The sequence below is a fragment of the Neovison vison genome, chromosome 1 (genome assembly GCF_020171115.1).
Source record: "Neovison vison isolate M4711 chromosome 1, ASM_NN_V1, whole genome shotgun sequence".
Classification (NCBI taxonomy): Eukaryota; Metazoa; Chordata; class Mammalia; order Carnivora; family Mustelidae; genus Neogale; species Neogale vison.
In genome coordinates this window covers 243,793,361-243,849,912 of record NC_058091.1, presented here as the reverse complement: position 1 = coordinate 243,849,912, position 56,552 = coordinate 243,793,361, and the positions used below count along the sequence as shown (strand labels likewise).

The window sequence follows — 56,552 nt, the reverse complement described above, 5'->3', positions numbered from 1 at the left end:
CGGACTAAGCCAGCTAGGTACCCTGAGGAATTTACTTTTGATTATTTTTCTTGACTTTACTTTTCTTCAGATATGGCTTCAGCTTATTCATGATTTTGAAGGTCTAGGCTTTCAAAATAAATTCTAACTTTGCATTAACTTTGGGGAGGAAAAAAAAGTATGAAATAAAAAAATAAAGTTTTAACAATCCTTTGGAAATCTAGAGCTCAGAGTTACCCATTCAGATATTATTAGGATTACTATAAAAGCTAGAGTTTCAGAATGAAAAAATTCCTAACCATTTTGTTTTTAAAGATTTATTTATTTATTTGTTTGACAGATAGAGATCACAAGTAGGCAGAGAGGCAGGCAGAGAGAGAGGAGGAAGCAGGCTCCCTGCTCAGCAGAGAGCCCCATGTGGGGCTCGATCTCAGTACCCTGGGATCATGACCCAAGCTGAAAGCAGAGGCTTTAACCCTCTGAGCCCCTAGGGGGCACCCAGGTGCCCCCCTAACCATTTTTAATATATGGAAATAATGTGATAATTCATATTTTTAATATGAGACCCTTTTCACAGTTTTTTTTAAAGATTTTATTTATTTATTTGACAGAGAGAGATCACAAGTAGGCATAGAGGCAGGTAGAGAGAGAGAGAGGAGGAAGCAGGCTCCCCGCCGAGCAGAGAGCCCCATGTGGGGCTCGATCCCAGGACCCTGAGATCATGACCTGAGCCGAAGGCAGCGGCTTAACCCACTGAGCCACCCAGGTGCCCCCCTTTTCACAGTTTTACCTATTAAGGAATAAAAAAATTGTTAGGATTCAGTATGAAAGATGGCCTTTTTGTCCATAGAAGAAGCATATCATTTTAACTTGGCACTTGGTAGTAGATGGATTTCTAGCAGCTTATCAACTCCAGACATTTCTTAGCAGCCTTGGATTTAACGTTTCTGTGGCCTGTATTTCTGAATTCCTAGTGGGTGCTCAGGTGCCTGGGTCCTGCAGTTCAAGTATTCCTTTTTTTTTTTTCCCCCCGCAGTTCAAGTATTCTTGAAGGCATTATTTACTCTCTGTGCTTTTGCCTGTAGAAGTCTTCTGAGAGCTGAGACCCCTAGAACTGTATTTTGACTTTGCAAAAAAAGTCTTTTTTTATCTCCCACGCCAGCCCAGGGCCTACATCACCAATTTGGAAAGCTTAATGGAAAGAGCAGAGGAATGAATGCCCGGGAGTTTCGAGGAGAACACAAGTTCCTCTAAATTTTTAGGGGTCTAGTGGTGCTATTTAAGTGTGTCTGGGGTCGTAATGATTCTGTGATACATGTCCAAGTTTGAAAACTACTGATAATGTTCACTTTTGTTCTTGGATTTTGGCTGCCTGTGATCTAACGTGGTGGTCTCCAAAGTGGGGCACATGTATAGTAAGTCATTTGGAAAGCAAGAAGAAAATACTGGAGCTATTTGTGTTACTTTTAAAATCTCATCCTTGGGGCGTCTGGGTGGCTCAGTGGGTTAAGCCTCTGCCTTCTGCTCAGGATGATCCCAGCATCCTGAGATGGAGCCCCGCATAGGGCTCTCTGCTCAGCAGGGAGCCTGCTTCCTCCTTCTCTCTCTGCCTGCCTCTCTGCCTACTTGTGATCTCTGTCAGATAAATAAATAAAGTCTTTTAAAAAAAATAAATAAATAAAAAATAAAATCTCAGCCTTTAAGTTGTTTTTTTAAATATATTTATTTCACAGAGAGTGCTTGTGAGCTGGGGGGGAGGGACAAACAGAGCGGGGGAGAATCCTCAAGCTGACTCCCCACTGAGCACAGAGGCAATCCCAGGATCCTGAGATCAAGAGCCAGACACCCATCTGACTGAGCCACCCAGGTGCCCCATCCTTTAAAAAAAATTTTAGTAGCTTTTATAATATGTTGTTTAACATGATGTGTTTAAATATATTGGTTACAACATTGGTAAAACAGCTCACACACATAAATACATTTACTATATTGGGGTACCTGAACAACTTGAGGCAGGTTCCTTAAATGCTTTAAAATGTTTGCTTTTTTATATGTAAATAGGTGTGATAATATCTTTCTTCGGGTTGTTGTGAGGATGAGGTGAAATAAACATTTAAAACACATAAAGATAGTGCCTGGCTTATGGTAAGCATCCAGTAAGTATCAGTACTATTACCATTACAATGGTATGGGTTTTTTCATGCTCTCTTCATATTGCTCTTATTTTCAATATTGCTGTAAGCTGTATACCTACTGAGGACAGTCCATGGCTACTGATAAACTAATGTCTAGAAAGTAAGATTCATTTTTTTCTTCCTGTATCTTTCAGTTCAAGTGAAAGTATTTAGGAACATTTATTGCCACAGTTCAAAGGTCTCTGGAGACAGCCAGCTCCTGGCTCTAGACAAATATTCCTGTTATGGCCTGCCTTTTGCATGTGTACAACCACCATTTATCATTCAAAAATCTTATAAGCTGGTCATCTATCTGATGTGGCCTGTCAGAGTCAGGCTGAAGCTGTTGGAAGAGGAATGAGGAATGTTGGATCGAGTTCATATTGTATTTCAAGGGTATATACTTTCAAAGAGGAAACGTTGGTTGATAAGTCAGAGTATGACATTTAAAAGTGTTGCTCCTTAAGTGATGATAAATGGCTTTGCTCTTGAAAAAGCCTCTACATTCAGGACTAGTTGTTACATTTTATCTGTGTGTACTGTAGCACCTCATTAAGGCCAACCTGAGATGATTATGAGAAAACAACAAATTACTGCATTTAACATTATATTCTGTCAGCTTGCATTTTTGTCTACCTCACCAGAATCTAAACTCTCAGAGGTCAAGGGCCCTGTAAGTCCTATATCGCCAGGACTTTGCATTCAGTAAATATATGTTGAATTGAGTAGTTGCTTGTCCAAAATCATATAGCTAATAAGTAGTAGACCTAGATTTAAATCTATCTCTATTTCTGGGACGCCTGGGTGGCTCAGTTGGTTGAGCAGCTGCCTTCCGCTCAGGTCATGATCCCAGCGTCCTGGGATCGAGTCCCACATCGGGCTCCTTGCTTGGCAGGGAGCTTGCTTCTCCCTCTCCCTTTGCCTGCCATTCTGTCTGCCTGTGCTTGCTCTCTCTCCCTCTCTCTCTCTAATAAATAAATAAAATCTTTAAAAAATAATAATAATAAATCTATCTCTATTTCTATCTTTACCCATTAGCTCATTTAATTTCTTATCCCTGCAAGGAGGACATTGTCTTCATTTCACACAGGGAACTTCTGGAAAGAACCGTGACTTGCCCAAGGTACCATAGGAGACAAATGGCAGAGAGGCATTCAAACCCAGCAATGTCTGACTTCATCTGTTATTCTGGCTACCTCTCCATTGGGCCTGCAAATCATCAGACCTCATTAGGACAAAAGTTTCTGTTTCTTAAGTGGTTTTATGTACAAATGCCATTTCAGACCAAAATACAGAATTACAGATCTGGAATAGTCATGGTATGGGAGTGCTAGAGTGCATTTTCAAATTCCAGTTCAAGAATAAAAAAGAGGACTTGAGAAAACCTGTTCTAATGTTTTTTGGAAGGGTACTTAATATGTCCTCCAATCTGTACATATTTTAGCTGTCTTCTACATTGGTATTTTTCTTTTATATATGAATAGTACTGGTCTAATCAGTTCTGTTTTGTATTATTTCATAGAAGTAATCAGTCAGAATATTTAGAATTGTAGTTAGGGAACTATGCCTGCCAGAAAATGAATGGACTAGCTTGTTTAATGTACTGTATTTGGTTTTCCTGTTGCTCTTGTCTTTTCTACTGGCAGCAGTGCCTGGACAAGTGCTGTGCTCAAAGCAGAACTCAGTGCTCAGAATTACCTCCTCAAACAGTCTTCACTGCATAGGCAAAAAAGGAGAAGCACCACCCCTAGCCTCTTAGCACTACCGAGTAAAGGGTCACCTCCTTGGTAGTCTTCCTAATTCTGGATCCTATCCTTTCTAGCATATTCGAATTCACAGCGTGAAGAACTGGGGAAACCAGTCCCTTTAAGTGGCTTGTACGTGATGACTGATATGCTAGAAATTTCACAATAACTACATAAAGGGGGTGATTTTGTAAGCAAACTACTTCTGGTCCCAGTCCTTGTGATGGTGTTATGAAGAATATGGCAGTTCTGAGGTCATGAGTATAAAAACTTTAAAAAAATTATAGCATGTCCCACAAAATGCAGCTTTTCATTATCACATGATCCTAGGGTTGACGGTCCAATAGCGTTATTATTATTTGAATATTACCCATTTTGTTAGCAGGTGGAGGTCTCATCCCACCTATCCATAACCACTAAAGGGCAGAAGTTAGGTCCTTTCAACATGTTTTGGAAAGCATATGACACGTTAGGCATTAATCTTTACCAACAGCGATTAAAGGCACACTTTCTGGAATCACATAGCTGGATTCAAATCTTGACTCCTGTAATCTGAATAATGGGGTCAAGTAGGAGTTCCAACATCACAGAATTGGGGTGAAACATCAATCCTGTAAGCAAGTTATTACCCATAAGCTGTGTCTTCAGCCCATCCGACCCGCGCTGTCTGCATTACAGCCTGAGCCGAGCGGGCCTAAGCCCCGCCTCCTACCCGGCCCCACGACGCGCAAGCGCAGCCTGGCTCCGCCGGCTACCCTCCCCAGGCTTGCGTGCTGGTCGTCGGCGGGAGATTGGGTCTCGCGATGTGCGTATGCGTGTGCGTGCGCGGTCCTTGCGAGCTCGCGCACGCCTCCCCTCGCAGTTCTGGGCTGTGGCGGCCTCTTCCTCTTGCGTTTGGGGCAGGACCCTGAGCGGTGGCCGCGGTGAGAGCTGGGAGCCAGCGTCCACTTCGCCGCCACCGCCCTCGCTGCCTGCCTCTCCGACTTGTGCTCTTCGCGCAGTGCCGAGGCGACGGTCTGGGAAGGGAGCGGCGTCGTCGTCAGGTTCCCAGCTGATGGGCAACCCCTGGGCTCGCTGAGGGGCCGGGCTACCAGCAGCTGAGGTAGGTGGGTGCGCGGGGGTTTGTCAGTCTGGCTCAGAGCAGAGTTGGGGCGGCGGGAGCTCTTGGAGAAGGGGAAGAGGCAGCGAGAACCGGCGCCCAGCCTGCCAGTGAGAAGAGGTCTCCGACCCACGTCTGAGGAGGGGCTCTGGCCCAGCCCGCAGCGAGAGGAGGGGCCCCGGACGTAGCCTGCTCTCCCTCGGCGTGGAGCCATTATTGGGGGGAACTGCCTCCGGCGGGGGGGGGAGGGGTCACCCTTTCTTTCCTTTAAGAGGTCAAAATTATCAGTCTTCCCTGTCCCTCGTTAAATTAAAGCCTGCCGGCTTCGAGATGGACGTCTAGATGGAGTGGCCTGTGGACTTCTGCCGCTCGCAGAACTCCCCAAGTGCAAGGATAGCGGGCTATGAATTTTGGTTGTTGGAGGGTACGCGACTCTTTCTCTGGTGTGGGCGTGTATCTTCTGTAAAGTTGTTAATGTTAATGCATTAATAATCGCTTTTGGTTACAACGGCTAATACATTTTCAAACGCCTCTTGTCAAATAAGGATTCTGGTACGGGGGAAACTGCGCCGTGGGGCACAATTAAGGGGTAGAGAGGAGACAAAGAAGGCCGTTATTTATGATCTGTCGTGGTATCAAAACTTTCTGTGGTGGGACAGGCTGCATGGCTTTTGGCATTTATTTTGGCTGTTGCTGAATAGATTTTCTGAGTAATGTGGGTCACAAATGGACTTTTATTTAGAATTATAAAAACACATATGATTCTATATAATCGTTACAACCCAAATGACCTGAAATAAATCTGAGAATTGTTTGATGTTTGATCTTTGGAAGAAACCACAACTTGGATTTCTTGAAAAAAAATATTTTCTCCGTGTTTAGAAAGCTTCAGGAGTGCGTTGTGAAGTTAATAAAAATAGTCATAGTTCTTTATGTTCGCAGTAATGAGTACCACATGCAAGAAAAGGGAAAAGAATTATTTCGTAAAGAATGGCTCACCCAGAGAATTCCGAGTTTAAACACAGTAGAACAGTATCAAAGATAGCAAGTTTTAATGTGTGCTTTTTTTTTTCCCCCTTTGAAGATTTATTTATTTATTTTAGGGGGCAGGGGGAGGGGCAGAGGGAGCGGGAATCAGAAGCGGACTCCCCGCTGAGTTTGGAGCCGGACGCTGGGGCTCAATCCCACGACCCAAACGGAAATCAGCAGTTTCTCAACCGACTCAGCCTCCCAGGCGCCCCAGTGTGTGCTTTAAAAATTCTAATTTAGTCATAGTTAAAATATAGTTAAAATATATAGAAGCTCTTAGTTGACTCCCTTATATTCAGTGAACTATTTTTAAAGGTAATTAACCTTTGATAGGCTACACGTTCAGTTATGTAACTCTTGGCTTTCGTTCAGTCCAAACTTTATAGAAATGAATTCATTCTCTCTTTAAGAATTGTGGCCTGCATATTTTCATTGAACTCTGTACTGTTATGGGAAGACTCTTGGAAGAAAGAACAGTATGCCGCCAAGCCCTGAAGTAGGAGACCTTATAATAAGAGTAGGATTAAGTAATGCTTGTATATATAATAACTGCTTACAAACATCTATCTTGTGTATGTGTGTGTAGATGATGATGCACAAAAGGATCTAATGGCTGTTGTTTGATTCCCATCTGAAAAGGTTGAACTTCAAAGTAGAAAGGGTGGGTTTTAACTGTTTCCTTTTTAGTTAACTACATCAGTAACTGTCATAGTAGATTAATTTCTTTTCCAAATTTTTTTTTTTTTTTTAAAGAAAAATGGAGAGCTCAGGGTGTGGGTGAGCAGAGTGGGGAGGGGCAGAGGGAGAGAGAAACTTAAAAGCAGGCCCCACACCTGGTTTTGTCTCATGATCCTGAGATCTGGACCCTAGCGAAGTGCAGAGTGGGACACTTAACCAACAGAGCTACCCAGGCGTCCCTCTTTTCTAGTGTCTTAATCAGTTATTGAGTAAGCGCAATACTGTACTGATTTTTTTTTTTTTTTTACTGTAGTGGGGAAGGAAAACAGAACATGTAGAAGACTTGCCCTTAGAAATGTTCCTTAAGTCAGTGCCTCATTGTTTTTCCATTGGAATAAACAACTGTACTCCTGTTTTGTGTCCTAGTGCTAAGAACAGTGTTTTGCATGGACTTGGCTCTCAATAAATGTGAGCCGTGTCAGAACTAAATTAACATAATACAAACCAAATGCCTGAATTCCTGGAGAAGATTAAAGGAATTGGTGAGGGGTGCTTTGCTTTTCTTTTTCTTCTTCTTCTTTTTTTTTTTAATTACAGGTCTACTTTTTAAGTAGTGTGGGGATTTTTTGTTGTTTTTTTTTTTTTCAGTGTTTGTTGGTATCTGAGTAGAAGATACATGGCCACATCTTTCTAAGCTGGCTTTGTATCCTGAGTGCTAATATATGGTGAGTGTTCTGCTAAATTAAGAGGAAGTAAAGTTAAGGGAAGTAAGATCCAGAGGAAAGATTTTGGTAAATGATAGGAATTTAAAAGGCATAAAATGTAAAGCACTGAAATAGACTGTAGGAAGAAACATTTTCTTCTTTTACTGTCAGTGCTGGTTGTAGATGGGAACTTGTACCTTTCTACCTCTTTTTACTAGAGTTTTCCGTTTAGCAGGGTGATTTCTGAATGATAAAATTGAAAAGGGGTTCACTTTTTTTCTTAAAATCTTCTCAGAGGTCTGTGTTTATCTTTGTTTTTGCATGTGGTCTCTAGTCCAACTTTATTGGCAATAAACTGGTATTTTGATTCCTGTGAAATTCCTGTTTATATGTCTCAATTAGTTTATAACTTCAAGGGAGAAAGAATGTGGTTAGTCCCTTCACAAATTACAAGGTTAGCTTTTTTTCAGTTTGGAAAACAAATCTGTTTGACTTTGTAGATGTTATCAACAGAAAGATTTTGTGGCTGTTTGGAGAAGTATGAGCGAAAGAGGTGAATAAAAAACAAGAATATGGGGCACCTGGGTGGCTCAGTGGGTTAATAAGCCTCTGGGTCCTGGGATCACGCCCCACCTCGGGCTCTGCTCAATAGGAAGACTGCTTCCCCCTCTCTCTCTGCCTGCCTCTCTGCCTATTTGTGATCTCTCTCTATCAAAATAAATAAGTAAAAACTTCAAAAAAAAAAAAGAATATTTTGTTTAATTTTTTTTTTTTAAAGATTATATTTGACGGAGAGATAACACAGAGAAGGGAACACAAGGAGTGGGAGAGGGAGGAGCAGGCCTCCCACCGAGCGGGGGGGGGGGCGATGTGGGAATCATGATCCCCACCCCCGGATCATGACCTGAGCCAAAGGCAGACGCTTAAAGACTGAGCCACCCAGGCCCCTATTTTATTTTTAAAGATTTTTTTTTTTGAGACAGAAAGAGCATGAGAGCTGGGTGAGAAGCAGAGGGAGAAGCAAACTCCCTGCTGAGCTGGGAGCCCTGTGTGGGACTCCATCTGGGAGTCCAGCATCCTGACTTGAGCTAAGGCAGATGCTTAACCAGCTGAGCCACCAAGGTGCCCCAAAACAGGATTTTTTAAAAAATAATTATTTATTTATTTTTAATTTAGCAGACAGAGATCACAAGTAGGCAGAGAAGCTGGCAGAGAGAGAGAGAGGAGGAAGCAGGCTCCCTGTGGAGCAGAGAGCCCGATGCGGGGCTTGATCCCAGGACCCAAGGACCATGACCTGAGCCGAAGGCAGAGGCTTAAACCCACTGAGCCACCCAGGCACCCCCCAAAACAGGAATATTTTAAAGTGGTTCTTAGGTTTTCATTTTCGTATAGCTGGGTCATTCTCATGGTGGGGGGTGAATTTTTACTCCTCCCCCCCATCCCCACCCCGCCCCAAAATATTTGGCAACGTATGGAGAAACTTTAGGTTCTCAAATTGGGAGGGAGAAGAAGAGAGTGTAGCTACTGACATCTAGTGGGTAGAGGCTAGGGGTGCTCCTAAGCATCTTAAAATACACAGGACACCACCACCCCCCCAAACCCCAAGAGTTATCTGACTCAAATGACAGTGCTATTATTGAGAAATCCTGATGTAGTTACATTATGCTGGAATTGTTGGTACTGATGTGAGATTACCTGAATTCCTGTTTGGCTTTACCATTTCCAAATGTGTGACCTTGGCAAATTGATAAAAATCCCTCCCATTTCTGTAAAATAGGGCTAATAATAGTATGTTCATCACAGAGTTGTGTGGATTAAATCAGATACTGTGCAAAATGCCAACCTTTTTATGTGACACATAGGAAATGTTCAAAAACTTAACTTTCAGCTAATATTACTACATTTGGAACACATCTTGATCTGTTTTTATTTCTGAGCTGAAATTAGAATTTGAGCTGATGAAGTGATAATAACCTATTTCTAATTGTATCTTTGGGATTAAGCAAAGAATTACTCCTTTTAATATTTGTGTAATTCACTTAATTTGTTTTGTGTCCTCAAGTCTGTAAGGCTTCTGCTGTAAACAAATAGCTTCTCATTGTAGATATTCTTTTATAGTTAAGACTTTAAGCCAGCTGTGGGGTGCCTGGCTCAGGTCATGATCTCAGGGTCCCGGGATCAAGCCCCATATCTGGCTCTCTGCTCAGCAGGGTGCCTGCTTCCCCCTCTCTGCCTGCCTCTTTGTCTACTTGTGATCTCTCTCTCTCTCTCTGTCAAATAAATAAAGTCTTTAAAAAAAAAAAAAAGAAGAAGACTTTAAGCCAGCTGGTGAATAGCTCTGTATCTATTGATTTTCAGTTCTGTGACTTGATTCCCATTTCCTTTTGCCTTTATAACTGAGGTTTTGATGCGATTTTACGTGTGTGGTATAGGCAAACTTTTTAACAGCTTATGGGCTAGATTTTTTTTTTAATATTTATTTTTTATTTATCCATTTGAGAGAGAGAGAAAGCATGAGAGGGGAGGTCAGAGAGAAGCAGATCCCCGTGGAGCTGGGAGCCTGTTGCGGGATTTGATCCTGGGACTCTGGGATCATGACCTGAGCCTCAAGGGCAGTCCCTTAACCATCTGAGCCACCCAGGTGCCCAATGGGCTAGATCTTACTGTACACCTGTGACTCTTTTTCTAAATCTGAATTGGAACCCATATGTTTATTTTTTTTATCTTATTGAAATATAGTATTTTAGTTAACCCATTTTCTGGGGCGCCTGGGTGGCTGTCCGTTAAATGTCTGCCCTTTGTTTGGGTCATGATCCTGGGATCCTGGGATCAAGTCCCAGATCAGAGTCCTGGTCTTCCTACTCAGTGGAGAGTCTGCTTCTCCTTCTCTGCCTCTCCCGCAGCTCATGCTCTCTCTCTCTGTCAAATAAATAAAATTTTAAAGAAAAAAAACAAAAAACAGTTTCTGTGCGTCTAAATGGTATGGCTGTTTAGGGCTGGCCTGTTATGGTACCAGTCATAATATATACTTCATAAAGAGAAAAAAATCACAGGGATGTCTTCACAGACTAAACAGAGACTGGACTCATTGTTAGTTAGTCACAGGGCTCTTTTAAGGGAGGAAGATCCACACATACTTATGATCAGAAAGAAATTGCACATGCAGCTTTTTGGTCTTGATAATCATACCTTAAAAATAGGAAGTATTTTTGTTGATTGTTACCCATATTTTTGTAGTGTAATTCTCAGTTGTATACGTGTAGATTCATTTTAGCTAATGGAAACCTTTGTTCACCTCTCCTATTCGTACTTCCTCCTGTTTGGATAGTTTGGGTTAAAACTTTGTTTTGGGGGGTTAGTTTTTTTTGTTTTTGTTTTTGTTGTTTTTAATAGATTAGTTAATTTAAAGGGAGTATCTTGAGAGATTGTGTTCTTTGCTTGGCACATTCCGTGGTTTGTAAAGTGTAGCATACACTGCTGAGGATCCTTTTTGTTTTTTTAAAGGTTTGTTTATTTGAGCAAGCACGAGAGATCGAGAGCGCATGCGCGAGTGGGGGAGGGGAGGGTAGAGGGAAAGAATCTGCAGACCGACTCCCTGCTGAGCGCCGTGCCTGAAGCATGGGCTCTGTCTCAAGACCCATGAGATTATGACCTCAGCCGAAACTGAGTCAGTTGCTTAACTGAAGGGAGCTACTCAAGCGCCCCTACACTTGAGGGTTCTATATCAATAATAAATTATAAGGAAGAAGTGTCCACCTTGTAGCAACTGTGGCTAGGTCAGAAGTGTATATGTGAGAAATAAAGGGCCAAAAGAAGATATTCTAAGAATGTTAGGCAAAAAAAAAAAAAAAGGAATACTGTTAATAAGAGTTCTTGTTTTTGTTGTTACTGTTTCAGGGTTTCATAATCTAGGAAAAAAGAACCTCTAAAATGTAACAGATTCATTCCCTAGTTAGCCACTTTTCCAGTTCCTAAGCAGAGAACATTATGGCTACTAATGCCTATTATAGTTGAGTATCTTGCGTGACTTATGTCCATACACTTGATTAAGTTGAGGAAAACAAGTATCTTTGAATCTGCTGATGTGTGTTTGTTTATAAGTGGTCTGGAGTCCTGCCTGTCAGTCTAATTTTAGGTCGCCTGCATCCGTTTTAGAAGACAGACTATTTTTCTCACTGAATACTGTCATACAGGTATATATTTGTATATGTGTATTTATGCATATTTGTCTTTTATTTTTGGTAGAAAATGATGCATCCTGTTGCCAGCAGTAATCCGGCTTTCTGTGGGCCTGGCAAGCCTTCCTGCCTCAATGAAGATGCCATGAGAGCTGCTGATCAGTTTGACATATATTCCTCCCAGCAAAGCAAATATAGCCACACAGTCAGCCACAAACCAATGGCTTGTCAGAGGCAAGACCCATTAAATGAAACACACTTGCAGACTACAAGTGGCAGAAGTCTAGAGATAAAAGATGAACTAAAGAAAAAGAAAAATCTCAACCGATCTGGTAAACGTGGCCGACCTTCAGGAACCACCAAATCCGCAGGATACCGTACCAGCACAGGCCGACCCCTGGGAACCACCAAAGCAGCTGGATTTAAGACAAGTCCAGGCAGACCTCTGGGTACAACTAAAGCTGCAGGATACAAAGTCAGCCCAGGGAGACCTCCAGGTAGCATTAAAGCTCTATCCCGTCTTGCTGATCTTGGTTATGGCTGTGGCACCGCTGCTTTTCCTTACCCTATGATACATGGCAGAGCAGTTCATGGGGTAGAGGAAACCAGCAGTGAAGTCAAGCCACCCAATGAGTGAATGAGGCAGGAAAGGAGGGCCAGGTTTAGAAGGAGTATTGTGAATAATCCCAAAGCTTCTTGGTTTTATTTTGACATAGATGATTTTGTGGCCTGGGCTTTCCAAATTTGTTTTCCTGTTTGATTTGTTTTCCTGGTTTTGCTCAGAAACTGCCATATGCTGACAGATGCACTCAGGGCATGAGCAGTGGCATTGTATTTGTATATAGGTTCAAGTGTAATACCTAACTACGTCGTTTTTGCTTTTCCTTTAGAGTTCTGGTTGTGTCTCATATTTCATTACTCCTTTTGGGCCATTCTAAATAGATGCTTTATGTGCTAAACAACTGAAACCATTATACCTATTAGTTTGTGAAGTAAGCCTACAATATAATAAAGATAATATCCAAGGTATTTTTAACTGATGGAACAAAGCAAACTAATGATTCAGGATTACTTGAGGTAATGGCTGTGAGTTTTTGTAACATTTATTTTCATGAGACAGGACACAGATATTTTTATGCTTTGGCATTTCCATAGACTTCAGATGTTAACAACCTTTTAATGTTCTAGGTTTAAGCAGCAGAAGCTTATTTATTTTATTTTATTGATTTACATGGTATTAATTGATTTAACCATTATTCCTAAAAGAATTCTTATGTTTGCCTTTCAACATTGATTCGTTGTATATCTTTAATTGTCTGAGAGCATATATACCAAACACTACAAGCAGTTCATATTCACAGAAAAATTAAACTTTTTAAGAAAAACTGCACATTACATTTCTGGTGAAATATGCATTCTGAGAATAGCATACTTAATATAATAGAAAAAGAAATATTCTTAAGGTCTGCATGTAGCTGTAGTCACTACATTTTGCCTTTAAATATTTAGTTTTAAAGCATTATACTTAAAACATTTATTAATGCTCATTTATTCAAAAAATTTTTAGTGTTTTCCTGAGAAATTGTCCCATTGCATTAGCACTTACTGTGGTTTCAGGTTTATATCTACCAAAGGACACAAATTGAATGGTAGAGTCTAAAACTGGTATAAACAAAATGCAATTGTCTGTCAGAACCCAAATATTAAATATATAGGAATCCATCTATGCATGAATCATGTAGAAATATGTTGATTAGTTTAATTAAAAATCTAATTGTGGCTCCAGTGGGACCACTTCATCCAAAAGAAGATCTTTTCCAGCAATGTTTGCTTTAGAAGTAAGATAGCAAAGAAAAAGTATTGTGTAGATGTGTATGATAGGGACAGAGAGAAATCACTCTTCTCCCCTTTCTGACAGTGATAGTCTTTGTTAATACATTTTATTTATTCTGAGTTTTTTCTAAATAAACTATTACAAACTTTGGATTTGAAAAAAGAAAATTCCACTCAAATTGTGGAATTTTAAATGCCTTTGAGATTCTAGTGTAGATTTGCAGGACCCAAAAACTTTTTAAATAATTAAAATTTTAAAAGGGCGCACATTGTGTTATTTGGGCTTGCTCTCAGTTAATGCAAACTCTCATTGCAAATGGATGTCATGTTTTGTACCTTTTCATCAGGAAAAAAGCAGCAAGCTTTTAGGTGTTCCAGTGATACCTGACACAATGAGTTGGACTTACGCTGCTCTTTACAGTAAGAGGTGTTAAATTGTACGTGGGGACTGTGTTTCCACTGGCATCTAAGACAGTGACCTCAACAATTTTAGCTTTGCACAAACCATAGAGAACAATATTGGATGACTATATAATCAGTTGTAACATTCTGGCAGCTAAATTGCTACAAGAGTTTCTCTTTGCAGAAGCTTAAAATATAAAACTTTGAATAATTTACTCAGAACAGTATAACTTCTGACACACGCAAATGCTTACATCTTTATTCATATGTTTGTCCACATTTGATATATATCTGTCATTTACCTGTTTCTCAAGTTGTTGTTCAGCACATGGTGACTTAGAAACCCTCTTTTGAGTTCCTGAAAACGGTTGTTTCATTAAATGTTCTACGGTAGGGTAATACAGATCACGGTCTAGGATTTGGTTGACTTTTGTTTTATACTATGTCTGTTTGACGATTCCCTTTCAGTTTATTTTCATTCCTGATTTTATTGTACATACCCTTCCCTTTCTCTTGCCTTTGCTTCATTCATTCATTGCTCTGCCTCTTTCCCCATCCTCCAGCACATCTACTCAGTGGTGCTGTGCTGTGTGTCAGAAGATACAGCAGGTGTATTATTGTATAATGAATTTTGTATACATGTTAATGAAATGGTGAAATCAGCTAAAGGAATTCTGTTCATAACAGTGTTTATTAATATCAGGAGCTATGTCCCAGGAAAAAGAGGGGGCAAATGGCTACAGTTGTGAATGGTTAACATTGTTTAGAGAGCTGAATTTTCTGTTCATGTAAGCATTTACCTGGAGTATTAGACCTGTATGATGGTGAGCATCTCCTGATTCCACTTCCTTTTCTCCTTGTGAACAGTTTATTGGTGCCATGCTGAAGAGAAAGACATCTAAGTGATAACATGAAGTCTTAAAATATAAAATATTTTTACTTCTCTATAAAGACTACATTGTGCATCTTTTGTAACACTGTCTCTTGTCATGATAAACACTGAAATAGCATGTTAAACAATTGCCTATACTTTAATATAATCAGTTGGGGAAAACTGGCTTTTTCCTCCAACTGTGTGATTGTTCCTTGAAAGGTAAATTGCTAATTTTATATTGTATAATTCTGTTCTTCACAAAATAGGTTTCACTATTCTATATTAAAACTGTTGGTCAGAAAATGATCTGCTATCCAAGTAAGTTTACTTTACTATTTTCTTTGAAAACTATTTTAACATGCCTTATTTATTATCATATTAACAAATAAGCAGCTAATACAGATGAAATTTTCATTTTTTGACAGATATAACCTTGCATAACTAATCTTTAGTATGGGATGATTTTGATACTATCTTTGGAGTTTTGCACTGGATATTAAAAAAATACTGGCACAATGTATTGGAAGAAAATAAGTATCTGATTAATTTTTAATATTTGGGGACATTTTTAAAATCAGTGTTCAATTAGACTAAAATATTCTTTATATTTTTTATTTACTTTTTAAAAGAAAATATCTGTTAAAGTAATAAAAGTAATCTTCATTCCAAACTGATGTTTGTGTGAATCTACATGTATATTTTCATGATGTAATAGAGTTTCTTTGAGTTAAGGAGGAAAAAACAATGATCTGGATCCGTTTATTAGGTTAAAGGTGATCCAGCCAGTGTAAGAAAAACCAGTGTATGAGCTAAAGTTAAAAAAAAAAAAACCTTCTTTCTATTCTAAGAAGCTTTAAAAAATAATTCAGGGGATGTTGGCGATACCTGCTGCTCTGTCGGTCATTGTCTCTATATGCAGTAAAATTTTATCCCTTCATAATATAAAAATTCACAACAGTTCAGAACTTTTCCTTGGACCTAAAATATTGAGATGCTATTATATTTTTGTTTTTATTATGGCTTAACTATATGCTATTAAACTCTAGGATGTATCTAAATCTTTCCTTTGCTTTTCCCTCCCCCTCCTCCAAAGTAGGTAAACCTGTACTCTCACATACGATGTATTTAATTTTTGGAAAATTTAATGCTATAGTAAATCAAGTGTGTGATTTATAATAATCAGACCACTTTGATTCTTTAAGTTTCACAGTTTCCTTTTTCCACAGATAATTACAGAGAAAATAATTACCAATTAACTGATATAAGCACGCTGTCCTCTGCTGTAAAAAGTCCGAATAGATACTGTGTATGTTTTTATGTCCATGAACTTGAGCTACTCGTGTGCAATTATGTGTATGGGAATGGAGTAGTGTTCATGATTTGTATCTACATCATCATATGGATGTATATTTATTAATAAAGTCATTGCTTTAAAACCAATTATGTTTACTGCTTTATTTTCTTAGCACAATATTTGTGAAGTGGACGGATGGTAAGTAAACCTTTATCATGACAGGATCTCATATTTTCTTGGCTGTGCTTCCTGAAATCTGTCCCTCTATACTTTTGTTTTTCTCAAAATAGTAATATTTATATATCTGAAATTTAAAATCCCAACTTATAAACAGATCTCGTGTTGTTTGCTTTTTCTTCGCATTATTAAGATACAGCAGGCTACTAGTTCTGCCATAGGGTTATATTTAAATTTTAAGTGTGGTTGATCTTCTTAATTTATAAAATTCAGGTAGTAGGATGCCTCGGCAACTCACTTGGTTGCGTGTCTGACTCTCGGTTTCTGCTCAGGTCATGATCTCAGGGTCCTGGGATTGAGCCCTACATCCAGTGCCACTCTCTATGTAGAGTTGGCTCAAGATTTTCTTTCTCTTCTCTCCTATTGCTCCTCCCCCTGATTGTGTGTGTGTGCTCTTTCTCTCTCAAATAAATAAATCTTGAAAAAAAATTTCAGATGGCGGTGCCTGGGTGGTTTAGTCATTTAAGTGTCAGACACATGGTTTTGGTTCCGGTGATGATCTCAGGGTCATGGGTCAAGCACCTTGTCGGGCTCTGCGCTTGGCCTAGAGTCCGTTTGTCCCTCTTCCTCTGCTCTTTCTTTCCTGCCGCCCCTTCCCCCATTTGTGGTTTCTCTCTCTCAAATAAATAAAATATTTCTTTTTTTTTTTTTTTTTTTTAAGATTTTATTTATTTATTTGACAGAGAGAGATCACAAATAGGCAGAGAGGCAGGCAGAGAGAGAGAGGAGGAAGCAGGCTCCCTGCTGAGCAGAGAGGACCCTGAGATCATGACCCGAGCCGAAGGCAGCGGCTTAACCCACTGAGCCACCCAGGCGCCCTCAAATAAATAAAATATTTCCAAAAAATTTCAAGTGTTAAACATGGCTAATTTGCTGTTGTTTTAATGTGGATTTGTTTTTGTTTTTTGGTACAAAGAGCTTGCAGGAGGAGGGAGGGGGTGTGGCAGGGAAGGGCAGAGGAAGAGAGAGAAAGAGAATCTCAGGTAGGCTCCATGCCCAGTATGGGGCTCATTTCATGACTATGAGATCATGACCTAAGCCATAATCATGAGTTGGTCACCGTCCAGGTACCTCCGTTTTGATGTTAACCTTAGGGAGAACAGTAAGTGCATACTTTGTTAAATATTAGAGCTATAAAAGGGAAACACTTTCTCCTAATTTTTTTTTAAAGATTTTATTTATTTATTTGACAGATCACAAGTAGGCAGAGAGGCAGGCAGAGAGAGAGAGAAGGAGGCAGGCTCCATGCTGAGCAGAGAGCCCAATGTGGGGCTCGATCCCAGGACCCTGGGATCATGACCTGAGCTGAAGGCAGAGGCTTTAACCCACTGAGTCACCCAGGCGCCCCACTTTCTCCTAATTTTTTGAACATATAGTTTCATTTTTTAATTTCTCCAAAACCTGCAGATCACCTAGATGAGAGGTTTGCAAACTAAGGCCCACTGTCCGTTCTTGTAAACAGAGTTTTGCAGAATAGCCATTCTCAGACAAAGGTATATGGCTGCTTTTGTAATACAGTGGCAGTGCTGAGGAGTTCTGGCAGAAGATCAGCAAGGCATAAATTATTTACTAATTATTTCTTTATGGGAAAGTTTGCTGACCCCTCATTTAGAAAGATAAATTAGAGTAGGGAACATGAAATTTGATGTTGAATTTCAAAACCTGAGCAAATGGCTTTTTTTGCTTTTGAATTGTTTTAAATACTCTTCAAATTATGCTTTAAAACATTCTTATGTGTGCTTTTTCTCGAATTGTTGAAGTACTTGGACTTCTCCATGAGAATGTGCTGTTGGTTAGGGAAACTGTTCCTAATCTGGGAAGAGATCTATACCATCATAGTACTGGATCATTCGCTGTGGCTCAAAGGATTACTTAGTTACTTACAATGTCTTTACCACATTTTCTGTAGATCTTTATATAGAGTTTTATAGGAAAAACGTATTTGTTCACTGTAATTCGAAAATTCTCATTCTCTGACAATTGTCAGAAAGCAAATCAGTGTCCCCTTTGGTTTGACAGCCAGCCAATTGAAGATTTGTGGGTTAAAGAGAAAGCAGTCTCCATTTACCATCTGGAATTTATGCCTTGAATATTAAATTAACAAACTTGTGGTTTTGATCCCATTAGTCACCAATGGTGTGTGAGAGTCAGTCACAAATCAACCTTTGGGAAAATGTACATCAATTGGAATTTAATAATTTTTGAAACAATATAGAAGCATGAATTTTGGACGAACACAGAATGTTACACTTTTGCTAACGTTTTCCTACGAGAATGAAAGTTGGTCTGCTGCCACCATACCCTTTCCTTTCTTAGCACTCAGATTTCTTTGTTCTGAGTTTATGAGGGTTTCATCCTTAATATCCTGTTTCAAGATTTGTATCATGCCTGGGCGGCTCATTCGGTTAAACATCTGCCTTCAGCTCAGGTCGTGATCCCAGGGTCCTGGGATTGAGTCCCGTGTCAGGCTTCTGCTTGGCCAGGAGTCTGCTGCTGCTTCTGCCTGCTTTGCCCCCTGCTTGTTCTCTCTCTCTCTCTCTGACAAATTCTTTTTTTTTTAAACAATTTTTTTTAAATTAATTAATTAATTTATTTATTTGAGAGAGAGACAGTGAGAGAGAGCACGAGCGAGGAGAAGGTCAGAGAGCGAAGCAGACTCCCCATGGAGCTGGGAGCCCGATGTGGGACTCGATCCCGGGACTCCAGGATCACGCCCTGAGCCGAAGGAAGTCGTCCAACCAACTGCGCCACCCAGGCGTCCCTCTCTGACAAATTCTTTAAAAAAAAATTAAAAGATGTGCATCACAAGTATGTCATGAAGTGTATGGGAATTCTAATGCCTGATTTCTGCAAAAGTTAGAGTAGTAGAGGTCAAGAGACAGAAAGAGGTGAAATGGGGGGGCGCCTGGGTGGCTCAGTGGGTTAAAGCCTCTGCCTTCAGCTCAGGTCATGATCCCAGGGTCCTGGGATCGAGCCCCACATCGGGCTCTCTGCTCAGCAGGGAGCCTGCTTCCTCCTCCCTCTCTCTCTGCCTGCCTCTCTGCCTACTTGTGATCTCTATCTGTCAAATAAAATAAATAAAATTTAAAAAAAAAAAAAGGTGAAATGGGGTAAGCTGTTGGTGAACAGAATACACTACAATGTGGCCTTTTTGGTGATAGCATTTTAAAGAGTTACCCTTGGGGTGCCTGGGTGGCTCAGTGGGTTAAGTCTCTGTCTTCCGCTCAGGTCTTGAACGTGGGGTCATGGGATCGAGCCAGCATTGGGCTCTCTGCTCAGTGGGGAGCCTGCTTCTCTGCCTACTTGTGATATCTCTGTGTCAAATGAATAAATAAATAAAATCGTAAAAAAAAAAAAAAAAAAGTCACCCTTAAAGGAACTTCTGGTGGTTTCAGTATTAGTGTCAAACTTAAATCTTTTCTAAAAATCAAAGCACAAAACCCGCATTGGAGTCCAAGTATAATAGGGTACAGTGATAATGGCTTTAGTATAGTACTTGGCATAAGTAATAAAACATTTTACATGCTTCTGTCAAATTACTGCTGTTTTGTTGAATGGTGTCAGAGGAATTGGAACACCCCTGTTAGTGGTAAGAAAACTTGAATCCCATGGAAGTTAAATAATTTACCCAGAATTATACACCCAGTAAATAGTCAGCAGGGGCTCTTAACCACAATCTTCTACTCACCATTGGAAAATTTTTAAATGGTTCTGCTTTTAGTAGTAGGTATTTTTGTACTGACCCTGAGATAAAATAAATGTTGCTTTGAAAAACTAATATATTCATTTTGTCTTCATGCCAGTAGCTCTTCTCTTCTGAGATCTCAGGGGCTCCAAAGTAGCTTCTTAGCAAAGAGAGTGAGAGAAAAATTAGTCTTTTCTTTTTCTTGAATTTGTTTTTTTCTTTTATCTTTTTAAGGTTTTATTTCTTGGGACACCTGGGTGGCTCAGTGGGTAAAAGCCTCTGCCTTCCGCTCAGGTCATGATCCTGGGGTCGTGGGATCTAGCCAGCATTGGGCTCTCTGCTCGGCAGGGAGCCTGCTTCCCTTCCTCTCTCTCTGCCTGTGATCTGTCTGTCAAATAAATAAATAAAATCTTTTTTTTTTTTTTTTAAGATTTCTTAAGAGAGGAGGAAGCAGCCCCCCGGCTGAGCAGAGAGCCCAATGCTGGCTCTATCCCAGAACCCCGGGATCATGACCTGAGCCGAAGGCAGAGGCTGTGCCACCCAGGCGCCCCTAAATAAATAAAATCTTAAAAAAAAAAAAATGCTGTTTGAAAGAAAAAAAAAAGGCATAAAAAAAAGAAGGATTTATTTCTTTATTTGACAGCCAAGCAGGGGGAGTGGCAGGCAGAAGGAGAGAGAGAAGCAAGCTTTTGGGGGAGCAGGGAGCTCGATCCAGGGCTTGATCCCGGGCTTGATCCCAGGACCCTGGGATCATGACCTGAGCCGAAGGTGGTTGCTTAACCAAGTGAGCCACCCAGGTGCCCCAGTAGTTTATCTTTTTCATCACTCTTAACATCTTTAGTCCTTTCTGTTAGGTGTTTACTGCCATATGAGCTAGGCATGTTTTTGTGTACAACTGGCCCATTTTTGTCTTTGAGCTGCCTGGTACTGGTTAGTGACTGCTAAGAAGTTGGTACTCGATACATATTGTCTATCATCTATCCCTTTATCCTTGGGCCAGCCCTCACAACAGTTTTTTCTTTCCCCTTGTCGTTTTTTGTTTGTTTGTTTGTTTTTAAGATTTTACTTCTTTATTTGACAGAGATCACAGGTAGGCAGAGAGGCAGGCAGAGAGAGGGCGAAGCAGGCTCCCCATTGAGTAGAGTGCCCGATGGGGGGCTCAATCCCAGGACCCCAAGATTATGACCTGATCCAAAGGCAGAGTCTCAACCCACTGAGCCACTCAGGTGCCCCCCCACCCCCACTTTGTCATTTTTGTATTGGTTTTACTTGTTAAAATTTACTTGTTAATTTGCCTCAAATAATCTATCAATCTCTTCAAGGAATATGCTTTTAATTAGTTTTGAAAGAATCCTAGTTTCTATATTTACATGACCCTTGGTTCATAATAATGCTGCTTTTGATACAGGAAATTTTAATCTTTTTTTATTAGGTTAATGTGTTTCTGAATATCTGAAGTTTCTCATTTCTTCTCATCTGTATATCCCGTGTATTAGGATTTACAGTAATGATAGAGTTTTTTTTTTTTAATTTTATTTATTTGACAGAGAGATCACAAGTAGGCAGAGAGGCAGGCAGAGAGAAAGGGGGAAGCAGGCTCCCTGCTGAGCAGAGAGCCCAATGCGGATCTCGATCCCAAGACCCTGAGATCATGACCTGAGCCAAAGGCAGAGGCTTTTTTAGTATATGTGCTGCCGAAGCGAGCACGAAAGGCAGAGGCTTTAACCCACTGAGCCACCCAGGCGCCATGATAGGGTTTTTTAAAAGATTTTATTTACTTTTTTAAAGATTTTTTTTTTTTTTAAGGTAATCTCTATACCTGTCATAGGGCTTGGACTAACAACCCTGAGATCAGGAGTCATGTGTTCTTCCAACTGAGCCAGCCAGTGCCCATACAGTAATGATAGTTGTAACAGAGACCCTGAAATGCAATGGCTCCTGGGTGGCTCGGTGGGTTGGGCTGCTGCCTTCGGCTCAGGTCATGATCTCAGGGTCCTGGGATCATGCCCCGCATCAGGCTCTCTGCTCAGCAGGGAGCCTGCTTCCCCCTCTCTGCCTGCTTCTCTGCCGACTTGTGATCTCTGTCTGTCAAATAAATAAATAAAATCTTTGAAATGCAATGGCTCTGATAGAGGTAGACTTTCTCACCACATAAATGTCTTGTGCAGTTTTTCAAAGACCTGGTCTCCAAGTGACTTTTGCCGTTTTCAAAACATGGTTTCCAAGACTATTGTTTTTCTTTTGGTTGGCCTAAAGGAAGGGGCTTTGGAAGTTCAGGCCCTTTAAGTAAGTGGTGTCATTTCTCACAGTTCTTTGACTAAAGATTGGTCACATGACTGCTTATGGCTGCAAGAGGCATTGGGAAATCTAGTTCATTCTTGGCCAGGCACGATCAGTTATGGAGGGAGAGAATGGATTTTAGTGGCTATCTTTACCACAGCCTTATAGGTAAGTCTTGTGAGCTAAAGTTGGAGTAGAATGAGGAAGCAAAATGCTACAGATTACATGAAACCAAACTCAAGTTTTTGAAGCTAATTTAAGTCATTACTAGATGTCATTTTTTTTTTAAGATTTTATTTATTTATTTGTCAGAGAGAGAGCGAGCACAGGCAGACAGAGTGGCAGGCAGAGTCAGAGGGAGAAGCAGGCTCCCCGCGGAGCAAGGAGCCTGATGTGGGACTCGATCCCAGGACGCCGGGATCACGACCTGAGCCGAAGGCAGCTGCTTAACCAACTGAGCCACCCAGGCGTCCCTAGATGTCATTTTTAAAAAACAAATGTTATTCATTAAAGATTTGAGTGCCATCTTTGGGTCAAACACTTTAATAGAGTGCACTAGACTAATGGTTTGTAGTCTAATGAAAGGATCAGCCAAGTAAACAGACAATTACGCAATATAAGTAGTGCTATTTCTGGAGTAAATGGAGGAGAAGACTATAAGAATACTTAAAATGAAATGACATTTAAGCTAAGCACTGAAAGATGAGATGGATTGATGTAAGGAAGAAGGGAGTATTGAGACAACAGGAAGAAAACACACAAAAGCCTGGAGAGCATGATATTCTTCAATAACGAATAGCTGTATGGTGAGTAGTAGTGGTGAACAAGGGTTGAGAAGGAGAGAAGAAATGGACCTGATTATAGAAGGACCCAGAAAATCAATTTAAAGAGTTTCTATTTTGAGGACAATGGTGAGCCATTGGAAGGTTTTAAATAAGGAAATAACTTAAATTTGTAGTTTAGGTTGGCTTGGAGGGAGGAGAGATTAGAGGCAGGCACAGTGGTCAAGTCTCATTTGGGTGAGATACTAAGATTAAATTTGGGCAGTGGGGAAGAGAGAGGGGAGAGATTGTGATCTGAGACACGTAGTTGTTAAAACCTGGTGTCAGTATTGAGGGGAAAAGAAAGCAAAGATGGTAAGTGGTGGGGGGCACTTGGTTGGCTTACTTGGTAGACCATGTGACTCTTGATCTCCGGCTTGTAGATTCAAACCCCATGCGGGGTGTAGAGGGTGTAGAGTTACTTAAAACTAAAATCTTGGGGCGCCTGGGTGGCTCAGTGGGTTAAAGCCTCTACCTTTGGCTCAGGTCATGATCCCGGGGTTCTGGGATCAAGTCCCACATCGGGGTCTCTGCTCAGTGGGGAGCCTGCTTCCTCCTCTCTCTCTGCCTCCCTCTCTGCCTACTTGTGATCTCTGTCTAGCAAATAAATAAATTTTAAAAAACAAAACAAAAGGGGCGCCTGGGTGGCTCAGTGGGTTAAGCCTCTGCCTTCAGCTCGGGTCATGATCTCAGGGTCCTGGGATAGAGCCCTGCATCGTGCTCTCTGCTTGGCGGGGAGCCTGCTTTCCCCTTTCCCTCTCTGCCTGCCTCTCTGCCTACTTGTGACTTCTGTCTGTCAAATAAATGAATAAAATCTTTAAAACAAAACAAAACACTAGGGGCGCTTGGGTGGCTCAGAGGGTTAAAGCCTCTGCCTTTGTCTCGGGTCATGATCCCAGAGTCCTGGGATCGAGTCCCATATCGGGCCCTCTGCTCCTCAGGGAGCCTGCTTCCCCCTTCTCTCTGCCTGCCTCTCTGCCTACTTGTGATCTCTGTCTGTCAAATAAATAAGTAAAATCTTTAAAAAAAAAAAAAACTAACCAAAACACTAAAATTTTAAGACAAATTAAAATAATGAGTGATGACATAGTAGTGACTGAAAGAACGTGTGAGTGTTTGCATGGGGGGAGTGATTAGATGGAGCATATCCAAGCCAAATATGACAACTAAGATGGCCTCTGCCTACATCAAAATGTTTTTTTCTAAAATAGCCCAGGGTCTACCCCTTTGTGGATGATAGTAAATACTGGTTTTTATAGCTGATGGAAAGTTGCAAGGCATAAAGGAACTACTTTTTCTCTTTCTTTTTATGTTATTTTTTGTTTTTAAAAGATTTTACTTATTCATTTGTCAGAGAGAGAGCACAAGCAGGCAGAGGGAGAAGCAGGCTCCCTGCTGAGCAAGAGAGCAGGGATCCCAGAATGCTGGGATCACAACCTGAGCTGAAGGCAGATGCTCAACTGACTGAGCAACTGAGGCCTCCCTTCTTTCTTTTTAAACTGAGGTATAATTGATATACCTAATACATTATATTAGTTTCAGGTGTACAACATGATTCAATATTTGTATACATTGCAAATGATCTCTACAATAAGTCTGTTAACATCCATCACCGTACATAGTTGTACTATTTTTCTTGTGGTGAAAACTATTTTTTTTTTAAGATTTTATTTATTTACCTGACAGAGAGCACAAGCAGGGGGAGCGGCAGAGGGAGAAGCTGACTCCCTGCTGAGCAGAGAGCCCAACAGAGGGCTTAATCCCAGTACCCTGGGATAATGACCTGAGCTGAAGGCAGACGCTTAACAGACTGAGCCGCCCTGGTGCGCCTTGTGGTGAGAACTTTTAAGATCTCTCTTATCAAGTTTCAAATATGCAGTATGGTATTAACTATAGTGGTCATGTTGTACATTATATGCCTATGATTTATATATTTTGTAGCTAGTCCTTTTCACCCATTTTGCCCACCTCCTGCCTGCCTCTGGCAACCAATAATCTAGTCTCTGTATCTGTACATTTATTTTGTTTTTTTTTTTTTATTTCAGATCCCATATATAAGTGAAATCATATGGTATTTGGGTTCCCCGGTCTGACTTGGTTCACATAGCGTGATGCCCTCAGGGTCCATCCATCTTGTCACAAATGGCAAGATTTCCTTTTTTGTGTTGAATAATATTCCTGTGTGTGTGTGTGTGTGTGTGTGTACGCACCACATTTTCTTAATCTGTTCATCCACTGTTCAACCCACTTGGGTTGCTTCCATATTTTTACTTTTGTAAGTAATGGGCTGCAGTGAACATGGGGGTGCCTTTATCTTTCTGTATTAGTGTTATCATTTTCTTTTGATAATTATGTAGAAGTAGAATTGTTGGATCCTTAGAATCACTATATAGAGAAAGATATATGCACCCCCATGTTCACCACAGACCATCACTTACAAAAATAAATATATTAGTGATTCTAATTTTAATTTTTTTAAAGAACTTTTATTTTTTTAAAGATTATTTATTATTTGACAGACAGAAATCACAAGTAGGCAGAGAGGCAGGCAGAGAGAGAGGAGGAAGCAGGCTCCCCACTGAGCAAAGAGCCAGATGTGGAACTCGATCCCATGACCCTGAGATCATGACCCGAGCTAAAGGCAGAGGCTTAACCCACTGAGCCACCCAGGTGCCCCTAATTTTAATTTTTTGAGGAAACCTTGTACTATTTTCCATAGTGTCTCCATTAATTTACACACTCACCAACAGTGTACAGAACTTAAACTACTTTTGTTGAATTTATTCCTGGCAATTTTTTTTTTAAGACTCTTTATTTGAGAGAGAGAGAAAGAATGAGTATAAGCTGGGGAAGGGGCAGAGGGAGAGGAAGGGGCAAACTCCCCTATGCACAGGGACCCAGATGCAGGGCTCAATCCCAGGACTCGGAGATCTGAGCTGAAGGTAGATGCTCAACTAATGGAGTCACCTCTGTTACTGTTTTTGATGATTTTGTAAACGGTATTGCTTTCTTTATTTCACTTTAGTTTCCCTTGCTAGTGTATAGAAATAAAGTCCATTTTTGTATATTGATCTTGTATCTTATAACCTTGCTAAACTCACTTATTAGTTCTGATAGTTTTTTAGGTAGCTTCCATAGGATTTTCTGCATTTGAGAGCATGTTATCTGTGAAAAAAGATAGTTGTTCTTTTCTTCCAAACTATACACTTTGAATTTCTTTTTATTGCTGGCTGCACTGGCTAGAACCTTCGATATATTACTAAATAGAAATAGTCTAAAAGGACATTTTTGCCTTGTTCCTGATGTTGGGGGAAAAACCATTCAGTCTTCATCATTAAGTATGATGTCAGCTCTGTGTTTATGGTACATAAAACATTTGGCCTTTTATAGGTTGAGAAAGTTCCCTTTTGTTCTTAGTTTTTTGAGAATTAAGGAAAAAATCATGAATGGGCTATGGATTTTGTAAAATGCTTTTTCTGTATTTATTGATCATCTGATTTATTCTCCATTATTCTGTAACTGGTTTATCCTACTTTATTCTACAAATGTGGTGTATTACATTAGTAGATTTTTAAAAAAGATTTTATTTATTTGACAGAGAGATCACAAGTAGGCAGAGAAGCAGGCAGGGGCGGAGCTGGGGGAAGCAGGCTCTCTGCTCAGCAGGGCTCAATCCCAGGACCCTGAGATCATGACCTAAGCCAAAAGCAGAAGCTTAACCCACTGAGCCACCCAGGTGCCCCACATTAATAGATTTTTTAATATTAAACTAGTCTTGCATTTCTGAGATAAACCCCAGTTGGTCATGGTGTATAATTCCCTTTATATTTTGCTGAATTTGTTTGCTAATTTTTTTAAATATTTTATTTATTTATTTGATAGACAGATCACAAGTAGGTGGAGAGGCAGACAGAGAGAGAGGAGGAAGCAGGCTCCACGCTGAGCAGAGAGCCCGATGTGGGGCTCGATCCCAGGAGCCTGGGATCATGACCCGAGCCGAAGGCAGAGGCTTTAAACCCACTGAACCACCCAGGCGCCCCTGCTTATATTTTCTTAAGAATTTTCACCACATAAATTTTTTAAAAATATTTTATTTATTTATTTGAGAAGACAGGACAGAGAGAAATCACAGAAAGAGAAGGGGGGGAGGGGCAGAGGAGAGGAAGAAGCAGGCTCCTTGCTTAGCAGGGAGTTGGGTGCAGGGCTTCATCCCAGGACCCTGGATCATGAGCTGAGCTAAAGGCAGATGTTTAACCATCTGAGCCCCCCAGGCACCCCCACATAAATGTTTGAATCAACATCAAAACAAGGCCCCCACCTGCATTCAATTGATATGTCTCTTAAGTTTCTCTTATGGATTCCACTTCTCTTTTTCCCCCCTTGTAATTTACTTGTTGAAGCTAGGTCACTTTCCCCTAAGTTTTGGTTATTGTTGATTGTATCCACATGGTATTATTTTAAATTCTCTAACCTCTGTATTTGCTAGATAATGAGATCTAGAGGTGTGATGAGGTTCCATTTTGATGTTTTGGTCACTTTAGGTGGTGTTTTGTATTTCCTATTACATCATATTAGTTTTCCCATAATAAGAACTTGTCTTTTACTGTGATATTAAAATTGTTCTATGAGTTCAGGTGTTTTTTGCCTGATTCATTCAGTTTAAAATTCCTCTTCAGCTTTTCATTTAGTGAATGGTTTTGGTAGCTATATCAGTCTAGGTTCTCCAGAGAAATAGAACCGAAGAAAGACAGGAAGAAAAGGAAGGAAGGAAGGAAAAGGAAAGGGAGAGAGAGAGAGAAAGCAAGCAAGTAAGAAAGGAAGGAAGGAAAGCTGGGTGATTTTTATAGGAATGGCTCATGAGATTCAGGAGGCCTAGAAATCCCATGATCAGCCACGGCAAGTCAGAGAACCAGAAAAAATTGGTGATAAAATTTGCGTCCAAATAAAAATAATAAAAATGAGTCCAAATCCTGAGAACCAGGGGATCCAGTGGTGTAAGTCCCAGTTGAAATGCCCAAGAATTGGTGGACCGATGATTTAAGTCCCAGTTCAAGCCTGAAAGTTTGAGCACTAAAAGCACCAACGTCTGAGGACAAGAGAAGATGAATGTCCCACCTCGAGCAAAAAAGCAGATTTGCCCTGACTGCACATTTTTGTTTTATGAAGACCCTCAACAGATTGGATGATGCCCACTTGCACTGGTGAGGGCAATCTTCTTTACTCTGTCTGCTAATTCCAGTGCTAATCTCTTCCAGAAAGACCCTTACAGACATGCCCAGAAATAATATTTTACCAGTTCTCTAGGCATCCTTTAGTCCAGTCAAGATGACACATAAGATTAACCATCACAGTAGCCTTTGCTGATCTTTTTTTTTTTTTTTTAAAGATTTTATTTATTTATTTATTTGACAGACAGAGATCACAAGTAGGCAGAGAGGCAGGCAGAGAGGAGGAGGCAGGCTCCCCGCAGAGCAGAGAGCCCGATGCAGGGCTCGATCCCAGGACCCTGAGATCATGACCTGAGCCAAAGGCAGCGGCTTAACCCACTGAGCCACCCAGGCACCCTGCCTTTGCTGATCTTAGTCTAGTTTCATTACTTCATTAAGGGCTGCAAAATGGCAATTTTTAATTCTCTTGTTTATCCACTAGCTTACATATTTCTATATAGAAAAACTTGCCTTCATCAAATAATTGGTGACCCTGATAAAAACTTTGTGCAAGAAAGGCACATAAACGCCCGATTCTTTCCTTTTCCTACCAGTTTTCAGAATGAGTTGGGTTCTCTAGCATCTTTCAAAGGTAATTAATTAAAAGTTTGTAATGTATGTGCTATATCTCTATCTATTGAATTTACTTGATTTTAACATATGTGATGTCTCTCTCTCTATTGCAGTTATCCAGCCTCATACTCAAACTGTTCCATCTTTGGCTGGTGGAAGCTAGATTGCCTCCTTATTCATTTTGACATAACCGTAGTGTTCTTTGCCAGTTTCCTTGTGTTTTGGTATTACAGGATGTTCCACACTCAGCAAAAGCTCTTTTGAGGCACTTTGGGGAAGCTCTGTGCTCTGTTTTGAATTTTAGGGTGTATTTTCTGAAATTGCTATTTTATAAAATATTTAGCTGCTTGAAAGAATCCTTACAATGACTTTATGATGTTAATTTTTTTTTTTTGGAAACAAAGAATATTTAAAGAAATATGGGATAAGGAAAGAAAGCAAATGATTCATAACAACCCTAGTTTGAAATGCTGCATCCAGCCTGAGATTTGTTCCCCCCACAGCAGCTTTGCAGCCTTCCAATGGGAGCAGAAACATTTGGATCAAGACTGGTTCTTTTCTTGGCAGTTGACAAAGTAGCACTTTTGTTACACTGTGTTTGCATGAAGCTAGATATTGTTGATTCGGCCTTTGTGACACATTTGAACCCTGGTTTCCTGTAGTTCTTTTGGGCCCTGGTGAAGTATCCAGGGCACTCGCCGCCTATTTCAGTTGTCTATTTGGTTCTTCTTCGTAATTTAATATTTATACAATTGCTCCTTTCTATCTTGGTAGCAAGATGCGTGGGATTTAGAGAAGGACCTGCACAGTCTCTCACTGGTGTGCGACCTTTCTCAAGTTGTTGCTTCATCTTTCCAAGCCTCAGAAATGGGGCTGTCCTGAGAAGTAAATGAGAATAATACATCTGGGCAATTTGGCAGACTGACAGAGTCTGGCTTTGGGTTCAAATTCAAGCTCTGCCATTTAATGTGGGACCTTAAGCAAATTATTTACTCTTATTTTCTTCATTCAAAAAATGTGTATAGGGCGCCTGGGTGGCTCAGTGGGTTAAGCCGCTGCCTTCGGCTCAGGTCATGATTCCAGGGTCCTGGGATCGAGTCCCACATCGGGCTCTCTGCTCAGCAGGGAGCCTGCTTCCTCCTCTCTTCTCTCTCTGCCTGCCTCTCTGCCTACTTGTGATCTCTCTCTGTCAAATGAATAAATAAATAAATAAATAAAATCTTTTAAAAAAAAATGTGTATAGTATCTATGTCAAGAATATTACATGAATTCGATGGGATATCTAAGCAAACTAAAATACTTAATCCAGAATTCAGCACTTTTAATTATTGTTTATTGAATCTGTTTTTATTTTGTTTTTTATTTTTAAATTAAACTATATGCCCAATGTGGGCTCAAACTCATAACCCTGAGATTGAGAGTATCATGCTCCTCCCACTGAGCCAGCCAGGCACCCCAGCATTTGGCATATTTTAGTACAATAATTTTAATTTTTGTTTTTATAAATCCCCAAACATCTTTTAATATGCAAGTGTCTTAATAAAATGATAGCTGATAGATGATAAATACTGAATTTTAATTTTTTTTATTTTTTTAAAAGATTTTATTTATTTATTTGTCAGAAAGAGAGAGAGAGAAAGCACACAAGCAGGCAGAGAGGCAGGCAGAGGCAGAGAGGCAGGCTCCCCGCCGAGCAAGGAGCCCGATGTGGGACTCGATCGAGGACCCTGGGATCATGACTCGAGCTGAAGCGCCCCTCTTTTTTTTAAAGATTTTATTTATTTATTTATTTGACACAGAGAGAGAGAGAGATCACAAGTAGGCAGAGCAGCAGGCAGGGAGAGAGAGAGAAGCAGGCTACCCACTGAGCACAGAGCCTGATGTGGGGTTTAATCCCAGGTCTCCAGGATCATGATCTGAGTTGAAGGCAGATGCCTAGCCAATTGAGTCACCCAGGTGCCCCTATGTTATTTTCATATTATTTATAACACAGTATTCTTCTCAGCTATTACTTTTTAAAAAGTTTTTATTAGCACAGTGTTCTTGGGGCGCCTGGGTGGCTCAGTGAGTTAGGCCTCTGCCTTCAGCTCGGGTAATGATCCCAGGCTCCTGGGATCAGCCCCGCATCGGGTTCTCTGCTCAGCAGGGAGCCTGCTTCCTCCTCTCTCTCTGCCTGCCTCTCTGCCTACTTGTGATCTCTGTCTGTCAATTAAATAAATAAAATCTTTAAAAACAAACATATAAAAAACCCCACAGTGTTATTTATAACATCTTCAAGGGTTAATACTATAGAAATCCAAGTACTATTACTCGTGGTAAGCCAGTCTCCAATATGGCTCATAATGATCCTTACCTCCTGGTATTTATGTCCTTGTATAGTCTACTCCTACATTATTTGTGGTGACATGTATAACTAATGGAATATTGTAGAAATAATGGTGTATGACTTCTGAGGCTAGAACATAAAAGACTTTGCAACTTTACTGCTGCTCTCTTCTGTCACTGGATCTGGCAAAAGCCATCTGTCATGTCATGAGAACATACGAACAGTCTATAGAGATACCCTCATGGTTAAGAACAGAGAACTTCTGCCATCAGTCAACAACAACTTGCCATCTGGGAAGCATGTCTTTCATTCCCAATCAAGTGTTCAAACTGTGACACTTGCCATCCTCTTGAATGTAATATCCTGAGAGATTCTCAGCCAGAACCACCTAACTAAGCCAGTGCTTAAATTGCTAACCCATATAAAAGGTGTGAGATAATAAATAATTATTAGTAGTTTTCCAAAAAGATTTTATTTATTTGATGGAGGGAGACACAGCAAAAGAAGGAACACAAGCAGGGGGAGTAAGAGAGGGAGAAGCAGGCTTCCCACTGAGCAGGGAGCCCGATGCGGGGCTTAATCCCAGGACCCCGGGATCATGACCTGAGCTGAACGCAAACACTTAACGATTCAGCCACCCAGGAGCTCCTATTACTGTTTTTTAAAAATTTTATTTATTTGTTTGACAGACAGAGAATGCACAAGCAGGCAGAGTAGTAGGTAGAGGGAGAGGGAGAAGCAGGCTGCCCACTTAGCAAGGAGCCTAATGTGGGACTCGATCCTAGGACCCTAGGATCATGACTGAAACTGAAGGCAGCTGACCAACCAACTGAGCCACCCAGGCGCCCTTGATTATTACTGTTTTAAGAGCCCAGTTTTATGTAATTTGTTATGTAGCAATAGATAACTAATATACTTAAAAAGTTTTTTTTAAAAGATTTTATTTATTTGACAGACAGAGATCACAAGCAGTCAGAGAGGAGGAAGCAGGCTCCCTGCTGAGCAGAAAGCCCTATGTGGGGCTTGATCCCAGGACCCTGGGATCATGATCTGAGCCAAAGGCGGAGGCTTTAACCCACTGAGCCACCCAGGTGCCCTGGTAACTAATATACTGATTATAAATAATTATTAGGTTATATGAAGTATTCTTCTACCTAAGGAACGGCCAACTCATGAAATTTCCCTTTCAAGATAATGTTAAGACTCATCTATGCTCATGAATCACTGTATTGTACGCTGGAAACTAATATAACACTGTGTGTTAACTATACTGGAGTTAAAAAAAATACAGTTTAAAAAATGGTAAAAACAGGATTCAACTAGGCTCATAAAGATATTAGCAACTATCATTATGTTCAGTTAACTTGCCCCTGGTCTATATATCACTCAAGCTTGACAAAACACTAACTCTGGTCTAATTTTGGCTACCATTTACTCCTGGGCTGCTAAATGAAGAAAAATACCTGTGCCATTTGCCACTATAAATTCTTGCTTTCCAAACACAGCTTGATCCCCAGTGCTACCAGGACGTTCTTTTGTATCCTTAGTCAGGTCTCATGGCACTCTTCATTTAGGTTATTTTGGATTCCCATTCTCCGCTCTTAAGATACTTAGATACCACCACAGGCTCTCTCTCAGCCTAGCACCTTCCTGACAGAGAAAATAGCTTATCTGCCTTCACCCTTTCCTCCTATTACAATGGAGGCGTATTCCTCTTACTGTATTCCTTTTACTGTTTCAGGTTTATCCCTCGCCAGATCCCCTTCTCTACTTTTTTCTCAGAATTTTTCCTCTCTCCTAGATCTTCAACCTCTTGCCACAGGATCCTTCTCATTAGTTGAATACAATGAATTTATTTAAATCTAGTATTTATTTACATGAGTCATTACAGAGGTATTGATTAACAGTGTGCTAGCATTTGAAATGAGTTACTGATTGTATAACAGAGTGTATAAAGTCTTGAATTCAGATTGGTATTCTGTCTTAGCTGTGTCAGAAACTCCCTCTGTGACTCCAAACCATTTTTTTTTCTGTGCTTTTGTTTCCTCTTATGTCAAATCGGAATGGTATATTTGGGAGAAAACCATCCGAGTGAAAACATAAATGCCAAGGGCTTAGTACTCAGGTTAGAAATGCAGAGGGCTCCTATGACAGTTCATACTTGTGAGTACACTAGGGAGCACCTCATATACATCAAGCTAAAGCATGATTTTGATTAGGAATGAAATTTAGGATATATATCCTGAATAGATAAAGTTGGGAAAGAGAGCTTGTGGGTTTTTGTTACGGTTTTCTTAACTACTATACATTACTCTGATCTGCCCTGTGAGGACGAACTGTCCTTGGGAAGATACTGAATTATTGAAGGACCTCAGTTTAATCAGTTTGTTATAACTGCACAGAATATTCAGTATTGATTAAATAATAATGAATACAGTGGGCTAACTGAAGTCCATCAAAATATAACATTAAAATCATAAAGAAGAGAAAGAAACTTGGCAGAATAAGTATATGAATATATGCCCCGCATACTGATTTATTAAATTAATTCACATAGTATCTTCAGGTTAAAAGTTATTAAATTACAAAATAAAATGATCCAGTGATCTATTCTAAAAAAAATTACCCCAAGCTTAATGACTCATAATAACAATAATTTTTTGATCTCTGTATCTGTGGGTCAGAACATTTCTGGCTGTGGTCTCTCAGGCAGTAGTAGTCCAGTGATAGCCAAAGGTGGAACCGAGTGGGCCTGGGATCAGTGAGTGGTGGTGGGCATTTCTCTTCATACGGTCTAGGCTTCTCTCAGCAAGCTGGTTTGAACTTCCGCAGAACATGGCAGCTTTAGACAGTCCAACCACCTACTTTGTGGCTCAGAGCTTCAGTGCAAATCTTCCAGCAAAGAAGTGTAAGGCTGGGCGCCTGGGTGGCTCAGTGGGTTAAGCCACTGCCTTCGGCTCAGGTCATGATCTCAGGGTCCTGGGATCGAGTCCCGCATCGGGCTCTCTGCTCAGCAGGGAGCCTGCTTCCTTCTCTCTCTCTCTCTGCCTGCCTCTCTGGCTACTTGTGATCTCTCTGTCAAATAAATAAATAAAATCTTTAAAAAAAAAAAAAAAAGAAGTGTAAGGCTGTATAGCCTCAGAAGTTATACAGAATGGCTTCATGTACTATTACATCCTCTTGGTTCCTTGTGAATCACAGCCCCACCCAGATTCAAGGGAAGGGGAATTTGATTCTATCTATTGATGGGGCAGGGGCCAACTTACTTTGTAGAGCAGCATGTGGGAGGAAGGATATTATTGTGGCAGTCTTTGGAAAATATACTCTGCTGCAGTGATCTAAGGGAATGGAAATACTGTTTTTTTTTTTTTTTTCCCGTGAGAGACAGACACAGACACCATTAAAGAGCAGCTCTCATGACTCATCAGATTCAAAACAAATTAGGCAAATCCATCAAGGGGACAAACTAAACACCTGGCATGCCGGTGTGTAGTTATGCATAACAATTCCAATTATTATCAAATTATTATCATTCATACGAATGAACAATCCTGGACCAAATGGTGGTACACAGAGTTCATTTCAGCCAAAGATGATGATACCAATGTTTTTCCCCTCAGAAACAAAAATAAAGTTTCAAGACAAACCTGAAGGCAATTTTTGTGTTGAAAATAAGTCCAGGGGCACCTGGGTGGCTCAGTGGGTTAAAGCCTCTGCCTTCGGCTCAGGTCATGACTCAGGGTCCTGGGATCGAGCCATACATTGGGCTCTCTGCTCAGCAGGAAGCCTGTTTCTTCCTCTCTCTCTGCCTGCTTGTGATCTCTGTCTGCCAAATAAATAAATAAAATCTTAAAAAAAAAAAAAAAAGAAAGAAAGAAAGAAAGAAAGAGAAAATAAGTCGAGGTGCCATCTGGTGGTGAGACAGTCAAATGTGAATTCTGTCTTGTTGACAGCATTTTCCAAGTTGTCATTTGAGAGTGTATACACAGTATTTAAGGAAAGGCAACAATTCCAACATCTGCAAGGGTATTGTCCAAACAAACAGCCAAAGCACAAACACAGGGAGGGAAAGGAGATAATAAAAAAGAAGTAGTAACAGAGCACCCACTCCAGGGTGTCCAGACAAATCAAATCACTCTCCTTTTTATAAATCCTAAACCCCTTAACCCTCTGTCCTATTGGCTTTTATGCGCCTTCAAATTAGGTATGAAGGGTATGAGAGAGAATAAGTTAAAGCAGACAAGGTTTGGGGTGCTTAGCTGGCTCACTTGGTAGAGCATGAAGCTCAATTTCAGGGTGGTGAGTTCAAGCTCCATAGACTTTACTGAAGAAAAAGAAAAGAAAGAAAGAGAGAGAAAGAAAGAGAAAGAGAGAGAAAAAAGGAAAGAAAGAAATTAAGGGAGGAAAAATTAAGGGAGAAAGAAAGAAAGAAAGAGAAAGAAGAAAGGAAAGAAAGAGAAAAAGGAAGGAAGGAAGAAAGAAAGAAAGAAAGAGGAAAGGTTTGTTATTACTGGGTAGGGGGCAAGGGAGGTAGTTCAGCCAAATAATGACTGTAGAGATCGGCCCTAGAAATGTAGGCTGTTTCCTCTGTGTTGTTCCTGGTCTCCTGGACCCACTGGCATCTGCGAACTTACCATAGTAAAACCCTGGCGGTTTATTTAGAATAGAAGAATAATCAGTGAGTTCAGATTGATGATACATCTTCCTGGTTTAACTCTCTTCGATGGGCACCAGGGGACTGTGGTTACTGCACTAGAATTGTACGATCCAAATAATGGGTAACGCTCTGATGTGCTTACTGGGCATTATGCACTGTGCTCATCACTTCACATCTCATTTAAACTCACATAAATTCATCTCGTTATATAGATGAAGAAACTGAATTTAAGAAAAGTTACATAAGGGGCGCCTGGGTGGCTCAGTGGGTTGGGCCGCTGCCTTCGGCTCAGGTCATGATCTCAGAGTCCTGGGATCGAGTCCCGCATCGGGCTCTCTGCTCAGCGGGGAGCCTGCTTCCCCCTCTCTCTCTGCCTGCCTCTCTGCCTACTTGTGATTTCTCTCTGTCAAATAAATAAATAAAATCTTAAAAAAAAAAAAAGTTACATAATTTGCTGACTGACCATATATCCCTATAAATGTTGGAGTTGGGATTCACCATATGGCCAAAAAACCCCTAGATTCCTCTTCACGTTGCTTTAACTACCAGCGATTTGATGTAAAGGCCTTTGAAATCTATTTGTGTTAATCAACCTCTTCAAATAAGTTTGACAGTAGCCCTCTGCATAGCCCCTGCCCACTGCTTTATTGTGGCTTTATTGACTTTAGGAGGCCCTTCCCTTAACTGCTAACTGGGAGAGTCATTCTTTTCATCTCTGAGCATTGTATCTTAGGTCCCTCCGCCGCCCTCCCCCCGCCCCCACCCCCGCCGCGCTCTGGAATGCAGAGCCCTGCTCTGGGGCACACCACCCCTCCCCATCCCGGCCTTTCTACACTCTGGGTCCTTTACGAGCTGCTTTTGCTGGCGAGGCCGAGCTAGCAGGAGATTGCCCTGCAAATCCACCAACCACCAAACCAAAACTGCCCGCCGTAAGTTCACAGGAGGTAGGGTCAGGGTGACCAGACGCAACAAATAGAATTACAGGACATATTTACACTGGAATATCCGTATGTTTCTTGGGAGTTAAAAAAAAAAAAAAAAACAGTCAAATAAATAAAATCTTTAAAAAAACAAAAAACAATTCGTGGTTTCTGTGAAATGCAAATTTAACCGGACACCCTGTATTTCACCTGGCAACCGTAGGTAGGGGAACAGGGGTTAAGGCTGGGGATTCGGGGCGCTCGAAGGAGGAGGCTTCCGGGCCTTTTGGGGCCCGGAGTGAAGCGTGACAGAGGCGCAGTGTGTGCTGCCAGCAGCCAGAGCGGCTCGCGCGCGAAGACGGCCGCTAGCCTGGGCTGGAACCTCGTCCAGGGCTCGGGGCTCAGGAACGTTCGATGCGACCCAAGGTGTCCCGCTCTCGGCTTCTAAACAACAGCGAATCCTAAACACCGGAGACCACAGGCCAGAGGCAGGCCGCCCGACTCCAAGATGGCGCCAGCGGGCGCTGCCAGCTGCCAAGATGGCCGCACGGGATTGCGCTCGCGCTCGCGGCTCCCCTCCCCCCGGGAGGCCGGGAGCGCGACGCGCGTCGTCGTGCGCCGGTTACCCTGCGTCCGGGTCGGTGGTCCCGGCAGCTTCTAGGCCCGCGCCATGCGGCTCCTCGGGTGGTGGCAGGTCCTGTTGTGGGTGCTGGGGCCTCCCGCCCGCGGCCTGGAGGGTGAGTGCGGGCCGCGGCCGCGGCCGGGGGCGGCAGGCGGCGGCGAGTGAAATGACAGGGCGAGGGGGAGGTCCGCTAGGACGACGCTCTTTGACCTGCGCGGGGTCTCGCGGCGCGCCCCTCGGCCCTTTCTGGCGCCGGCCGGCGCGCCCAGCCCCGCGTGGTCCCTCTTCCCAATGTGTGGTCCCGAGTGGTGGTCCGCTAGTGTGAGGAGCCCGTGCAGGCCCCCGCAGCAGGCGTCAGTCACGGGAGTGGCCGTGTACTAGCTCCTACTGAGACATAGCTTTTATTATGAATGAGAGAAACCGCAACGAAGAGCCGGCATTTACGGCTCCCCTTCGAGGAGGCCGGACTGTGCCTTCCCGCGGTTAGCCCTCGCACCCGCCGTAGGAGAGAGGCTGCAAGAGGCTCTCCACGTTACAGGTGGAGGCGCGGAGCTCAGGGTCGCATCTGCCCTTCGGGTCGTGGCAGAGCCCATGCTTTACTTGGCACCTTGATGAATCCCTTCTTTTTTTTTTTTTTTTTTTTAAAGATTTTATTTATTTATTTGAGAGAAACCGCAACGAAGAGCCGGCATTTACGGCTCCCCTTCGAGGAGGCCGGACTGTGCCTTCCCGCGGTTAGCCCTCGCACCCTTGCAGAGAGGCTGCAAGAGGCTCTCCACGTTACAGGTGGAGGCGCGGAGCTCAGGGTCGCATCTGCCCTTCGGGTCGTGGCAGAGCCCATGCTTTACTTGGCACCTTGATGAATCCCTTCTTTTTTTTTTTAAAGATTTTATTTATTTATTTGACAGAGAGAGATCACAAGTAGGCAGACAGGCAGGCAGAGAGAGAGAGAGAGAGAGAGGAGGAAGCAGGCTCCCTGCTGAGCACAGAGCCCGATGCGGGACTCGATCCCAGGACCCCGAGATCATGTCCCCAGCCGAAGGCAGCGGCTTAACCACTGAGCCACCCAGGCGCCCTGATGGATCCCTTCTTAAAAGAAGGCTGCTCTTGCTCAGGTGGCTTGGATGAGAAAAATAGAGGAGACTCCCCGGGTAACCCCCTGCTTGCCCTGGCATGCTCTTGGGGCTGCTTCAGGCCGGAAGACAGCCACCGTGGAGGCGGGGCTCCTAGGGCCTTATCCTCAGTCCCACGGCCCCCCACTGCTCACAATTTGTTAACGTCTAGATCTTCCGGCCTTGCTTGTCACTTCCTACGGGAATAGGCAGGCCTTTGCTTTCCGTAGGGGCCTTTGCTTTCCGTGGGGCATCCAGGCAGGAGGCAGGGCCGCCAGGTGGCTGAGCAGGAGGAAGGGGGAAGTGTAGTAACACAATCTCTGATGAAAGCACTGGTTCTGCGCCAGGTGCTGTGCTTCGTGCTTTTATGAGCATCATCTTATTTGATCTTCATATGTTTACGAAGGAGCTGTTGCTCTGGTTCCTGTTTTACAGATGAGTAAACCGACACTCAGTGTCAGTAAGTGTTCTGCCAAGGTCTCCAGCAGGCAGAAGTTGAGGAGGCCATGATTCAAGCCCATGCCTGCCTGCTTCACAGACCTCTGTACTACATTTCTTTGTCACTGTGCTTAACCACCAGCTTCAGAGAGGGGACAGCATTTGCTGGATAGCTTTTGTTTGTTTCCCAGGTGGTTCTCTAGCTTTGTCTGTCCTGCGCTGTGCCCTGAGCAGCTGTCCCATATGGCTTAACAACTGGCTGTCTTGCCTTCTGGGTTCCCGTGGGTTGGAATGAAGGGAGCATGAGGTCGGGATATTGATTCTCTCAGCTTCCTCCCTTCGGGGTTATCATGGTTGGCTTTGTCCTTCCGTGGAAAGTCACAGCTTCTAGAAGGGCGAGCACACAGTTCCAATGGTCTGTGACTGTTGCTGCTTCTGAAAAAAAATTTTTTTTTAAGATTTTACTTATTTATATGATAGAAGACACTGCGAGAGAGAGAGAGAGAACACAAGGAGTAGGAGAGGAAGAAGCAGTAGGAGAGGGAGAAGCAGGCATCCCCCTGAGCAGGGAGCCCAATGCGGGGCTCAATCCTGGGAACCTGGGATCATGACCTGAGCCCAAAGCAGATGCTTAACGACTGAGCCACCCAGGCACCCCTGCTTCTGATCTCTTTAAGGTGTGTGAGTGGTGGGGCGCCTGGGTGGCTCAGTGGTTTAAGCCTCTGCCTTCAGCTCAGGTCATGATCTCAGGGTCCTGGGATCGAGCCCCACATCGGGCTCTCTGCTCAGCAGGGAGCCTGCTTCCCCCTCTCTCTCTGCCTACCTGTGATCTTTCTCTGTCTGTCAAATAAATAAATAAAAATCTTTAAAAAAAAAAAAAAAAAAGGTCTGTGAGTGGTTAAGTGGCTCCCTCTGTGCTGTTCCTGGCCCTGAAGTGCCTTACCATTGCTCTTGGTTTCTCTGACATCCAGCCCACATGTTGGTGGCCCCTTTACTAATATCTTCTCACATTGCCCACGCTGAGTGTGCTCTGTTTCCAGGCAGAATCTTTTTTTTTTAAAAACATCTTTTTTTTTTAAAATTAAACAGATTTTAACTTATTTATTTGACAGATCACAAGTAGGCAGAGCGGCAGGCAGAGCGGTAGGCAGAGAGAGAGGAGGAAGCAGGCTCCCTGAGGAGAAGATAGCCCGATGTGGGACTCGATCCCAGGACCCTGAGATCATGACCCGAGCCAAAGGCAGAGGCTTAACCCACTGAGCCACCCAGGCACCCTTCCAGGCAGAATCTTGTTGATTTGTGGGACCGACTTGTAGTCAGTGTGATGTAGTGTGATGTGAACACTCCCCCCCCCCCAGCAGCCTGGGCCACGTGCACGCAGACCTGAGGATAACACCAGCCATAGGGTGGGCCATTGGTCGTCATGGTGTGGCCTTGAATGGGGTGAAGATAGAGGGACTTTCACCACCTGGGTCCTTTTTAGGGTGGCTGGAAATCCAAGGTTTTGGGGCCTGTAGTGGAACTACTGGCAGCTGGAGGTAGCAGTGCTATCCAGGTGTCAAAGCACAGGAACCACCTCTTGGCTTCAGCACCCCCATGCCTGTCTTCCCTAGGCTGTCAACTGGCAGATTTTTACTGAGCATACATTACATGTCCTATGCTCTGCTGAACGCTTGAGGTACAGTGGTGAGCCAGACAGAGAAACAGGCCCGCCCTCCTATCTGCTGGGGAGGATAGGCATTAAATGACTACAAATAATTAAGTAAATTCCAACAGTGGAAAATGCTTCAGTCAGAGTCCCAGGATATTATTGGGTGCTGTGATGGGAAACCCCTCTGGTCGAAGGGTCAGGGAGGGTGAAGTTCACCTTGAAATTCACCTTGCAAAGGTGAAGTTTAAGGTGAGATCTGAAAGATGATTCAGATTAGCCAGCAGGAGAGCGCGTAGAGGGCTTCCCTGGTAAAGAAACAGCCCTCGGGACAACACTGAGGTAGGTGGAAGAAATTGGGAGTGTTCAGGAACCAAGATGTCTGGTGAACTCCTTCAGAATGTGGACAGAGGCCACCCCATGAGGGGCCTGGTATTGCTGCCATAGAAGCCATTGTGAAAAACCTGCAGCTGGTAGAGAGCCTTCTGAGCAAAACTGGAAGGGTGTGAAGGATCTGACTTAGGCTAGGGCTCCCTGGCAGTGTGGGCTCTGTGCCCCCACCCTTGTTCTCCAGATATCTTTCTTTCTTTCTTTCTTTTTTTTTAAAGATCTTTTTAAAAAGATTTTTTTAAAGTTTTTTTTTTTTTTTTTTTTTTTTTTTAATTTGACAGACAGAGATCACAAGTAGGCAGAGAGGCAGGCAGAGAGAGAGAGAGGGGAAGCTCCCCGCTGAGCAGAGAGCCCGATGTGGGGCTCGATCCCAGGACCCTGAGACCATGACCTGAGCTGAAAGCCGAAGCTTAACCCACTGAGCCACCCAGGTGCCCCACCAGACATTTTTCTTGCTGCCAGTGATGCAGTGATTGTCATTTTTTCGTGGCTCACATGCAGTCAGTGTGTTGAGGTTAAGCATTCTCTTTTTAAAAACCACGTGACGCTGCAAGGGTTCAGCAGCTCTCACACATTATGTCATTTCTGTTTTGGTGTGGAATAATTCAGTTTCCTCTCTTTCCAATACTTAAGTGAAAACACTGGTACCTGAGAGCATAAGAATATTATGGTGCCTAATGTGTACTGTCTACTTAACTCTTTCACAGGAGGGAAGAATAACCCTCCTGAACTGAAAATACCAGCTCTGTGTGTGCATCACTCGGACTCCTTTTTGATTTTTTGCAGGGGATATCTACCCATTTTCGTGAGGGTGATTAGATAGAGCCAGGTTCTAATTTCTGCCCTGAATTTTTTTTTTTCCTCCTGAGGTGGATTTTGGCATTTTCTAAGTACTTATGAGACCCAAGATGTTGGTTAGGTTCAGAGAGAGCAGATGTCTGTGGAGCTGGGGCATTTGGGAGGAGGGTTGGCCCCTATACCTGGCACCCTTTGTTTTCCAGACGTGTAACCTTTCTGGCTTTTCTTTCTCCTCTGTTTTGTGGCCGTCCCAGTAAACATGTTTTTCTTCTGATTATATAAGTGGTACATGCTCATCAACCAAAGGCTACAGAAAGACTGTCATTGTGATCCCACCACCACCAAATTGGCAGGGTTTCCTGCAGAGGCACCCAGAGCCTTCTCTGAGTCACAGTCACAGTCATACAAGAGCTTGACTTTCTTCTGTCAAGGACACGCCTTGCTGCTGATGCCATATACTCTGCCCTGTCTGATCTCTACTGTTCCCTCGCCCTCCTCACCTTTCCCATCAATTTGATATATCCTTAAACTTCTCTGTTCTAACAGCTGAAACAGAAACCTCCTTTGGCCCCTTATCACCCACCCTGGCTTTCTTGTCCCCTTCCTAGCTACATTTTCAGAAAAGCTGTGTCTGTTTATCAGTGTCCTTACTGTTTCTTGTGCTCACCATTCTTCTGTGTGGATCCATATTTCCATCCAGTATCATTTTTCTTTGGCCTGAAAGAATTCCTTTGAGATTCTTGTTCTGGGTGTTTGTTGGTGAAGAATTCTTTTAGCTTCTAATGTTTCTGAAAAGGTATTTATTTTCCCTTCTTTTTTTTTCTTTTTAAAAAATTTTATTTATTTGAGAGAGAGACAGAGCATGAGCAGGGTGGAGGGGCAGAGGGAGAGGGAGAAGCGGACTCCCCGCTGAGCAGGGAGCCCCATGTGGGACTGAGCCAAAGGCAGACACTTACCATCTGAGAGCCACCCAGGTGCCCCTTCCCTTCATTTTTGAAAGATATTTTTCCTGGATATAGAATTTTAGGTTTATAGTTTTTTCCTTTTAGTACTTTAAAGTTGCTACTTATCTTTTTTTTTTCTTTTTTAAAGATTTTATTTATTTATTTGACAGACAGAGATCACAAATAGGCAGAGAGACAGGCAGAGAGAGGTGGGGGAAGCAGGCTTCCCACTGAGCAGAGAGCCCAATGTGGGGCTCGATCCCAGGACCCTGGGATCATGACCTGAGCCAAAGGCAGAGGCTTTAACCCACTGAGCCACCCAGGTGCCTCTAAAGTTGCTACTTATCTTGCTTGCATTGATTTTATCAAGGAATCTGCTGTCATCCTTATCTTTCTTCCTCTGGACGCGGTATATTTTTTTTCTCTGGCTGCTTTTAAGATTTTTGTTTTTGTCACTGGTTTTGAGTGATTTGATTATGATAATATCTTGGTGTAGTTCATTGAGCTTGGGATTTGCTGAACTTCTTTGATCAATAGATTTATGATTTTATCAAGTATGTGCAGTTTTTAGTTATTAATTCATAAACTTTTTCTGTCCACACTAACCTCCCTACTCTGCCTTCTGGGTATTCTCATGATCTGTATGTTATAACGGCCACTTGAAACTATCCCACAGCTCACTGATTCTTTTAATTTCTTTGGATTCTTGTTTTCATTGTGTGTTTGATTTTGGATAGGTTCTATTGCTGTGCTTTCAAATTCAAACTCGGTTGCTATCCTTTGTTCTAGGGTACGGTTAAGTTAGCTGAGTGTAGTATGTTCCTTGCTTTTAAGTTTTGCTAGGCAAGAGCAGAGCTGTATTTACTGTAGGATCAATTTTGACCCACTACTTTTGTGTACGCTCCCCAGTGCTCAGGGAACTGTGAGTTTTTCCAGTCTAGCTGGTGGGAACAGATATACTTCCCAGCTCTGTGTGAGAGTTGGGTACTGTTGCCTCTGATCCTTTTGGGTGGTTCTTTTCCTAGCTTTGGGAGCTTACCCACATATAAATGCTGACCGGTGTACTAGATTGGGGTCACTCTGCAGGTCTCTGGAGCTTGCCCATCTCTACTATTCTGTCTCACGAACTCTAGCTTTCTTGGTCTCTGTGAACCCTCAGTGCCATCTCCTCAACTTGAGGAGTGCTGGACTCTGCTTGCTTCCTTCCCCACTCCCTGAGCCATGGCAGGCATTCCCTCTGGTGGTAAACTGGAACACATGCAGGGCTCTCCTCTTCCTGTTTCTCAGGGATCCTTATCCTTCATTGCCTGCTAACTAGTCTCCTGAAACCGGTTCACATTTTTTACCTTTTTTGTGTTGTTTCACTAGGGAAGGTGAATCTGATCCCTCTTACTCCAGCTTAGCCAGAGCAGAATTCTCAGACAGGGTTTTCGAATTGCTGAATGAATCTGCAAATCTCTATGGGGATATTCTCTGAGACCTGTACAAGTGTGCATACCTTAGGAAGCTTCCCCAACTTTAAAGCCAGTTGGATATTCACACTTTGTTAACATGCTGTTGGCTTGGCAGAGCCCATTGCATGGCTGGTGGTTTCCCAGCCACATGGTGAGCTTGTCTGAGTACAGCTGGGCTCATTGGTTCCCCCCTGGTCAGTGCTTGACACTGAGTCTGGCAGCTCTTGTTGAGTTAATGGGAGTTGGAGGGCAGGAGTCCCTGTTGCAGAGGTGAGTGGAGGTTGCTCAGTGGTTGAATGAGACTTCCCCAGACTCTTCCCTTACCTGAGCATTTCGCCCAAGTTCTATCTTGTGGCTCCACAGTGGGAAGAAGGTCCTCCTTCGCCCTGCTGTGGCCCTGGCCCTGAGGGCTGCACCTCCTTGCACTTTCAAGGGCAGCAGACAGGAGAGTAGGCTCTGTCTGGCTAGAGAGGTAGGCCGGCAGGAGCTGCTGTATGGCTGGAGCATTGTTTTCAGGCCGCAAGGCATTATCTCAGCCCTGAGGTATCACAGGGGAGGGTAAGGCCTGATCTGGCACAGCAGCCAGAAGACTTCACTCAGAGACCTGACTCTGCTGCTTATTAGCTTGTGTGCTGTTGGGCGTTACATCGCCTCTCTCTACCTCAGCTTGGTCCTCCGCTAAGTGGGGATGGTAACCCTTGTCCTGCCAGGCTAAGAGCTGTTAGAATGTATGCAAAGATGCATCGCTAGAGTAGAATCCTCTATAAAGGCAGCATTTTTTTTGTTGGATATTCTTATCAAACAAATGAACTTGTTAAGGTGTTTGTATTATATTTTCCTCATTGGATAGCTGCACTGGAATGTTTTTGCTTATAATCCGCACAGCAAGCCGCAGGTATCACATGAAGGTCTGTATTTGTCCACTTTGTATTTGACATTCATTAATCTGGTACCTCCTGGTGACCTTCTTCGTTATCGAGAATGGTGGATGGCCCTCTGATAGTTTCATGGGAAGGCTACCTCTTTTTTCTGTTGGGGAGAATCTCTTATTTGAGGAGAACCGTAATTCTGGGGGGTTCATGGACTTTGAAGGGACTTATGAGTGGGCCCATGCTGGCATGTTTCAGTTGCAGAGGACAGCGGTCACTTGCAGTCAGAGGAGCAGCATGCTCCCTCCCTGCAGGCGGGAGCTGTGTTGGCCAGTGAGGAGGACCCCCCGCGCGGCCTCGCAGACCAGGACATGTCGGCAGGAGAGGCCGGTTCTGTGCTGGGGCTGGACCCTGACGGCGACCACGTGGTGATGCTGTCTGTAATCCCCGGGGAGACCGAGGACAAGCTGAGTCCCGAGCCCAGTGGTGGCACCTGTGGGGCCCGAGGGGAGGAGGACTCGAGGTGCAGTCTCCGGGAGCACATCTTCTCTCTGGATGGCGTGGGACCAGGCTTCCAGGACAGGGAGGAGGAGTATTACTCAGAGCCTGAAGTGGCCGAATCCGACCCGGCCCCACCCGAGGACTCCAATAACACGGAAAGTCTGAAATCCCCCAAGGTGAACTGTGAGGAGAGAAATGTGACGGGATTAGAAAACTTCACTCTGAAAATTTTAAATATGTCACAGGTAAGAAAGAATGGTTTAGCGCTTTTCTCCTTTTCTGCTATTGATTTTATAGACTTTCAGCTGCTGGGTCAGAATTTTTATCATTTTATAGGTGGGACGGCATCTAATGGGTGTATCACTGCAAATTCATTTGGCTTTCTATGATGTCCATAGGGAGAGGAGGTGATAGAACTAGTGTCAATTATGTTTTTTAGACGCGTTGACCATTGGGGTCCTCTCTCCACCAGGCCTCATGATGAAAATCCCAGCAGACAGAGGCACCAACAGTGGCTCAGTTGGTTAAGTGTGACTCTTGATTTAGGTTGAGGTTGTGATCTCAGGGTCATGAGATGGAGCTCCACATTGGGCTCTGTGCTCAGCACAGTGTCTGCTTGAGATTCTCTTCCTCTGTTCCTCCCCCACTCTCATGCCCTCTCTCTCACTCTCTCGCAAGTAAATAAATAAATCTTTAAAAAAAAAATCCCAGTGAACAGATAGGTGCTTGGGATCAGAATTCCTAGCATTTTTCTTCTTCTAAATGAGATATTTATTACAGAGGCAAGTTAAAAAAAAATCTGAATTACTAAGATTGTGATTTAGCGTTGTTTAGAGTGGTGATAACCCTGGGGAGCATTTTATGTTAATGAAAAATTTCTTTCCTTCAAAGAGCTTGACTCCAGTGTTTTCTCTGGAGTGAGGGCTGAGATAGTTGTCCCCAGCCCAGCCATGCTTTACCAGTCCATTGGGTAAAGGATAATTCTGAAGAGAATACTGGGATAATGACTGTTTCTGTGGGATTGTTAAGCTAGGTAGCAGGATGAGTTCAGGCTGCTTATGTAATACGAGAAGAAATCCTAGCTCTGCACACTGTGACTGCTTATTTTAAATGAGGGTATGTGGTACGCTGAGCGTCTGTAGCCCCTCCATGTGCAGTGGTCAGTGCTGGCCTCACACCATCCCCTCAGCGCCCGGTGAACCCTGTGCCTTAGCTCTGCAGGACTGTTTCTAGGGTGTCAAACACTTGACCAGGAGAGAGCTATTTCAGCAGTGTGAGTAGGGTGGTGGCAGGGCGGGTGCACCCTTAAATTGAACTAGCCTTTGGCCGAATACACTGATTCAACTGCTTGTGGATTGGGATCTGCTGAGTTGATGACTGGGGCCTGAGATCTCAGTGCTTAAATAATGCCATTAGAGTGTGTGAGAGGCCTGTGCCTTGTCGGTACTTAGTATTTGAATTGATGGAGTATGAAAAATAATAAAATTGCTCTACAGTACTATCAAGGAAGTTTATAGGAAAGTTTATGATTTGTTATTTGATAATACTTTTCTGCTGATTCATGTATTCCTATGGTTCAAAACCCAAAAGGCTATTAAGGGGATACCTACAGACTCTCTCCAGTCCGTGTTCCTGCCTCCTCTCCTTGGAGGCAGCAGTGTTTCCAGTTTCTTGGGCATTCTTTCAGAGGAATGTACGTGAACACTTTCTGCTGACTTTCACACTTGTTTCTTTTACTACAGGACCTTATGGATTTTCTAAACCCAAATGGTAGTGACTGCACGCTAGTCCTGTTTTACACGCCGTGGTGCCGATTTTCTGCCAGTTTGGCCCCTCATTTTAATTCTCTGCCCCGGGCGTTTCCAGCTCTTCATTTTTTGGCACTGGATGCATCTCAGCACAGCAGGTATGTTCCCTGAGTAGAGCTTACGTGTCACCCCCCTGGCTGATGCTTGCAGTTATGTGGAGATTGTCATCAGTTAAGTTTGAAGCCGAGGAGGTAGGTGTGAACATGGAAGCTGGACTAGCGAGAGGGATAGAAAGGGTGAGTGGTGAGGGTGGTCACGTTCCTCAGGGAGCTGAGGCCTCACTTTCTGGAGGCCCCGGAAGAGGAGGGACTGTTCTCTGCACAGTGGAATTTATCTGTCAATCATCTATCTATCCATCTAACCTATTTTTATGTTAATCATATCTTTGTTTACTGAGGGCTTACCAGGTTCTAGATATTGGGGAAAGCACTTTTCATTTTGTATGTCATTTTGTCCTCAAAACGGGGAGTGGTTACCTACTATAACTTCCTCCCATTTTGCACAGAAGTAAGTAACTAGCCCTAGGTTGTATTATATAAATGAATGAGTTGTTATGACTGAGTTAATAATTCTTTTAAAATTTAAGTTCAATTTAGTTAACATATAGTGTATTATTAGTTTCAGGGGTAGAGTTTAGTGGTTCATCAGTTGCATGTAATGCCCAGTGCTCATTCCATGATGTGCCCTCCTTCGTACCCACCACCCAGTTAACCCGGTCTCCTCACCCACCTTCCCTCCAGCAACCCTCAGTTAGATTCCCAGAGTTACGAGTTTCTTTTTTTATGAGATTTGTCTCCCTCTCTGTTTTTATCTTATTTTGTTTTTCCTTCCCTTCCCCTATGTTCATCTGTTTTGTTTCTTTTCTTTTTTTTTTTTTTAATTTTATTTATTTATTTGAGAAAGACAGCATGAGAGGCGGGAAGGTCAGAGGGAGAAGCAGACTCCCCATGGAGTTGGGAGCCCGATGTGGGACTCGATCCCGGGACTCCGGGACCGTGACCCGAGCCGAAGGCGGTTGCCTGACCAACCGAGCCACCCAGGCACCCGTCATCTGTTTTGTTTCTTAAATTCCACGTATGACTGAAATCACATGGTGTCTATCTTTCTCTGGCTGACTTAGCATAATACTCTCTGGTTCTATCCATGTCACTGCACCTGGTGAGATTTCATTCTTATTGATGGCTGGGTAATATTCTGTTGTGTGAGTGTGTGTATCTTTATCCATTCATCTGTTGATGCACATCTGTGCTCTTTCCATATTATGGCTATTGTGGACATTGCTGCTATAAACACTGGGGTGCAGGTGCCCCTTCGAATTACTATGTTTGTATCCTTTGGATAAATACCTAGTAGTGCAATTGCTGGATCCTAGGGTAGTTCTATTTTTAACCTTCTGAGGAGGCTCCACACTGTTTTCCATAGGGTCTGCACTAGTTTGCAGGGTGGAATTTAAAGGTGGCTCCACCTGATGGCAGTGGAGGGGCCAGAGGACTCTTTAGGTTGTTGGCCAGCCTAAATTAGCAAAATTGGGACCCTCCTGAGACTCACCCACGGTTTAGATTTCTACTCCTGGCAGCCCCAACTCAGCACTCTGTTGTATGTCTGCTCAGGATTTCTTTCTTTCCCTCCCCCTTTCTTCTCTCCTTTTGTTTACATTTATTCTTGCATGTATGTTCCTTAGTGCATCAGTGAATCAATTAATGAATTAATTTAGGCCCTTAAAATGACATTTACTTTTGTTTTATATTATTCAGTGGGCTCTTGTCTTATTTAGATGTTGAGTGAGCTGCGTTATAAAGACCTATGTTCACATGTTCTCTATTTCCCCCCAGTGCTGTGACTGTGCCTGGGTTATAAAGTGTGACCCTCCTCCTCTACATCACATGCCCTTTAGCAGGGCACAGGAGGTTGTGTGGGAATCAGTTTGGGAAGTCTGGAAGATGGTCAAGTTGGTAAAAATGAAGTCGGTTAAACTTTTTTGAGTAAAAAAATTTTTTTTAAAGATTTATTTATTTCTTGATTTGAGAGAGAGGGAGGGAGGGAGGGACTGAGTGAACAGGGAGAGGGGGAGAGAGAGGGACAGAAGCAGACTCCCTGCAGAGCCTGACATGGGGCTTGATCCTGTGAACCTAAGATCACAACCTGAGCTGACACCAAGAGTTGAATGCTTAACCCAATGAGCCACCCAGGTGTCCCTTGAGTAAAGATTTTGAGTAAAACTTTACACTCTATTGATCTTCAGTGTGGATAATGTAACTGCTAATATTTACCTAAACTTTTTTAGGGAGAAAGAATCACAGCAAATTAGTAATTCTCACAAGGGCTTCAGAGGAATATCTACATGGCCTGGCCCAAGGGAGCAGACTGATGGAAAGGATGGTCTAGGTTAGTGTCAGACTTTGGGTATTCCCCTGCCCCAAGCCTGCCAGGCTGGGTCCCAGCACCAGCTTAGTACTCTGGATTTGGGGTTCCATTCCCTGCGGGCGTTTATCATCTGCTTCATTTGGTCATCTCCATGAGTCCTTCTCAGTGCCTCCTATGGTGCCTCAATCATGGAGAGTAGAGGATACTTGTCCTTGTTATTTGGCCTGCGACATGTGTTTGCCTCCTGTGTTAATATATATATATATATATATATATATATTTTAAAGATTTTATTTATTTATTTGACAGACAGAGATCACAAGTAGGCAGAGGCAGACAGAGAGAGAGAGGGAGAAGCAGGCTCCCTGCTGAGCAGAGAGCCCGATGTGGGGCTCGATCCCAGGACCCTGAGATCATGACCCGAGCCAAAAGCAGAGGCTTTAACCCACTGAGCCACCCAGGCGCCCCGCCTCCTGTGTTAATATTTAAGTGACAGCATGTTTACAAAAGAAAAAAATCCTGATTATCTAGTACTATCATTTTACTAACAGGAGAAACTGAGGTTTAAAGAGGTTAGATATTCTGCCCGAAGCTCGCACAGCTGGGTAGGTGACAGACCTGAGACTTGAACTCATGTGTTTTAACTCCAGAGCTTATACCATGACTTTGTATTATGTAAAGGTGAACCAGTCCCACTCAGATCCTGTTACATCCTGGCCCAGTTGTGAACTTCCTGGTGTGTCTACTAGACTGCAGACTCCCATTACTCTTGTATGAGGGATGGAGATGGGCATCCTGGAGAGTCTGAAATTTCTTCTGTCAAGTTAATTGACACAGTTTGTTTTGTCCATGAATTAGAATTTTCTGGTCTGATCTCTTTTGGCAGTTTGCAACTTAAATAGAATAACTAGGGGATGCCTGGCTGGCTCAGTCGGTAGAGCATGTGACCCTTGATCTTGTGGTGGTGAGTTCCAGCCCCACATTGGGGGTAGAGTTTACTTAATTAAAAAAAAAAAAAAAAAGTGGAATAACTGTGTCAAGGGTAGTTCCTTGTTGTAACAGAAAGCAGCTCAGCAGAACAGGAATGCCCCCAACCTCAACCCATAAGGAAAAAGTTCAGAAATAGCTATAAGCATATAGTTTGGCTATCAGAAACCTCTGTAGGTCACAGGAAAATGATACTTTCTCATTTATTGCCATCCATTCTGATATGGTAACTGTGTGAGGAAACCTGCTGGTAGTTCAGGTTGTCTGACTGACTGCTTTCTGTTATAGCCTTTCTACCAGGTTTGGCACCGTAGCTGTTCCTAACATTTTATTATTTCAAGGAGCTAAGCCAATGGCTAGATTTAATCATACAGACCGAACATTGGAAACACTGAAAGTCTTCCTTTTTAACCAGACAGGTATGTACAAATTATATGCTGTAGAAGGGACTTTATTGCTGGAGGTATATGTCTTCTGTGGGTTCCTGTCTGCTCTTCTTTTTTTTTTTTTTTTAAAGATTTTATTTATTTATTTGACAGAGAGAAATCACAAGTAGGCAGAGAGGCAGGCAGAGAGAGAGAGAGGGAAGCAGGCTCCCTGCTGAGCAGAGAGCCCGATGCGGGACTCGATCCCAGGACTCTGAGATCATGACCTGAGCCGAAGGCAGCGGCCTAACCCACTGAGCCACCCAGGCGCCCCCTGTCTGCTCTTCTTAAGTGAAGGAATCAAGACTGGATTTCAGGCGTAAACCTTCTTTTCATGAGAACTACCATGATTCTGTTAAAAGTCTCTCAACCAGTGGCAAGCTTAACATGAATAGGTATTTTTAATGATTATCGATACCTTTAAAAAGCCAGCTTTATTATTCTGTAATTCACCATATTATAATATACACCTGTAGTTCACTTTTTACATATATTATGTAGAATAATATACACCTGTAGTTAACTTTTTACATACATACATATATTAAAGTGTAATATTTACACAAATATGTGCATTATATTGGTGTGCTGGGTGATGAATTTTCACAAAATGAACGCCTTGGGTAACCAGAATCTGACCCAGAGAGAACATTGCCAGTCCCTCCCCTCAGCGCTACTGCTCCTGCCCACTAGGGTGACCACCATCTTGACTTATAACACCATGGATTAGTGTTATCTGTTTTTGAACTTAATATATATATATTTTAAAAGATTTATTTATTTACTTGACAGAGATCACAAGTAGGCAGAGAGGCAGGCAGAGAGAGAGGTATGGAAGCAGGCTCCTTGCTGGGCAGAGAGCCCATGTGGGGCTTGATCCCAGGACCCTGGGATCATGACCTGAGCCGAAGGCAGAGGCTTTAACCCACTGAGCCACCTAGGCGCCCCTGTTTTTGAACTTTATATTAATGGAGACACATATAATAGATTCCCTTATGTCTGGCTCATTTCAGTCATCATTATGTTTGTGGGATTCACCTACGTTGATGCATATGGTTATATTTTCTTCCTTTTTGTTGCTGTGCGGTATTCATTTATTCATCCATATGCAGATGCTATTTTAATTCCTTAATATTTGCCAAAACATGTGGCTGTATTTTTTATTCTGTAAAAGTCTGAACACGGACTATTGAAGAAATTTTTTTTGTAAAACTTTGCTCCATAAAAGCTTTAATGCCTTAATTATGAGCACCCTACTTCTTCCTGAAGTATATTCACTGGAAATCAAAATGAGTTATAACATACCTTCCATATGTATTAAGTTGCATCTCATTACTTTTATCTCACAGTAAAGAACATAAAACTGAGTTACCTCATAGGAGTGAAAGGGCTGTTACCAGTTAATTAGCTATTCAAGTATTATAGTACCAGACCCATGACTGTCAATCAGGTTAAAATGGAGAGAGGGAGCCATTTTGCTCAACATTCTAAGAAAACCTAGAACCTAAAAGAAATTGAGGAGTCACAGCATTTTTGGTAATTTCTGGTATCAGTGGTGGTTAGTCCTAACAATTTTTTCAGGGACTTATTTAAAAGCATTTTGAATTTAGCATTCCTTCACCTGTGAAAACATTCTGTAGACTCCTGAGAGTAGCTTTACCAGTTGCTTATTGAATTTTGATCTCAAAGAGAACAAAAGACAACTCTCACCATGCCTGAAGACCCTTCTGAGGAGTTCACAGAAATTCTAGTGTTTAGGTTTGAACAGCTGAATGGGTTCCTGTTCCTTTGATGTGGTGGGAGAAAGGCAAGTTACAAATGACACTAACAGGCAAGTGAAACCCATCCCAGATATACTCATGTGGTGTTTATTTTAAGACTGCATATCTTTTTGCATACCATGCAAAATACTTCAGAAAGATCTTTAGCGGGTATGTTTTCTCTCTGATTTGAAACAGCTGATTTCTCTTTCAGGTATAGAAGCCAAGAAAAATGTGGTGGTAACTCAAGCTGACCAAATAGGCCCTCTTCCCAGCACTTTGATAAAAAGTGTGGACTGGCTGCTTGTATTTTCCTTATTCTTTTTGATTAGTTTTATTATGTACGCTACCATTCGAACTGAGAGCATTCGGTGGCTAATTCCAGGACAGGAGCAGGAACATGCTGAATAGCAACGGACTGAAAGGAGACGTCAGGACAAGAAATTTCAGAAATTAATGCTGCACTTCCTTATATATTCTCCAGTGAAGTACTGACTTACAGCTTTAGTCAGATTAAAAGGATCATGCATTTGTTGAACTGTTGAATGTGTTAAAAAATTATAAATTGGTCTTTTAATTAGTACCGCAAAAAACAAATGCAAATTCAACAGAAGTCACCATTCTTGTTTTTACTAATCCAATATTTTAAGGGGGTAATCCAGTTTCAAATGGGAGCTGTGTTCAGGTGGAACAGTGCGTAGAATGATAGTTGGCTTCATAGGAGGAGGAAATAGGACTTTTCACAGTATAGTTCTAGAGAAGTCTTGATTCCTAAAAAGTCTTTATGTCTAAGAAGGTTGGTTTCCGTTCATTTGCAGTTTTTCTCTCAGAGCCTGTAAGCAGGAAAATGTCCTGTTGTGGAAGAACTAGAATTGATAAGTGTGACCTTGTAAGTAACTGGGAAAATAAAAGACTCAAGTACTTGGTGTTTATGATCTCTAATTTCACCGGAAGAATTTGAAGTGGTTTAAGTCATTTCTGGATAGGGCAGATGTTAGGAGAAAGTAAATATTATCATCAAACTAAAGCTTATTTATTAACAGTTCTAGGCTAAAGCATAACTCAAATTTTAGTCATTACCTAACCAGCGTGCACTGATTCAACCTTAAAACGTTCTTGGCACTGTGCTAGTTTGTCAGAGCCAAAAGAAATACGTAATACTTTTCTTGCCTGCAAGTTGATTATAGTTTAGCTTAGGACACAGGTAGAAAAGAGACAATGTGTAATTTATACCAACTTTTTTTGAGAAGCTGTTTCTAAAAGATCCCTTAAATGCAGATATAAGACATCTGACCACATAATGACAAGTAACCTTTGTAGTGACTGTTTCCAGTGTTTCAGATAGAGCAGTTCATTTTATCACGCACCCTAAATTCTATGGAAATAGAATCTTAGTTGAGTCACCTTGTCTGAATGTTATGTTGGGCAGGAGTTTACAACTTTAAGTTGTGGACAGCTGTGGCTGGGGTGGTCACTGGTGGAAGGACGGTGGTTCAGAAAGGTACTATTTTTTTTTTCACTTTACAAATGAGCAGATTGAGGCATGGAGAGAGGCTGAGTAACTTGCCCAGGTTACATACACAGTAAGCTGATGAAGCTGGGATTTGAACCTTTACATGTATGTGTGTGTGTGTACTTATAAGAAAAACTTACAGTGATTCCATCTTTTATAACAATAACGAACACTTGAGTCTAACTGTGTGTGTTCCTACTATTTTAAGTTCTTTACCTACCATTTCATTTACTGGTACAGTAGCTCTGAGATTGACACTAGTATTAAATATCCTTGTTTTATAGAAGGGTAATAAATGAGGCCCCAAATAATCTGCTCTGGGTCATGCAGCTTCCAGTAGGGGGACCCACATTCCAAACTAAGCATGGTGACTGGAGGAGCCCCTGTGCTATGAGCTGAGAGACAATCATAATCCATTACCCTCTTGTCTTTCTCCTTTGTTTCCCATAGAGTCATAACATAATTGTCATTTAGCACCTTGTTTTGTTTTGCTTAACAAATGATAAATATTTCACTGTTGCCAAGAAATTTCCTAACCATGACTACATAATAGATTTTTGAGAAGGTTCAGCATTACTTTTTTTTTTTTAAACTTATGATTGTATATAGTTTTATTTCCCAGGGGGGGGCACACTCCCAGATGAGAAGCTGTCTTATTAAAGATACAGGCATATTCATGCCTTTGATATGTAATGGGGCCCTATGCTGGTGTGGAGGATGAGGACAGGCTCCTAGTACGGCCAACAGATCCATGGCTTTGCTTCTAATACTAAGCTGAGACAAGCTACCTGAGTTTCCCTTGGAGGGAAGGTGGAGCAGGGCCATTCCCTAGAGGGGAGGTTCAAGTGTAGAGAGAATCAATTGGAAAGCCCTGGTGCTGAGGGAACAGGAAGTAGGAGGCAGGACGAAAGGTCCAACATCAGGTAAACCATCTCAACCCAAGCATGGTGACTGTGCAGCAGAACCAGTGTCTGTGCACTGGTACCAATGCCAGGGATGGGGAGGGTGGGAATTCAGCTGCATGGAAGACAGAAAGATCATGAGAATGCCAATCACCGGGGACATAAATCCAGACACTTCTGCTCACTCCTGGTTAGTATCAGTTGCCAAGGAAGACACAACACAGTCCCATACTGGATGGAACAGCATTTGTACTCAACAAAAGAGACAGAGCGAGATCAGCTCTAGGAGTGTGCGGTGGTCCCCAAGGCAAGTGGATCCTCCCCAGCAGTGAAAGGCCAGAGTGCCCCTCTAGTGTCTTAGCACAAGCTCCTCCCAACCCAGTGGAGTCTGTAATACTGAAAGGGGTGGGGTGGGGGCTCCTGGGAGGAGGGGGGCATGCCCCAGAGCTCTGACTTGCCTGCTTAAGCAGAATACAGGAGTACATATTGAGTGAGCCTGGATCAGGGAAGGATATTCCCACACAAGGTGTTAAGCCTGGAACAGGCTGTGTGGGCTCTTTGTAACAATCAGTAAGGGAGTGTTCTAGGCCTAAGGCCCATTCTTACATGGGTGAGCAGGGCTTGAAAGACTGTGAGCAGGAGACTGCCTTTCCCAAGAGTACCCACTATAGAGGACTTGCTCAATCAATCTTTGGTAAGGAACTTAAATCCTACTAACTGGAGACATACATGTGAAGGCTGAGTATCCACAGCCCCTACTGGTGAACATCACTTGCCCTAGGCCCTACCGGCATGCTACCGCTGCTGCTTTTCATAACTAGAGCTGAGACACCAGTTTCCTAAAGTGGATTTAGAGAAGGAAAATGAGGAGTCTTGTTACCTCACACATACCAGTTCATTTTGCAGTTCTCACTTTAATAAGCAAGTCTGCAGGGTATTCATGATTGTATACACCCGATTAAGTATTGGAAACGAAACTTAATTCCATCTCCAGTCACTGCCCACTTGAGGCATCAGGCAACGGAAACTGTAGTGCCTTAGATGGATGCCTTGAGGTCAGTGACATCTGATCAGAGTTTGCAGCAAGATTCCTCCCTTGAGTTTTTGTCAAGTGGGCAAATGTTAAGAATGCATATTGAGCCATGTTTGAATTTTAGGATATTTTGAGGCAAGAAAGCTTTCCCCCCCAACTCCATATGGAATATAAAATTAACTGCTAACAACTGCTAAGTTGAACTTATATGGACTCTGATATTTAAAAAATTGAGTATACGGCTAAATCCTAAGCAAACTTGGTTATATTATTCATTTGCATAAGCTAG

The 56,552-nt window shown here is 42.5% G+C and overlaps 2 protein-coding genes and 1 long non-coding RNA gene across 5 annotated transcripts; 2 read left to right on the top strand and 1 right to left on the bottom strand.

Moving 5' to 3' along the window:
* Positions 1-4,742: 4,742 nt before the first annotated feature.
* Positions 4,743-16,135, top strand: C1H5orf24 (chromosome 1 C5orf24 homolog). 2 transcript variants are annotated; one of them, XM_044227303.1, is made up of 2 exons: positions 4,743-5,000; positions 11,654-16,135. In XM_044227303.1, the coding sequence occupies exon 2, from the start codon at positions 11,657-11,659 to the stop codon at positions 12,221-12,223; it is 567 nt and encodes a 188-aa protein (XP_044083238.1). In that variant the 5' UTR covers positions 4,743-5,000; positions 11,654-11,656; the 3' UTR covers positions 12,224-16,135. The 2 variants fall into 2 exon arrangements, with proteins under 2 accessions (XP_044083238.1, XP_044083228.1); XM_044227293.1 differs by lacking the exon at positions 4,743-5,000 and adding an exon at positions 5,331-5,421.
* Positions 16,136-34,165: 18,030 nt separating this feature from the next.
* Positions 34,166-34,842, bottom strand: LOC122901536. The gene is made up of 3 exons (XR_006383552.1): positions 34,766-34,842; positions 34,385-34,456; positions 34,166-34,193 (listed from the first exon to the last, which is right to left on the bottom strand). It is a non-coding gene; the product is annotated as an uncharacterized LOC122901536 (long non-coding RNA).
* A 2,454-nt stretch (positions 34,843-37,296) lies between these two features.
* On the top strand, positions 37,297-53,741 carry TXNDC15 (thioredoxin domain containing 15). Of its 2 annotated transcripts, none has more exons than XM_044227270.1 (5): positions 37,297-37,432; positions 45,235-45,716; positions 47,214-47,377; positions 50,919-51,049; positions 53,030-53,741. In XM_044227270.1, exons 1-5 carry the CDS (start codon positions 37,366-37,368, stop codon positions 53,224-53,226), a joined length of 1,041 nt encoding a protein of 346 aa, XP_044083205.1. In that variant the 5' UTR covers positions 37,297-37,365; the 3' UTR covers positions 53,227-53,741. The 2 variants fall into 2 exon arrangements, with proteins under 2 accessions (XP_044083205.1, XP_044083195.1); XM_044227260.1 differs by having other exon boundaries at positions 45,229-45,716.
* The last annotated feature ends 2,811 nt before the right edge of the window (positions 53,742-56,552 follow it).

Excerpts from the sequence above, each read along its gene's own strand:
- C1H5orf24 (XM_044227293.1), top strand. The coding sequence starts at position 5,401 with ATGAATTTTGGTTGTTGGAGG. Across the intron at positions 5,422-11,653 it reads TGAATTTTGGTTGTTGGAGG|AAAATGATGCATCCTGTTGC; the intron begins GTACGCGACTCT and ends TATTTTTGGTAG.
- TXNDC15 (XM_044227260.1), top strand. The coding sequence starts at position 37,366 with ATGCGGCTCCTCGGGTGGTGGCAGGTCCTGTTGTGGGTGCTGGGGCCT. Across the intron at positions 47,378-50,918 it reads GATGCATCTCAGCACAGCAG|CCTTTCTACCAGGTTTGGCA; the intron begins GTATGTTCCCTG and ends TTTCTGTTATAG. Across the intron at positions 51,050-53,029 it reads CTTCCTTTTTAACCAGACAG|GTATAGAAGCCAAGAAAAAT; the intron begins GTATGTACAAAT and ends TTTCTCTTTCAG.